General features: G+C 35.6%; 3 protein-coding genes across 3 annotated transcripts in view; 2 read left to right on the top strand and 1 right to left on the bottom strand.

The window, feature by feature from the left end:
* The window catches only part of LOC123540152 (tyrosyl-DNA phosphodiesterase 2-like), a 7,493-nt gene extending 33 nt beyond the window's left edge, over nt 1–7,460 (top strand). Inside the window, exons 1-6 of the mRNA XM_045324955.2 lie at nt 1–140; nt 1,136–1,230; nt 2,153–2,275; nt 3,619–3,829; nt 4,255–4,425; nt 5,984–7,460. The exon at nt 1–140 is cut by the window's left edge and continues 33 nt beyond it. Coding sequence (XP_045180890.2) covers nt 3–140; nt 1,136–1,230; nt 2,153–2,275; nt 3,619–3,829; nt 4,255–4,425; nt 5,984–6,283 — 1,038 coding nt within the window. The 5' untranslated portion in view covers nt 1–2 and the 3' untranslated portion in view covers nt 6,284–7,460. The remainder of the gene's footprint in view (nt 141–1,135; nt 1,231–2,152; nt 2,276–3,618; nt 3,830–4,254; nt 4,426–5,983) is intronic.
* The window catches only part of LOC123540150 (protein arginine N-methyltransferase 6-like), an 18,257-nt gene extending 9,289 nt beyond the window's left edge, over nt 1–8,968 (bottom strand). Inside the window, exon 1 of the mRNA XM_053526778.1 lies at nt 8,292–8,968. The gene's annotated coding sequence lies outside the window, so the exon portion shown is untranslated. The remainder of the gene's footprint in view (nt 1–8,291) is intronic.
* An 18,620-nt stretch (nt 8,969–27,588) lies between these two features.
* LOC123540985 (protein cereblon-like) lies at nt 27,589–50,310 on the top strand. Its single transcript, XM_053526777.1, has 6 exons — nt 27,589–27,745; nt 32,137–32,283; nt 35,193–35,248; nt 38,410–38,489; nt 42,349–42,431; nt 45,728–50,310. Exons 1-6 carry the CDS (start codon nt 27,589–27,591, stop codon nt 45,769–45,771), a joined length of 567 nt encoding a protein of 188 aa, XP_053382752.1. The 3' UTR covers nt 45,772–50,310.
* Nucleotides 50,311–50,571: the final 261 nt, after the last annotated feature.

Genomic DNA, 50,571 nt, shown 5'->3' with positions numbered 1-50,571 from the left:
TTATGAGTTCTTCAAATGACGAAAGTACACTGCCATCTGCAGCCGAATGTGACAAAAGATGTCAGGAATTCGCTGCAATAACCGGTACAGATACTGCCCTCGCAATGTTTTATCTACAGGACAGGGACTGGAGTTTAGATGTAATTTAGTATTGCTAATACTATAAGCATGATAAGTCGGTCAATCAGGTCTAGGATTAGGAAAGTGGGATATCTGTAAATTTACAGATAATCCATAATTTTACAGATTTTTTGATCGTTAAATTTACAGATCAAATGTTTGAAAACTGCTAAAATCATACTTTGACTCAAAATCGCAGGGTGAAATTAATTGATACTTATGGTACGCATAAATAAAGATCAATTGTAACTTTCAGTCATTTCTGTTGACTTTGATTTTTTTGAAAATTCCAAAAATTCAAAGTCAATGAAAATGGCTGAAAGTCACAAATGATATTAATTTGTGCATACTGTAAATAAACCAATTAATTTCAAGCTGCGGTTTTGGGAATAAATGTAATTTTTATCAATTTTCATACACACAATCTGTAAATTTACAGATTATCTATAAATATACCAGTTTCCTAGACCTGTCAATAGCTATTCATACTAGAAAAAAATATATGGTTGGCTCTCAGTTTCACTTAGATTTCATATTATAATCTCATGTTTCAGTCCCTTTAACCTCAACTTCTTATCCCTATCCACACTTCTACCACTTTCCCCCCAATTTATTGTAACGTCCTCCTAACCTCTCCCATCCCTGTGCTATCCTGAATAGTAATATTTTGGTGAACATTTTCGTATAGTCAAGAGCACTGTCCTTCCAACAGCTCTTGTTTACAAAGTTCTGCCTCTTTTTTGACTTAAAAGTTTTTTGGTTAAGTTTTTGTATATAAGCTGGTATCTGGATAACCATCCATTGTGAATAAATTGAAATTTCACACACTTGTTCATTATGATGATATGACATGCTATGCTAATAGAATTCATAAAATAAAAAAAAACCCATAAAGTTGTCACTTGCCACAGTCTCATTCTGAAGGTCTTTTCTGTACAAGCTGTTAATATGTAATTAGTAAAATCTTTTTTGATAACTGATTGCTTTAAAAACAAAAATCTTTGACAACTTTCAGAGAGCGCTGAATTCCTACTTTGAAGAGGCTGGGGCATCACAGTCGGATGCCGTTGAGGGTTCGGTAGCTTCAAGTAACAATAACCAATCAAACAGGTATACTGTTTTGTTATTAGTCTAGATGAAGATAATTTATGTCCTGGAACTTGCACTGAACGTGTCTGTAGTGGAGTTTGTCCATTGTCTGTTGGTCAGTCTGAACTTAATTTGTAAAGGCTGAAACTTTTTAACCTTTAACCTGCTGATGGCAAGATATTCTGCCTTTGCGACCAGTGCAGGCCAAGATCAGCTTGCACATCATGGTCTGCACTGTTCACTATTCAGTCAGTAAATTTTCAGTGAACACCCCTTCGAATGATTAATGGTATTCTCCAAATTGAATGATGGACTGGTCCATTTTAGAAATTTAGCAGGCTAAAGGTTAAACAAGTCGAGTGATCCCATGAACCTTTAAACAAAATTGCCAGGTCTGTTCCGCCATGTTAAACATGCCTGTAAGACGCCTTACTCTAATTCAAAGGCAAGGGCTCTGCACTTCTAAGATATTTCTCACTTGAGAGGTAAATTGATTGCTCGACTATTTAGATAGTTGAATTTAAGGATTGAGTTTACTCAAATATATTTTAGCTCGATTTTGTCACGTACTTTAACCACTCTCGTGTCTGCCTTGGATAAATTAGTACTGGTATCATATGAGGTGTGGTTGTGATTCAAGTGGGGTAGGAAGCCGCAACCTTCAGGTTGAGCAGCTGACAGGATTACCACTCCCCTCGTTTAAGCATTTACAAACCTAGAAAAAAGTTCACTAGATCAAATACTAGGATTGTTAGGATTTGCGCAAATTAAAAAATATTGATAATGTAGTTCTAAAGAGAATTACAACAGCTACTGTAAACTTGACAGTTTCTTTTCCCTTTAAGTTTACATCATCTATTGATGCGATCAGAATACAGCACAGAAACTTATATACCAGCTGAACTTTTAAACAGTTAGTATGACTTGTTGCTTTCCTTTAAAGTTCTGGAACCTTGGCATCGGATGATCAGCCATTTAGGATCCGGCTGTTGTCCTGGAATATTGACGGGCTAGATCGGAAAAATCTGAGGACTCGGACATTAGGTGTGTGTGACACTATTATTAAGTAAGTATTCATTAAAAGATTAATAAATTTGCACAGAATGTGACTGCTCAACTGATTTATCATATATCAGGACTTGTTCAGGAATTTCAAGTGGTCCCCAGATATTTATCTACAGTACATTCGCGATGCTACAAATCGCAATTTAACGAAATACCGGTATACTACGAAAAGGTGTTGTGGTCCCGGCTGCTTTCCTTATTTCTATGTAACAAAGTCGCTATTTTACGAAAATGCAATTTTACGAAAAATGCGCTCCTACGAATGTATTGTTATGCCCTTAAAGCCTGTTTTCAACTTGTTTTAGTTGAGAATTTATGAATGTATCGTCTAAATTTTCACACCTTCCATAACGGCGTGAAAATGCTTTAGAGTGGAAAGTGTCACGATCATTTAGCTGGGCGTACACAGTGGTGAAAGTGTGAAATCTAAAGTAATTAAATTCGAAACACATACGCTGTACACTATGACACAAGTTAATTAGTGGTTAATTTTTTCTCCTATAACTATCCGATTGGATGGCATACAAGTCACACTTGCGTTGATATCTATATGTCTCAAACAATCACTGCATAAAGAAAATAAAACAATAAGTCCTGATCGTCTGTATATGTTGTTTTATTATACCAAACAATTCAGTAAAGGGTCGCTGAGGGAATTGGAATATGCAATTGTGATTTTTTTTCTGTATGTTTTATGTACAGTGAATATAAAGTGAAGAAAAAAAAACAAACCCGGTCTACATTCTACATACCATCTGAGTTCAGATTCGAATAAGATTTGTAGTAAACCCAGATGTACATATAAAATTGGTATACGAAAATCACATGTTTAAATATCACGGGTTACGACATGTAGATATCAAGGTGCTGTATAGCGAAATTTCCTATGCTACGCTCGAACGAAAATGCGATATTACGAAAGAAACAGCCGGTCCCTTGGCTTTTCATAGGATCGCGATTGTAATGTATGTATTTTCTGTGTTTGGTTCAAACCCAGGATAACTGAAGCATTTTGCTCATCCCCTTGTGGCCAAGAGTTATTCATGTTTTACACAGGGTTCCTGCTGTCGGTCACCAATGGCGCCAAATGCGAAAAAAAAATTATGATGCTAAAAATCTTCAGTTAGCAAATTTCAGAGGTGCCAACAAAAAAAAATACAATGAAAAAAATCTAGATCTTTCATACGGACATAAATTTCTTACGCTGTGCACTGGAAATCGATGCATGGTAAAGGTCATGCATGAATGATTATTTAATACAGTACTTTGAAGTTTTATACTGATGCAAAGATTTCACTGTATCTGTTGTACATACTATGTGTAAAAGGTCTGATTTTTGTTCAGGGAAGATCCACATGTGGTGTTCCTGCAGGAAGTTGTTCAAGATTTGGAGGAGATTATACAGGAGAAATGCCCTATGTATCACATGATACCTGGGAATGATGAGGAGTATTATTGTGCAATGTTGTTGAAGACAGGCCAGGTGCAGGTGGAGGAGACCAAGATTTTACCATTCCCTAACACCTCGATGTTGAGAAACTTACTAGCAGTAAAGGTATTTGAAGTTATTTTTTAACCCCATCTCCCCACATCCCATTTCCGCTGCTTTCATAAAACATTGGTTTGTTACATCATTTTTCTCATGTTCATTTAACGGTAATGAGTGTCTCCCTACCTCCCTATCCCCTGCCACATTCCAGGAACAGTAATGAACAGTAATACTATCTTTGCAAAACTTGTGTTGATGATGTTTCTATCTAAAATTAGTTGGAATTGTTGACTGATTTTTACACATCAGACCTTGTTTTAGATTTCATAATCTCTTTCCTTTGTATATAACCAGTCGAATATTTCTCCACCTCTTGTGTCTAGTTAGTTTGTGTCTTCAGTTGCAAAAACAGAAAATGGGATTTCCTCAAACTGTATGAGTTAAGAGTTTAGTTCTGCTTTTCAAACAGAAATTGTGTTCTTGATTTGTAGTGTACAGTGAAGGGTGAGAAGCTATTTTTTATGACATCACACTTGGAAAGTACGAAGGATTACAGCGCAGAGAGGAAGGAGCAACTGAGGCAATGCTTATCATACCTGAAAAAGCGAGAGGCGGAGAGAACTGTCGTATTCGGCGGAGACTTGAATCTTAGAGATAATGAGGTAAGCCCTGATTTAAGTCAAACTAGTAAAGGTTTAACTTGTTATCCTTCCAAGCTAAACACTTTGGTCTTCAATAAGTTCCTTCTACTAAAAAACAGAAGTCTTGAGCTCAAACTGAACTTTTTCTTTTGTCAGGAGGCTGTTTTCTGTAGATGAACAATATAGTGAAGTTAATGTTAAATTTATACAGACTTTAAACTGTTTAAAATGTGAATAAGTAATGGTGTTGGGGTCGAGTTGGGGAGGGGATACAATCTTAAGATTTCAGAGTATGTGTCCATTCACTATAATAAGTTGGGATGGAGTTGGGGAGGGGATACATTCATTTGATTTCAGGGTGTGTCCATTCACTACGTTAATTGTTGGTGAAAGGTCAAGGTCTCACTGCCCGTTGAAAACCTGAGTTATTAGATTGGGGTATGTCGTTGGTCAGGCAGGCGGATGGGCGGCGGCGTCAAACTGGTGTTTCCGGTCAATAACTTTTGTTTCGGTGAAGATATTTGAATAAAACTTGGTATGTATGTAGCTTATATCAAGACAAAGGCTGGGATTGATTTTGGGGTTTCTGGGGTCAAGGTCACTGTTACTTAAAATAGAAAAGGGGTTTCTGGTCAATAACTTAACTTAGGAATGAGCTATCATGATGAAACTTGGTGTATAGAAAACTTACATAAAGTTGTAGCTTGGGATTGATTTTGGGGTTTCTGGGATCAAGGTCAAGGTCATTGTTACTAAAAATAGGGTTAGGGTTCAGGGTTAGGGTTAGGGTTGTGCTTTAAAGTGGTGCACTGTGATTGAGTATACTTTTTTATTCTTATGAAAAGTGTTGAAAACCTGGTTTCGTGGCATTGCCGCGTTTCTTGTTTAAAGTATGTCCTTCTCACTTTCCCATACCAGTATATCCAATGTTTTTTCATTATAACCCTCATACCCAAAATTCAATCACAACTTTCACTTCTACCTAATCCCCATATGTTACACCCACTTCTTCCTTACCAAAAAAAAACAACAATGTTTTTATTAACATTTTACACTTCAGCATATACCTCCTGATTTTCTTAGACCACCCCTGCAGTTCTCAAACTTTTATCTTGTATAAATTCTTAGTAGTACTTGTCAAAAACATTATTGTTGTTCCATAGATTTCCACATATACACATATAATTGTGTCTATACCCTCCTCCCCAACCCAACCCCTGCCCCACACCCAAAACAAAATCAAACAGGTTTTTCAGTAGATTTCTTATATAATAATACTTGGTTAACATTTAAGAATGGTGAAGCAGGCTGTCCTTGGACAGCTCTTGTTACTTTAAATGCTTATTCACTTTTAGACATTATTTCTTGCGGTATAAACAGCTTGTAAGCATAGTCTTGAACAACACAAATACCTTTGTTTTCTATCAGATCTTGGAAAATAATAATTGCTGTAAAATAGTTTCAGTTTTACAGAATGAAAATTCTTAGTTCATTGACCAGCTATGTATTGGTTTGAATAGAAGAGTATAATTTATGTAAGCTTTTATTTTTAATAATGGAGGACATTTTTTTTTTTCAGTTAGTTGAAATTGGTGGCCTTCCTGAAGGAGTTTTTGACATCTGGGAAGTGACGGGGAAACGCCCAGAGGCAAAGTTTACGTGGGATATTCAGCGTAATGACAATTTGGAGTGGAGTCATCGGTACAAGCCCAAATGCCGCTTTGACCGTCTATATGTTCGCCATTCGGAGCCGAAAGTGCTTAAACCGGAATATTTTGAGTTGGTTGGATTAGAAAGACTAAAGTCATGTCAGAGATTCTGTAGTGATCATTGGGGACTGCTGACGCATTTTAACATTTTGTCAAAATTGCCCAAATAGGATGGAGAATTTAATAACGTCTTAAGTTCTTAAGAAATTACTTTTGAGATGGACGTTTGTAGAAGAAATGTTAATGTAAGAAAAGGTTGTTTTATACAAAACTGGAATAGCATATAAGACGTATTTTTCATTAATGTATTATTCTACAAAATGGTTGTAAGTTTACGTGTGTATGCCTTGAATTGAACAAAAAGACTGCATGAAGTGGTCACACTTCTAGAAACACCATTTTCAAAGAACTGTTACCTATCTTTGTTCTGTTGCATTTGCAGTGATGCCCTAGTTCTAAAATTTCACAGAACTTAGGTTTAACATCGTTTTCAGCAATTTTGAAATTTGTTTATCTGTTCTCTTTATGGATGACTGATTTTAGCTTTACTAATAGAAGAATACTGAGAGCTGTTCTGTTTGTGTGGGCTTCGGCATTAGTGTCTCACCTTAGTTAAAGTGTTGCATGCAAGTTCATATCTCTTAAAACCTTTGCATGTATTGGACTTAAACTTCAAACAAGGCTAACTGGTCGTGATACTAAAATGAACAAGTTAGTAATTATTGATTACATTTAACATAAATTATGACCTTTTTTCAAATTCAGATAAAATTTTGTGTGCAACAAACTATCAAACTTTATCTTAGTAACAACTGCATGTATTTGACTGAAACTTCCCAGACACCAGACCTACTGTAATTACTATGAAAGAATAACTCTTGGTTGAATTTAATTCAAATTACGGCCCTTTTTGACCTAGAAAATTTGGTTGAAGTTTTGCATGCAAGTTGTTATCTGTACATAGATATAAGACAGTATAGAGAATTTGGACATCTTTTTATTTTGTGGTTAAATTTGCTTTAAAAGCAAAAAGTTTAAACGGAGAAACCAGGTACATAGAAAAAAGGCAGTGTTGAGAATATGCACATCCCTTTGTTTTGTAGATCCTTTTATCTGTCAGGTTGTCTCAGAAGGTCTGTGCTTCCATAACTTACAGAAGTAGATGAGATCGATGTACAGCTACAGTTACACCCTATTAATACTTTTTATATTTTTGTTGGTTGTGAGTGATATCATTGATACATGGGAAAATGTTATATTGTTTTGATTGCCATTTATCTGTTTGTTTCATGGTATTATGGCGGTTCAATTTGATTGATTATAGAATAAACAATTACATACAATGTACTTTAAATTACGTTTTTATACCCATCATTAAAGGTTAAAAGTTTGTTGGGTTTTGAATCAGACTGACTCGGGTCATACATTGACTCAGCAGGTTTTGATGGAGTAGGAAGACACTAGGTGCCTCTCTGGGAATTATTTCAGGCACTGGTTGGCACCTAGAGAGAAGCACTAACCTATTCTTACATTAAAGAATTCTACACCCCATGTGAGCTTTTGAAACCACACCAAGGAGGGGCGAGTGTTTCAGTCAATGACATTTTCTACTTGACAACAGAGATCTGCTCAAAGATGAAATAGAATACTACACACACATACAACTTCTGTGGTACATCACTGCTTTTAATATTGAAATTTATTCATTTTTTATCCCGCTGCTGAGATGTGAAGGAAAATAAGGTATTGGTCACTTTGCATCCATAACACTTGTCTAGAGTATATGTTCAAAATTATTGAAAGGATTTTGTTAAAACCTCAAAAGGACTTATAGAGAAAGTACATTATACAAGAGGCATAACTCTGTCTTACTTTTTTGGTTATCTCCCTTTATGTGATTTGCTTATCACACTAGTCTTGTCAAAAGCAGAACTCGAAAATTATTAAATGGATTCTGTTAAAATTTCACACAGTAAAAGGTGATATGTACAAGAACTGTACTCGTATTTGCTCATCTTTTATAAAATGCTAAAGGTGAGCTATTGTTATAACCCAGTATCTATCATCTGTTGTCAGCAATTTTTATTGTTTACTTGAATAATTTGAATATCATTTATATTGTGTAAAAATAAATTGTGGGCATTTTCTATAAACATTTATACGTAAAATTTTGCTCACATCCAAGAAGCTGACAACTATCCACAGAAGCTGGCAATCATCTTCAGAAGCTGACAGTTATCCACAGAAGCTGACAATGACCCACTGAAGCTGGCAGTTATCCACAAAAGCATGCAATCATCTTCAGAAACTAACAGTTACCACAGAAGCTGACAGTTATCCACAAAAGCTGACAATTATCCACAGAAGCTGGCAATCATCTTCAGAAGCTTGACAGTTATCCACAGAAGCTGACAATTATCCACAGAAGCTGACAATTATCCACTGAAGCTGACAGTTATCCACAGAAGCTGACAATTATCCACAGAAGCAGGCAATCATCTTCAGAAGCTGACAGTTATCCACAGAAGCTGACAATGATCTTCAGGAGCTGACAGTTATCCACAGAAGCTGACTATCATCTTCAGAAGCTGACAATTATCTCCAGAAGCTGACAATTATCCACAGAAGCTGGCAGTTATCCTCAGAAGCTGACAATTATCTCCTGTTTACACAGGTTCAGAACTTTTATGTTATAACATTCCGAACATACTCTCAATCTGTTCAGGCAAAGAGAATAAAAACTTTTTTTCTTGTTACATTAGGAGATATCCATACAGTAGTAAGGACTTGAGCTGAGTAATTTAACAAAATAGTTTATGCTTCAGAAAATAGAAATTCTTGTCTGTACATGCCAGGCTCATTATTTACCCGGTGGGTTTAGATCAGCTGTACGGGCTGTGAAGGTTTATAGACAAATACAGTGTTTTATCATGACCTAAATCTAAGTTGTTTTTTTTTTGTTCAATTATTTATTCACAGGTGATAAATCTAACATTTGTTTCGTTCAACCATGAATTTAAATCGGGTTGATAAATGAAACATGAAAAAGACTGGGACTAGATCAATGGTCATTAAGATGATTAGTTACCAATAGTAGTAATTTCCTTTATTACAATTGTACATTTCCTATATTCATGACATTTATGACCATTGTTAATGAAATTTCCTTTGTACATTTCTTTCACGACGTTCATTCAAAAGTTAGTTAATTACTGGACTTAGTATAGGCAGTTTTGTTACTGTTTGAATTAAGTTAACAAATATTTTGTATATTTGCCCAAAACTTTAGTTTTGTTGAAAAATGTACAAATTAAAGTATTGATTTAGCTCAGCTACTTTGTATCTGATAAAAAGTGGAAAAGCACATATGAGCCGCGCCATGAGGAAACCAACATAGTGGGTTTGCGACCAGCATGGATCCAGACCAGCCTGCGCATCCACGCAGTCTGGTCAGGCTCCATGCTGTTCGCTTTTAAAGCCTATTGGAATTGGAGAAACTGTTAGCGAACAGCATGGATCCTGACCAGACTGCGCGGATGCGCAGGCTGGTCTGGATCCATGCTGGTCGCAAAGCCACTATGTTGGTTTTCCCATGGCGCAGCTCATATACAGTGACTGATCTTATGAAAATCTGTCTACCTCTGCATAAAGTCAGCCCCTCTCCTGAGTGTTGCAGGCAGGGGTAAGTGCACATGCAAAATACAAATATAAGAGTGAGAGTGAAGAAGGACCTGGCAATGAATATAGTCGGGTACAATAAGACTTGAATGGATTAGTATTCCAGTCAGTTGTTAAAATGTTAGGTATAAGTGAGAACAGAGTAAAAAGTAAAAAGGCAAAAGCATTGTAATGGGCACTACAATAATATTGAATATTGAACCACAGCCTGCTTGAACTTGTCAGTGTCATAGGGTTATAATGTTTCTAGGAAGTTGATTTTATGTGGGGAAAAAGTATTGTCAGCTGTTATTCTGGGGATCTATATTGATTTTTGATCGGGTCATCAGGCTGCCATTAAATCTTTGCTATTTCTGATGGGGTAGGGAGACAGTGGGGAGAGGTGATAAGGTAATTTTTCAACGTTTGATGGTTAAGGAAGCCCTGGGCATTATTTCAGGCATGTGGTGGCAACCTGGGTAGAACCACCAACCTTCAGTTAACCAGCTAGACTGGATTTCTCACTTAAAAATATTCTGCACCTAGTGAGGTTTCGAACACAGCAGTAAGGTCAAAGTGTTCCGAAGTCGGCAACCTTCACCACTCAATCATAGAGGCCGCTAAAATTCATGTTAACGCTCCTTTTAAACACTGGAATGATTTTCATGGAACTTGGCTTACATCGTTGCCATTGTGAGACTATGTACATTTTAAGGGCCTTGTTCTTTTGGGAGGGAAATTAAGATGGTGGGCAATTTGTGTACACATTGTGGCAGAGTTATAACCCTTAGAATTTTCTTTTGTAATTTAAATTTAGATACTGATACAACAACAGGTTGTGTAACTCCAAAAACCATGAGCAAAACATGTAAACTTTAGACCTGCACTTTAAAAACTGAATTTTCATTTTGCTTTGGTGATGTTAGATTGGCAAAGTATAACTGGGATGATTTAAGACCAGTTCAAATTGCAGGCTTTCATTAATGTTTTGCAATGAAAATTCTTGTAGGTAATTGAAATGGTATTAAAACAAAATTTTTTGATCGGTTGAAGCCTTGGGTTCACCCTGTCCGTGACTTAGTCAAACAGCACTTTGTCCACTCATTCATTTTCCTGCTTGATGTTAAGCACTTAAGTGCCATCTTATAATTCAAACTAATGTTTGTGTGAGACCATTGTGACAATATCCAGTGACGGAGTCCTAGGTATGACCACCATTTGTTTTTGTTTGGAAGCATAATGCGGTGTAGACAAATGAGTCCATTTGTACAGGATTCTCAACATCATGGTACATGTAACAGCACAGTACTGGTCATGGAGCCACTTATTGTGGGGTCAATACTGTAATCTTGCACCTCACTGCTCTGCTCACTTAGCTCAGTAGGGAGAGCATTGATCTTTAGATAGCGGGTCACAAGTTTGATCCCCAGGCAAGACATATTTTCTCATTGAAGACCTGATAAAAGACATTCGGTCCTCCAGATTTGAGCTACTGTGAAATCATTTAAATTCGATGGCATGAAGTTTCACGCAAATGTGAAAAAGGACTGTTTCTCGCGGGCTTTAATTCGCACATTTTCAATTTTAGAAATAAACAAGAGGGCCAAGATGGCCCTAGGTCGCTCACCTGAGAAACACACCATCACACACCATAACAGTGTAAACTTGTTTGACCTAGTGATTTCATGGAAAAAAATATTCTGACCAATTATCATTAAAATTGGAGCAAAAATCTTGAGTATAAATAAGTATTTTCTTTGATTTGACTTAACGACCTAGTTTTTGACCCAAGATGACCCATATTCGAACTTGACCTAGATTTCATCAAGGCTATCATTCTGATCAAATTTCATGAAGATCAATTGAAAAATACAGCCTCTATCGCATACACACGGTTTTTCTTTGATTTGACCTAGTGACCTAGTTTTTTTACCCCAGACTACCCATATTCGAACTTTACCTAGATTTCATCAAGACAACCATTCTGACAAAATTTCATGAAGATCAGCTGAAAAAAATTTAGCCTCTATCGCATACACAAGGTTTTTCTTTGATTTGACCTAGTGACCTACTTTTTGACCCCAGATGACCCATTTTCGAACTCGGCCTAGATTTCATCAAGGTAATCACTCTGACCAAAATTCATGAACCTCAATTGAAAAAAACAGCCTCTATCGCATACACAAGGTTTTTCTTTGATTTGACCTAGTGACCTAGTTTTTGACCCCAGATGACCCGTTTTCGAACACGGCCTAGATTTCATCAAGGTAATCATTCTGACCTAATTTCATGAATATCAATTGAAAAATACAGCCTCTATCGCATACACAAGATTTTTCTTTGATTTGATCTAGTGACCCATTTTCGAACTCGGCCTAGATTTCATCAAGGTAATCACTGACCAAAATTCATGAACCTCAATTGAAAAAAAACAGCCTCTATCGCATACAAAAGGGTTTTTTCTTTTTTGGCCCCATGCCCTAGTTTCTAAACCCAGATCCCCTTTTTCAAACCCGGGCCAGATTTCTAAAGGTATCTTCTGACAAGATTCAAAAGATCAACTAAAAAAACAGCCTCTATGCATCACAGGTTTTTTTTGATTTGACCTAGTGCCCTAGTTTTTGACCCCAGAGCCCATTTTCGAACTGGGCTAGTTTCATCGGGTTATATTTGACCAATTTCATGAAACAGTTGAAAAATACAGCCTCATCACTAACAAGCTAAATATTGACAGACGACAGACAGACAGCACAGCGCCGGACATGAGGTCAGAAAAACCACCTGAGAAAGGGTGAGCAAAAATAAGTTAAAAAAAATAATAGCGCGGTCTTTAATTCGCGAAAATTCATCCTACGCGAATAAAAATGATTTCACAGTTTGTGGAGAAACTGACAGTTACTTGCGAAGAAAATGTTGTTAATGGTACAGTATCCAAAACACGATTTACGTATGTTAACTGCGCCGCTATTACAAAACTGTTGAAATGTTGTTGTAAAACTGGTGCTTAACTGAAAACAAGCGAGCAAACAAACAAATAATAGTTTTGTTGATTTATTGGAGTAATGATCCAATAATTTTAAACAACGAAATCAAAAACTTTAACTTTCACGCTTTTTAAACAAACATTGCAACCTTTGTACGGGGTTACAAATATTTTCCCAAAAACTGTAATAACACAAAATTTAATCTCCTCTACAGCTTTTAAAAAAACACATGCAAAAGATGAAAAAATATTTCCCAAGTTATAGAAAAAACTTTTAATTCTGTTTTTCAAAAGGATTTTACAAAAAAAAAACAGAGAATCAATAGGAGATCACAGTAAAAAAGCGATTTTCTGCAATTACTGATAAAAAAAAATATTGCTTTTTTAAAAAAAACATTAACTTTAGGGCCCAAAGTCTCTGGATATTTAAAAAAAAAAACAAAGGGTATAAAGATTGAAAATTTAAACTTAAGTGCCATTCAGATTTAAAACAGCAGTTCCATAAAATTTTTGAAATGAAAAACCCAACTGGTTTAAAAAAATCGTTTACTAAATAGAGCAGCTGTAAAAACAAATTTAACAATTAACAAAAAATTTGGCATCCCCATAAAAAAGTTTCCTCAAAATGCTTATTTTTACATTGAGCCCATAAACAACTGTAATAAGACACCTATGGCTTTAAGTCGCATTTAAGAAAGAAAAAATACTCAAGTTTTCCAGGGGTTCCAGCAATCCAAACATAAAAAGGGCCCGCGGGTTTGGGGTAGTGGACCCTAAGGGGAAAAAGGAATTTCCATTCGTTTGGGTCTTGTCGTAGGAAATTTCGGATTCTCCTTTACTTGAACAAGAAGTTTCTTTTACGGTCGGGGATCCCAAAATCGCTTAGAGGTATTATTACACGGAAATTCCCGATTGTCAAAAGGGGGGACCATTTTTTAAATAATGAATTTTAAGCTCAAGTCAGCGTGTGAAGTGGGGGTGTTCCCAATTTTGAATCAGTAAGGGAACAAAGCTGCTTCCCTATTTTGTTACTCACTGAATTTTTGCTTGACAAAGGACAGGGTTCACTTGAATTTCCATTGCAGAAAAAAAATTTTGAAAAATAAAAATGCCCCCAGGGCTGGTTTTTGGGGGGCTGGGAATCATGCACCCCTGAGTCACCCCTTGCACTAGGCTAGGCATCAATCCCAACTGGCTTTTTTATTTTTAAAAATATTCTTCAAAAATTTCCCATTTATATAACATTTTACCTTAACCACTTGGTTAAATGTGACATTAATGTCTGAACTGACACCCTGTTTTAAATTTTAAAAATTAAAATGTATTGCCTTTATTTTTTTATCAAAAAAACCTGGAATAATAACAAAATCTAAAAAAATACTTTGTTTTTTGGTTTGAAAATCCATTTTGTCCCCAAGGACATTAATTTCTTGGTAAAAATTTTCATTTTCATTTATATACTTTTGTACAAAAAGCTGGGGGTTTTCTTTAAAAACAAAGGGGGGGGGGAGTGTGGTTTTGAATTAGCACATTCAATCTCTAAATTAAACATTTTCCCCTTAATTTTTAAAATAGCTAGGCCCTCATTAAATTTTTGGGCTGTCCACTTTTTTTTCAAAGGGTGTTCACGAAATTTGGGGGATTTAAATAGAGAACAGGCAGCCCAAAAATCGCCGCACGTTTGGGGGCTGTTTTGGTTGCACTGGTGCAAAGGAGAATATTGCCCCCAGCAGGCAAAAATAACAAGAATTTTTAAAAAATTTTTTGGGAAATTTTTAAAATTTAAACGGGTTGGTCAAAAAAGGTGATTATTGAATTACAACAAATATTCATAAAAATTTTAAAGGGATCAGGTTACCCCATCAAAATTTCATTAATATCCCCTCTTATATCTTATTTTTTTTGGAAATCCAACAAAAAACCTAACCCTTAAAAAACTACATCTTTTTTCCCCTTTTTATTTTTCGCAAATTCCTGTTTCTAAAATTACCTTTCATGTTTTGGCAAAAAAGAGGATAATGAGTAGAATTTAAACATGTTAATTAACTTTGGGGATGTACAAAGGAATGCAGAAAATTTCCCAGTTCAAAAAGTTAAGGTACTGGAATTTAAAAAGGGTTTTCCCTGATAAACTCAAAAAAATACGGAAGGCTAGCCCCTACTTAGGGTGCTCCCAAGTGTGAGTCTCTAGCGGGGCAGCCAAGGGGTACGGATATAAAAATGTATGCGGGGAAATTTTTGGTCAATTATTTAAACATTAATATCTGGGCCCTTTTTTCTTTCAAATATAAAATTCAAACTTCCTTTCTTGACAGTTTGCTGTTTTCTAATAACATTTTGAAGTCCACTTCTTTTAAAAAAAAAAAAATACTAGTCTCATAATTATAAGGTCCTAACCTAAACAGAACTCAAAACTTTCACACCTTGGTTCAAGGTTTGGGGACCAGTCTAAAAAACCCAAAGCATCTGGGGGGGCGATTTTGAGTCATCTTAAAATTTTGCCAATGGTAAGGCTGCATTCGGGACGGGTTGAGTGTTAGAAAAAACAAAATGAAATGAAAATTACTGTAGAAATACACTTTTTTAAAAGAAAACAACTCATACCCCTTTTTTTTTTAAAAATCAAGCACAATAAGCAAAAACCACATGTAGCATAGCACATTTCGTTACAAAGGTTCGAATTATAAATATACCGGTATCACTTATTTCAGAAGATATGAACAAAATTTTATGCCATGAAATTTTCATTGCAAAGAAATCTTTTTGCCGACATTCAAAGTTTGAAAGGTAGCACTTGCTTTGAAAAGATCACAGTTTGCCATATAAATAAAGGTCACAAAAGACTGGATGCCTTGAAATATTCTGACTAAATTACCACACTGCTTTCCCTTCCTGTCTATAATGGGTTGCAGCTAAAAATTAATGTGACGGCATTTAAAGTTTCATATAAAATCAGCTTACCAGGCCCTTTAAATATTGAAGGGGTTTTGCATTAAACTTTTCATACAGAAAAAAATTTGAAAACAATCCTAACAAAAAAAGGGAAAATGTTTATGTTTAAAAAAACCGCAAAAAAAAGTTAAACACCACAATGGGATAACTCGCAAATTTTCATGGTTTAAAATATATAATCACAACGGTAATTTTACAAAAATAAAGAAAATATTTTCCTAAAATATAATTTTGTGTGAATTAGAAAGACGTAACAAAAAAAATTCAGCCCTGAGTTTTATTTTTAAAAGTTTTCCCCAGAAATAAAAACGTATTTTGCACAGACACATAAATTAAAAAAATCCCGGGCTTTCTTCAACCTGACGATAATTCTGAATTTTTAAAAATTTAATAACGGGGGTTTGCAATTCATACTTGCAAAGTACAAAGAACGTGTGGGTTTTTTAAAAAAGGAGGGTAAAAATTTAAGAAAAAAAATTTTTCACACTTTTGCGGCACATTTCCTATGTCTTGAAAAACCTTAAATATGGTCCTTTTTTAAAAACACAGAGAAAATATTATGTAGTGAAAACTCAAATACGGTAGATTAATTGAGAGGCTTTTTTAAAATTAATTACAAGGTCTTAATACACACACGGTTCAATTGGTCAACGTGGAAGTCTGAAACATACTTTTTAAATTATTTTTTTTTTTGTTGTTATTGTTACTTTTCATAAAGAGGTATTGAATATTTGCCATTATTAAGTTTCAGACTTGTGGCCAAAAAGTTCTTCAGAACACAATATGACAAAGGAAAAGGAAAATTTAGCATTTTAAAGTCTAATGTTTGATTGAGCTCTTCAGTAACAATGATTTCCCTTGATTTCTCTTTAAATACATTATAGTTTTGAATTTATCACCAAAAACATTCTTTTGATAAAGGTAAAATGCCCCTTTATGAACAACAAATTTTAAATTTCTTTAGGGACATTTGTTGTTTAGACTTTTCGAAAACTTTCTTTGTTCTTTGTTTCAAAAATGAAATTTCTTGATCTTGTTATCAAAAAATGCAAAATTTTTTCACTGATCTTTTTTTCATTAAATGCTATTTTTCCATGAAAAACAAAACAAAGTTTAAAAAAAATTGGGGAATTTTTTTTTTTTTTTTAAATTCATGACCTGGTGTTTGCAATAGATTTACTTTTTTGCCCCTAAAATTGACAATAAAAAAATATCTAAAAAAAAATGAAATTCTGTTACAACTGATGGAGATTTTAAAAAATGTATAACTTGCCAGATTTAAAATAAGCTGAAATTTCCCAAAAAAAATAGCATGTTTAAAATTTAAAGCCCAAAGTGTTAAGTCAAAATTTCAGACTAAGTTAAAAAATAATAAAAACGCCCCTTGTATGATTCAAGAAATTTTCACCCATTACAAAGTTTTATTGCAATTTTCTGTCACCCCAAAAATTTTTGAAAAAAAAAAATAAAAATTTAAAAATCTTCGTTCTGTTACGTAAAAAAGGAAAAATATGAAAAACCCTTAAAACACATAAAAATTTAAAAAAATTTTGGGGAAAACTATTATTATATCTACAAAATTTTAGGAGAATACTGCAAAAAATTAACACTTTTATGACTAAACTTAACTGTTCAACAAAAATACCCCAATCAGAAAATGAAAAGAATCTCAAGGAAAAAATATTACTTTTAATATTGAATGATCAAAATAAAACAAAACAAAAATTGAGGGGAAAAAAAAATGAAAAGTACGATATTAAGATATAGTGAATGAAAACATAAATAAAATTTTATGATGACTCTCCTATTTACAATTATGTAAAACACCCCGGTAAAAAGGGTTTTTTTGGGAAAAAATTTGCAAAAAAATTTTTTATGGCAACATTTCAAAAATGTCTTTCTCCCCAATAAAAAAAAAATAAAAAGGTATTCATTACTTTAAGATGTTTGTTAAATTTCATCAAGATTTTTTTTAATGACGTGCTTGCATATTTCAAAACCAGTTTTTATTTGGCTCAACCCAGTATTGCCTTTTCTAGCTGTACCAAAGTAGGGGGCGGGATTTGGCCCAGATGTATCAAAATGCCCCATTTTGGGCTTATATAAAACAATTATTGGTATGAAAACAATCCAAAACGCAGTCGGGTTTAAGATCATAAATAATTTGTTTCATTTTGGAGCTTGATACACAAAAAAATTTAAACAATCTATTCTACGATAATTAAAAAGAAAATGTCATCACACTTTTACACGATAAATTTTTCAAAGTTGAGCTTTAAATCCAAAATGGTTTTGTATATTTAAAGGAAAAATAAATCCCCTTGTTTTTGCTGAAAATCAACATTTTTAAAAAATCTCAGCTAGATTGCAAACAAAAAAGGGATACACTTATATTATTTATTATTTTTTCTGGGAAAGAAAGCATTCTTTTTACTTAAAATCATGTAACTTCTCAAGGTTTCTTTAAAATTTTAGAGTTGGCGTGGCTTGTATTATGGATATATTTTTCTATTTTTAGTTTATAAAACAAAAATTTCATGTATTTTTTGTAAAGTGTTTTTTCTCAGGGACTTTTTTCGAGTTTTTTCTTTTTTGATCCTACAATAATTTTTTATTGTACACCTTTAAATCTTTTTTCAAAATTATGTTTTTGGGGGCAAGTAAATTTTTGTTAATTATTGCATACAAAAAATTTTTACTCCAAAAACCCGACTCCCTTTTTTCCTTTTTCACGTGTGCCCCACATACCGTTTTTCCATACCGAAAAATTTTCCGACTTTTGGGTTTTACTTCCTTTTGGGCTTCTTTGAATGCTTAAATTTTTTGGACTTTGGCGGGTGGGATTTCGGAGACGGGTCCGGTTTTTGTGAAACTTCTTTGGAGGGTTTTGGGAATCCTTTTGGTGGAGATGGTGAAAGAGAAGATTTTTTTTGTAAATATTTTAAAGAGTTTAAAAGGGAATTAAAATCACCAGTGTCAGAAAACGTTTAAACAGGAGTACCAAAAAGTAGAATTGAAAATGAAAGGGTTTAAAATTTTGCAACTGTTAAAAAAAAAAAAGTTTAAAAGATTTATTTTCTGTTGTTTAGCTGCAATGCGCTTATTTACCTTTTCTAGCTGGGCATTCAGGAGGTCGTTAATGCTGCTGAAACTAAATCACTACTACTCGGCATGATTGAAAATTTTTTACTGGGGTGTAAATCATTTAAATTTTTTGGGGAAATAATTTCATTGTAACACGTTTAAGTAAAACAAACCCGTTTAAGGGAAATTTAATTTGTGGACATTTTTGAAAATAAAATGAAGGAAATTTTACTTTCACTGGGAATTTAATTTTTGAGATGGGCTAAATCAAAATCCCTGAAAACAAATCCCAAAGTATCAAATTTTTGTAAAGGAAAAAAATAACGACCTGCTTGCAAAAAAAGGGGGGTTTTTCATGCCCCCTTTTCCCGCCTGAATCAAAACTATTCTAAGCGGGGCACCCGGAATTTTCACTGTTTTATAAAAATAGAAAAGGCACAAAAAAGTAACTTACCTGTTGCATATGGGAGTATTCTGCCCTGAAAGGAAATTTTGGGGAATTTCGTTGACTTTTGATTGGAATTGGACTGCACTGCTTGACTGTTATTACCGTTGAAAGGGACCTTGGGGGAATACCAGACGAAATTCCTGAAATTTTTTTTAATATATGAGCGTGCCGAGAAAACAAAATTTGTGGGGAGCACAGCAAGGACCAGCCAGCCTGCGCTTTCCCCCAGTTGGCAAAACCATGTGCCTAATAGTTTCTCCAAAATTCCAATAGGGTTTAAAAAAGGGAAAAGCATGGAGCCCCGACCGACTTCGCGGATGCGCAGGCTGGTTGGATTTATCTGGGGCATACCCACATGTTGGTTTTCTCTGGGCCGTTCTATTCGTTTTTTGTAACTGTATTTTGTTTTTACTAATTTATATAAGGTCGATGTGAACATTTTTCCCAACTACTTACACTTGCGACACCCCATTTCCCGGTGAATCCTCACCCAAGGGGAGGAAAAAAAGCCGTTTCCCTTTTAAAAAGCTGAGCCCAGCGGGGCAGGGGGCCCTTTCAAAAATCATTTGGGACGAGTGGTTGGGGATTAAAACCCTGACCTTTCCCAACACTAGAAGAGATGCTTACCATAGGATTGAGGCGGAACGATTATAAATTTGTCAATTTCTGGCAAACTCGACTTGTACACACATTACCTATGTAATGTTTATGTCTGGACTTAATTTTTGCTCTAACCTGTAATGTGATTTGGGGAAAACACAGACAAAACTGGTAAAATTTTAAAAATTACAAACTTCTCAAAGCCAGGCTGGGGCTTTTTCAAAAAACTGAAAGAAAAGAACCCTGATTACACAAAAAGGAGCTTCAGGACGGCGGGGAAAAAATTTAGTTTTGTGTGCAAAATTTTTTGGGTTTGGCCAAAAAATGCTATTTCTGGGGATTTCATTTATGAATTTCAATTTTTTGATAAAAATTTTGGAACTTTTCGGGCGCTGGGTTTCATTTTGTGGTTCGAAAAAACCTGGGAAAACCCCAAAATTAATCCCCCAAAACTTTGTTCCTGAAAAAGCAAACTTTATAATTTTAAATTACCCTTTTTGGGGATCAGATGGGATACACAATTTTGTTTGGGTTTCCAATGGGGTAGGTGGGGAAATTTTTTGTGGGGACACATGTTAAAAACCCCGGGTACATTTTCCCACATTACTTCTATTCTGTAAGTAAAATTCTTCCCCCTTCCCCAAAGAGTCAGTTTCACTGTGTCCTTTTTAAAACGGTCTGTCAAGAATAGTTTCTTATTTTTTTTGAACATGCCTTCATACTATACACAATTTTTTTTAGCAGACACAAAGCCCCTAAAAACAAGAAATAAATTGTATTTTAGTTTTTAAGTATGGGGTAAGCAGCCAAATTCCCTTTTATTTTGCTGGGTAACACAGTAATAGCATTTCTTTAAACGTAAAACAGCTCTTCTAAAAAATTTTTTGGATTTTTTTTTTCTTTTATGATTTAAAGATTTTTTAAAGAAATACTTTTAAATACCGATTAAAAAAAAAATCTTTTCATATGCCCCTGAAATATGTCATTTTACAGTATAATCAGAACTGAAGCATTTAAGTCTGCCATTTAAAATTATGTTAAAACTTAAACACTCTTCTTATTGATAAGAAACCCTTTTTTTCCCCTTTTTGGGGAATAACTAGTCCTTGTAGGTTGCTCCCTTTTACTTACCCAATTTGGGGATCTCTGATGTGTTTCTCAATAGTTGGGATGAAACTCCCTTTTAAAACAACCGGCCCTGTGCAAGATAATAGTTCTCTTTGTTATAGTCTGTTTAATTAAAAAAGATCCTAATAATAATATTTGTACTGGTTTTGATTTAAAAATGAGAAAAAAAATGAAAAAAAATATTTTAATGTATTATGTAATTTTTCATGAAAAGGGGCCCACACAAAGACCAGTCATTGTAATTTGACCCTACAGATTTATAATAATTATGTGGGCTGTAGTATATAGCAAGTAACAAAAAACAAAATCCCAAAAAAATTTTGAATATTTTTCTGAAAGTATAGCTCTTAAAGTGTTCACAAAAGTGGACCCGAACAAAAATTTTAACCGTAATTCTAGTACAAGTAAAAAAAGGGCCCTTTTTTATAGGTTATGGCTTTTGCATACACAGTCACCCAAACAATTTGTACAATTTTTTAAAACTTTGCTCTTACAGATTTAAAGAACCAAAAAAAAACTTAATCGTGCCACAACAAGTGACAACAAAAATTTGTAATTTCAATTAAAAAATTTTTATTTTTTTATTCAGACAAATAAAAAAGTACCTTTCATATCTCCCAGAGCCCCCCCTCTCGCTCAAGCCCCATCATTGGGAAAGAGCTGAATACCATCCCTGTATCAGCTGGGGCACTTTCACTCAAGTGACTGTGAGATGGGGGTGAGGGGTCACTGCGTTCTGACTGGTTGCTATAGAAAAACCCCTACTGGAAAACACTTTGATAATGGCCTTTTTTTTTAAAATCTTACAAAAAAATTTTGTTATAAATAAAAAATACAGGATCCAAAGGGATGAAACCTGAGATTGGAGACCATCTAAAAAAGGTGCTATTATTGGGCAAACAAAAATGTTTAAAATACAGCAAATCGATAAAATATTTAAGGTTTTTCCAAAACCCGGTTTCATAACCCTTTAACCCATTTTATAATGCCCACAATAAAATGGCTAGAAAAAGTATTGTATAAATAAAAAAGGGGCCCCAAGGCTTTTTCTAAATTTTTTGTACTGTAGGAAGCTGGGTGGCTGTCATCTTTAAAGCATTTCTTATTTTATTAAATGAAAACATTTAAGGGGTTTTGATAATTTTTCAATTTATATGAACTTGCTTTTTTTTTTTCATAATGTAAAAAGGAAACAGCAAAAAAACCCGAAGACATAGATTTTTGTTTGATTTTTATCAAATTTATTCACACGCAAATAAAAAACATCATTTTATTCGAAGCAAAATTTAACTGTTTAAATTTTTTTTCTGAAATGGCTGGTCCTCATTCAAAAGGGCGTTTTTTTTATTTTTGAAGGGGGGTTTCAAGAAAAAATTTTGGCACTACTGAAAAACGAACAGGCAGACCAAGCACCGCTGAGGGTGATCTTGGTCTGCACGGGTTTCAAAAGGGAGAAAAAATTTGCCACCGCAGGTAAAAGTTAAAAAGTTTTAAAAACAAAACAAAAACAGAGAGCTGACATTTTGTTGGGGCAATTTTTTAAAGGCCCCGACTCGTCCCATCAGGGAAAAATTTTTTCCAATGAAAATAAATATGATCTTTACCTTTTTATATAGGAAGGAATACCATTAATAAATTTTACACTTTCCCAATGCCTGTGTTAGCTGTGGAACACAACTTTCAGTAGGGTTTTGAAAGTTAAGTTTATTAAAATCTGTTTCAGTCTTCTAAATGAAAAGCATTACATAATTTGGCACCCTTGTATATCAAATATTTTTCCATAATTGAAAAAAAACCGCAAATAGTGTTCCCTTAAACTGTGCCGATTCAAAGTTTTTACAATACCTTAAGTCCTGGTTTTTCATACTTGGGGAGGGGGGGCTCAGCTCAGACTTGTGGGAAAACCCTGGCAGAATATTTTCATCATCATTTCAACATATCATCATCCATCTCGAAAATATGTTTTGTTGTCATTTCATCTTTTACAGTACGTCTTTGTATTGCGTCGTAACGCTGAAAAACACATCAGCTACTTTTAACTAAAGGGCTCGTACCTTTTTCAAAACATATTTCCCATTTTTTTAAGGGTCTCATCAGCCTTGTTTGGAATTACGCAACATTTTTGTTAGAAATACAAACATACCAAATTTTTTGTTATTTCCCTTTTTTTATATTTGGCTTGATTTGTCATAAGCGTGCACGGTAATATATTGAATTAAAAAAAAAGCCATTATTTTTATTAACTCCCTTTTGCCATGACGGTAAATTTTTTGTGCATCAACGAAAGGGTGAGTGTTGTTTTTCCCGCCCCTGAAATAATGCATATTCCTATCGGGGTATTCTTTTTCGTTTTTTAAAAAAAAATTTTGGGACATGGAACTAGGGCAATTTGAAGGTAAGGTAGTTAGACTGAAATTTTAGAGGTGCGCTTTTCTCTTTGTGGTGTCCCTTTAGAGGTTATGTAGTAGACCCAACTGCGTCGATTTTTTGTCTTTTTTTTCTTAAAAGATGACTTAACATTTTAATATATTTAAAATTATTCTTTTTGGGTCCAGTAATCATTTTACATTCGCTTACGAATCAAAAATTCAAAAAATTAATATTTATTTTTTTTTAATTTTTTATCTAAATCATTTTTTTATTTTTAAAACTTGACTTATAATACCAAAAAAAAAAATTGGTTTAAATCCAAATAATATTTTTTTTTGAAATACTGTTTAAAAAAATTGTTATTTTTTAACAAGAAATTTTGGAGATTGGTCCATTGGGCCAAAATGGTATTTTTTGGGGAAAGAAAAAAGGATTTCAAAAATTTTAAAATAAAAAGAATTTGGAAATTATTCAATGGGGTTTTAAAATTTTTTGGGTTTCTTCAACCCTGAAATTTACAAAAAAACCCTCACAAAATTTCTGAATTTTCGTATTTTTAAAAAACGATAAAATTATACCATTAAGCATACTTTTAAAGCATACGGGGAGTAAATTAACTGCATTAAACCACCCAAAGCGTTTTAACTAACTTTAAAAAAAAAACTTTTTAAATTTTTCAAAGTGTTTTTCGCATTTTTTTTTTTTTTTGTAAACTTAAAACAGGTTTTTTACCTACATGATAAAATGACAAATTCATGCATTAGTAAATGGGTCATACCAGTATTTGCTATTTATAGCATAAATCTAAAAGTATATGTTTTCATTTCAAAGTTCTATTCTTAGAGATAGGGTATTACATCAGCAATATTCATGTAATATTTCATAAAATGCATGCAACACTCAAAAGTGTTTACCCTAGATACATGATTGTGCAGTACTTTACAAAGTTTAATAAAGCTAAAATAACTGCTTTTGCTTCAGTGGTAAGGCCAATTAAAAAATTAAAGGTCAGGTCCAATATTTGCCAAATTTCCAGTTAATAAACCACGGGGTCTTCACCGTTTTAAAAAAAAAAATTGTAGGACTTAAAAGCATAATTTACACACCTGTGAGAACTAACAAAATTTATATTTAACTCTTTGTTACGACAGTTTTCTTACAAAAGAATCAGAAACCAGGTCAAATTTTTTTTTCAAATATCTGTTGCCAAAAAAAAAATTTTACACTTTTTGTAACCATTTAAAAAAAATTAAAATCATTTAAAAAGAAATGTACTACTATCAACTATTAATCAAAAAAAAAACAAAATTCTATTGCCATCAATTAATTGAATTTTTTTTAATAATGGTTTCAAAGTGGGAACAACACATTAAATTGGGCCCCAATGCCCCGAGGGGATTCCTTTACACATTACATCACTGACCCGGACATATTTTTTGTTTGCCCGCATATGGACAAGCCTGGTGGTCAGTTATAGTGAGGTCCTAAAGGGTCAAAGGGTTTTACTGATCTGCTTGGAAAGGATGGGTTTGAAAACCCTAGGGAAAATTAAGGCCAAATTAAATTTGAATAAGGTTTAAGCAATGAAAAAAATTGAATGAGATATTTGCTGACAAACCAAAAAATATAAATACTACCTTATTATCACCAGTTTTTCAAAAAATTTTAACACAACAACAATCAAAGAATAAATTTTATTGTTTTTTAACCTCTACTGTGTATGCGTGTTTAACTTCAAAATTTAAAAATAATTATAAAAATATGCTAGCTAAATTTGTTAAAAAAAATTTTTAACCCCGAATAAAAAAGGTAAGCTTTTTTCTCAGTTCATCGGGATTTTGTATAAACAATCCTTGAAAATGGCAAAGTTTTCATAGTTATACCCAGGATTTAATAGAAATTCATTTTAAAACTAAACCTGGTTCACTTTTAAACATTTTTCAATGACACAAGATAAACCTTTGAAAAAATATATTATCGCCTATGCAGGGGAAAATTTTTTTTTCTAGCTTTTACCAAGATGGGTTCAAATAGTTATATAATAGTTTTCAAATCAAACCTAAATAAAAAAATAAATTGGTAACACTTTTTTGGGTAACCCTAAAGTCCGTCACACCCTGTCTACTCGCCCTAACGGTGTATGTAACACTATCACCATGACAGAAAAAACACTGAACCCTTTAAGTTCAGTTCTGCTTTAAAAAATTTATGTCCAAACAAAGAATATGGTTGCATAATAACATGACTGGATAAGCACTAATCTAGTCTGTCAGAACCTTAAAGGGATGTAATAAAAAATGGAATCAATAATACTATGGCAGATATATAAGATAATAATTGCCCGAAAATAGGAAATAACAAGAAACTGATAGCAAGGTCATTATGATCATTTAAATAGTGGCAGATAAATTCAAAGTTTAGACAAAGCCATTCCATTTCATAATGACCCCATATGGACTGTATGTTTATGGTCATGGATAAGACGCAACTTGTATGACCTGTTTCTAAAAGCAAACTTAGCACAAACTAAATTTTCTGATTTTACGAAAACTAACTATATAACACCAGGCTATCTTTAAAACAATGATATATCCAGTTTTCAGACATATATAAACACAAAAATGATGACAGGTTTATACAAGAATGACTGGACCCAAATTAAAAGAATTTGAAGTTACAATATGTAACCTACAGCACACATATGTAAGGTATGGTTAAAATCCATCAGAAACTGATTTGTGCTATGGCATTTAATTATAGTCTCAGTTCTCATTCCAGATGGGGCCTGTAAACATAATAATTGTCCAGAGAAGGCTCAAACTATCAACCCCATTGGGCACACACTATAAGAGTCTATTAAGACCATATTGGTCTGCATTAAATAAACCATTATACTATACAGTATGGTTGAATGATGGAACATGTTAAGATTGTTTACTGATAAGTCTGAAAGAAAGTATTACAATCTTACATTTGTTTGTTTGGTACATCTATTCCAGATGACACAGTTCGTTTCTTTGCCTCACTAAGCTGAAGGTCTGCTAATTTGGAATAGTCTGTGTCAAGATCAGCCAGTCTAGCCGACTTTCTACTTTTCATAAGTCTTACTTCCTCAGTTCTTTTTGTCACTTGAACATCATCTCCGTTACTAAGTTGTGCGCTAATACGTACTTCGTCATGTTCAAGATCATGGTCCAAAACCAAACCGGTGACCTCTCTTCCATTCAAAGTCAGGAAAACTTTCTGATCACACTTCAGTACAGCAGAAGTATTTGGCTGAAATCCATGCCCAATTATACTTTTTACACTGATATTCTTTTGCTGTCCATCTTCAAATTTTACAGTGTAAACAGCGTCCGTAAACATAGTATCTTCACTGTGTATTCCTTCTATCATACCGGGATAATATCGGCCATCTTGCAATTTCGCGGCGACCCGGGTTCCCACAATCGACCGCTTTGCCAGTCTTTTTGTTCCAAACATCGCGCACCGATTCTTACAATATTCCGCAAAATGATTCTTTAAAGACCACTCAGATCGTAGAAACACAAAGTTTTATCAAAAGTCAGCATTATAATTTAACTTTTCCTTCGCAAACATATGCCGGTAATTAAGCCGGTTTGTTTTGATGATCTATTTGTAGGCGGGGTCTCTTGACGATATCAACAAAACCACGTGATCCAAATAGACGACGTTGGTTGGACAACCCGCTCACGCCTTTGCTATTTGATTGGATAATACACGGCTGCTGAAGGTGAAGGCCGCTGAGATCAGCTGTTGGTTTCCCAAAACAGGCGAAATACAACATTTATTTGTAGTATTTCACCATTTATCTATTACTTGTGCGAGTATGATATCACTGCAAACATCTATTAACAGAAAAAAATACAAACGGACGTATTTTTACAGTTTGACCTATTGTTTTCGTGGATGACAATCTGTCAATCAAAAGTAATAAGAGCTGTTTTTGTGGGTCACATAAATTAACACCTGATCTATTTTTATCCGTTTGTTTTTATCTCTGTTTGCAAACGAACTGTTTGAGTTCTTGTTAGTATAATCAAATAGTTTCTTTTAATTGTATTTTATTGAAATTATTTGATCCAAATATTCTCAAAAGTCAAATGCGGTTGCTCTACTTTGAGCCAGTAAGCGAGTTATCGTCTTGGAAACTGTTTCAACAGAAGAGCGGTTGCCAATTTCTCAGTTGCACCTGATTGGTCAGAAAGTGGGTAATCCACGTGACAAATGTCATGCAATTTTGGAATGTAAGCAAATCCCATCATGCATATGTCAAGATGTCAGCCCCCACGATGTGTAAATTTTTGTCTATTTTGAAGTTTTCGGTACTTGTGGCAATACTTAGTGTTATAAACAATGCCATATTTGCAGGCTCAGTCGATTTCCATGGTAAAAATTGAAAAAGCTCCTTTTCAATATATAAAGTGTCATGTCACTCTACATTTATGCAGGAATTGTCTAAGAGAACTAGTGGTTGTCTGTGACATTTTTCGGATAGAATTACTGTCTGATTAGGCTACTCTTCTTTTGTTCAAGCTAAACGTTGTAAACTCCATCTTTCTAAGAATGATACTGTAGGTCTTTCAAATAGCCTTCCTTGTGCATCATCTTGCAAGGATAAAGACTCTCAGCAGTGTTCATTGCAGAGTCTGCACATGTCTGGAAGTGATTTTCAATTGGAGCGCACAGCAAAAATATGCAAATTATCATGTCCATATGCTTTTAGTGTAATATGTATAATGTACTGACTAAAGGTTTGGATAAGTATTACCATGGGCATGGCTACAAAATATATACATTAAAGATACTTTTCTGAAATTCATTCAAATTGTTTGAATACGGTATATACCGGATTGTGTAATTTATACAGGTGCTCCAGGTCTACAGTGCGTCACAGTCTAAATTTATATTGAAATAGGCTGTCAAACCTACCCTTCCTGTTTGTACATTTTTCTATATTGATATAGATTATTAATTATAATGATGCATATTTAATCTAACTAGTAATTCACTTCTTGTGTGCATTCATTTGTTCTTATTACATTTGATTTCATTGGATCACCCATGGCAATGTCCAATTATATCTTTTTTAGTCCCCTACTGGTGACTATAGGATTGCGCTTACCGTCTGTCCCTTTTCGTGTCCAGTCCATTAATCTGTAATTCCTCAAGGGATTTTAATAAGATGACGTGTCATGCACAAAGCCTGAACCCCTAGGTCAACAAATTTTTTCTCCTGTCTGGTCTGTAACTCAACAATCTATGAAGGGATTCGTATTTTGATCATTTGGGGTACAAAACTAGGTCACCTGATCAAATAAAGGAAAAGTTTGTTAACACTCTAGAGGCCAGATTTATGACTTATCTTCATGAAACTTAGTCAGAATGTTTATCTTCATGATACCTAGTTCAAGTTCAAATCTAGGACATGTGGGATCTAAAACTAGGTCACATGCTCAAATCACATGAAAAGCTTGTTAACACTCTTGAGACCAGATTTATGATCCTATTTTCATGAAACTTGGATCAGAACTTGGTCAGAATGATGTTTGTCTTGATGATCTCTATGTCAAGTTTGAAACTGGTTCATATAAGTCAAAAACTAGGTCAGTAGGCCCAATCAACTCTGTGATATAGGGCCATTATGGCCCTCTTGTCTAAATTCATAGCAGCTGAAACAAAGTATGATGTTGATATTATGCTGTTTGTATTAGTTGATTTTGTCATTTGGTGGGAATAATGACTGGGATTTGAACATAATATTATAGATCCTCGGAAAATATGCTTAGCCATTTTTAGCTCATCTGATTTTTTGAAAAAAAAGATGAGTTATTGTTATCACTTGATCGGCGTCGGCGTTGCCTGGTTAAGTTTTATGTTTAGGTCAGCTTTTCTCCTAAACTATCGAAGGTATTGCTTTGAAACTTGCAACACTTATTCACCATAAATAGCTGACCCTGTACATTAAGAAACATAACTCTGTCCTGCTTTTTGCAAGAATTATTGCCCCTTTTTGGACTTAGAAAATCAGATTTCTTGGTTAAGTTTTAGGTTTAGGTCAGCTTTTTAGCTCACCTGAGCACAAAGTGCTCAGGGTGAGGTATTGTGATCGCTCACCGTCCGGCGTCCGTCCGTCCGTCCGTCCGTCCGTCCGTCCGTCGTCCGTCCACACTTTCCTTTAAACAACATCTCCTCCTAAACCAACAGGCCAATTTTGATGAAACTTCACAGGGATGTTCCTTGGATGGTCTTCTTTAAAAATTGTTCAAAGAATTGAATTCCATACAGAATTCTGGTTGCCATGGCAACCAAAAGGAAAAACTTTAAAAATCTTCTTCTCAAAAACCAGAAGCCCTAGAGCTTAGATATTTGGTGTGAAGCATTGCCTAGTGGACCTCTACCAGTTTTGTTCAAATCATGACCCTGGGGTCAAAATTGACCCCGCCCCAGGGGTCACTTGATTTTACATAGGAAAATCTTAAAAAATCTTCTTCTCATAAACAAGAAGTCCTAGAGCTTAGATATTTGACATGTAGCATTGCCTAGTGGACCTCTACTAAAGTTGTTCAAATCATGACCCCGGGGTCAAAATTGACCCCACCCCAGGGGTCACTTGATTTTACATATGAAAATCTTCAAAAAATTTCTAAAAATAAACTAGAAGGCCTAGAGCTTAGATATTTGACATGTAGCATTGCCTATTGGACCTCTACAAAATTTGTTTAAATCATGTTCCCCAGGGTCAAATTTGACCCCGCCCCAGGGGTCACTTGATTTTACATAGGAAAATCTTAAAAAATCTTCTTCTCAAAAACCAAAAGCCCTAGAGCTTAGATATATGGTGTGAAGTATTGCCTAATGGACTTCTACCAAGTTTGTTCAAATCATGACCCCGGGGTCAAAATTGACCCCGCCCCAGGGTTTACTTGATTCTACATAGGAAAATCTTAAAAAATCTTCTTCTCAAAAAGCATAAGCCCTGGAGCTTTGATATTTGACAAGTGGCATTGCCTAGTGGACATCTACTACAGTTATTTCAAATCATGACCCAGGGGTCAAAATTGACCCCGCCCCAGGGATCACTTGATTTTACATAGGAAAATCTTCAAAAAAAAAATCTAAAAATAAACCAGAAGGCCTAGAGCTTAGATATTTGACGTGTAGCATTGCCTAGTGGACCTCTACTAAATTTGTTCAAATCATGACCCCGGGGTCAGAATTGACCCCGCCCTAGGGGTCACTTGATTTTACATATGAAAATTTCTAAAAATAAACCAGAAGGCCTAGAGCTTAGATATTTGACATGACATTGTAGCATGGCCTAGTAGACTTCTACAAAAAAATTTCAAATCATGACCCCTGGGGTTAAATTGGCTCCACCCTATGGGGTTACTTGATTGTACATAGAAAAATCTTTAAAATTTTCTAAAAAAAACAACAGAAGGCCTAGAGCTTAGATATTTGACATGTAGCATTGCCTAGTGGACCTCTACAAAAATTGTTCAAATCTTGACTCCCCCTCCCCCAACGCAGGGTCAAATTTACCCAGCCCCAGGGTTACTTGATTGTACATAGGGAAATCTTCATAAATTTGCTAAAAATAAACCAGAAGGCCTAGATCTTGTTCAAGTAAGCAACTCTACTCAGGTGAGCGATATAGGGCCATCATGGCCCTCTTGTCTCATAAACTATCAAAGCTATTGCTTTGAAACTTGCAACTGTTGTTCACCATCATAAGCTGACTCTGTACATCAAGAAATATAACTCCATCCTACTTTTTGCAAGAATTATGGCCCTTTTTGGACTTAGAAAATCATGGGTAGGACAATTTTTCTATTTTAATATGATACAAAAAAAAATCAGATGAGCATCAGCACCTGCAAGGCGGTGCTCTTGTTTGTACTTTGTGTTAGGTTTCTCTCAATTGTGAATCAAATCCGAAACCTGGTGATGACATTATCCCCACTAGATTTACAATCATTTTTGAATTTCATTTGAGAGCTAAAAATAAATTACAAATGGTAAGACTAACCATTGGTAATGTTATCGTCACCAGGCTTCTTGCTAGGCACCAGATGTCAGGTTGGAAAAAAACTTGCAGCCAGAGACTAACCCACACATTTTGGGCAAAAAAACACTTCCTCTCTTAAAATCAATGAAAAGAGCACTCTGAAAGTGACTAGTGGTACAAACTTACTGACATAAGACTTTTTTGTATTGTGCAGAAAGTAGTAAACCATTACAACGCTTTTGAAATAATGCAGAAACTACATTCTTCTAGCATTTTCCCACTTTTTACATTTTTCAATGTCATATATACATTCCATGCCAAACTTGGTGGAAATGGACTTGCTGAAAAATTACTCCCAAGCTGGGCAAGTAACTTTAAACCTATGGCTTTTGAATACATGTATTATCAAATACTGTACCTAAATAATTCTCTCACCAAATTGTGAATCAGGTTGGAAACAATGTGACAATTTATTAAATGAGCTGCACCATGAGAAAACCAACATAGTGCATATTTGCGACCAACATGGATCCAGACCAGCCTGCGCTAACGGTTTCTCTAATTGCAATAGGCTTTGAAAGCCAACAGCAGGCTGGTCTGGGTCCATGCTTTTCGCAGACGCACTATCATTATAATTATTTACCAGATTTTTATAGCGCTCTTTTTCATCTATAAAATAAACGTTCAAAAGCGCTGAAACATTCAACTATGTTGGTTTTCTCATGGTGCGGCTCAAATGATGTAAGACTTTTTTTTGTTTCATTCACAGATTATTTCCTGTGTAGAAAATGTGGTCATGAAATTGTCCAGGTATCAGAAATGGTGAACATTCCAAGCAAGCTTGCAATGAGACAGAGGAATGACACGTTCAGACCAAAGCGGGGTGTGCTTATACAACTGTTCAAAAATCCACATGGTTTGTTGTTGTTTTTTCTATTGAATGTGAAATTCAGTTGTTTTTTTTTTTTAGCTTACCTGTCACAAAGTGACAAGGTGAGCGCGGTGTCCGTCGTCCGTCCGTGCGTGCGTGCGTCCGTAAACTTTTGCTTGTGACCACTCTAGAGGTCACATTTTTCATGGGATCTTTATGAAAGTTGGTCAGAATGTTCATCTTGATGATATCTAGGTCAAGTTCGAAACTGGGTCACGTGCCATCAAAAGTAGGTCAGTAGGTCTAAAAATGGAAAAACCTTGTGACCTCTCTAGAGGCCATATATTTCACAAGATCTTCATGAAAGTTGGTCAGAACGTTCACCTTGATGATATCTAGGTCAGGTTCGAAACTGGATCACGTGCCGTCAAAAACTAGGTCAGTAGGTCTATAAATAGAAAAACCTTGTGACCTCTCTAGAGGCCATGTATTTCATAAGATCTTCATGAAAATAGGTCAGAACGTTCACCTTGATGATATCTAGGTCAAGTTCGAAACTGGGTCACGTGCCGTCAAAAACTAGGTCAGTAGGTCTAAAAATAGAAAAACCTTGTGACCTCTCTAGAGGCCATATATTTCACAAGATCCTCATGAAAATTGGTCAGAACGTTCACCTTGATGATATCTAGGCCAAGGTCGAAACTGGGTCACGTGCGGTCAAAAACTAGGTCAGTAGGTCTAAAAATAGAAAAACCTTGTGACCTCTCTAGAGGCCATATATTTCACAAGATCTTTGTGAAAATTGGTCAGACGTTCACCTTGATGATATCTAGATCAGATTTGAAACTGGGTCACATGCCGTCAAAATTTAGGTCAGTAGGTCAAATAATAGAAAAACCTTGTGACCTCTCTAAAGGCCATATTTTTCATGGGATCTGTATGAAAGTTGGTCTGAATGTTCATCTTGGTGATATTTAGGTCAAGTTCGAAACTGGGTCACATGGGATCAAAAACTAGGTCAGTAGGTCTAAAAATAGAAAAACCTTGTGACCTCTCTAGAGGCCAAATATTTCATGAGATCTTCATGAAAATTGGTCAGAATGTTCACCTTGATGATATCAAGGTCAAGCTCGAAAGTGGGTCACATGCCATCAAAAATTAAGTCAGTAGGTCAAATAATAGAAAAACCTTATGACCTCTCTAGAGGCCATATTTTTCGTGTGATCTGTATGAAAGTTGGTCTGAATGTTCATCTTGATGATATCTAGATCAAGTTTGAAAGTGGGTCACGTGTCATCAAAAACTAGGTCAGTAGGTCAAATAATAGAAAAACCTTCTGACCTCTCTAAAGGCCATATTTTTCATGGGATCTGTATGAAAGTTGGTCAGAATGTTCATCTTGATGATATCTAGGTCAAGTTCGGAACAGGGTTATGTGCGGTCAGAAACTGGGTCAGTAAGTCTAAAAATAGAAAAACTTTGTGATCTCTAGAGGCCATACTTGTGAATGGATCTCCATAAAAATTGGTCAGAATGTTCACCTTGATGATATCTAGGTCAAGTTTGAAACTGGGTCAACTGCGGTCAAAAACTATGTCAGTAGGTCTAAAATTAGAAAAATCTTTTGACCTCTCTAGAGGCCATATTTTTCAATGGATCTTCATGAAAATTGATCTGAATGTTCACCTTGATGATATCTAGGTCAGTTTCGAAACTGGGTCACATGCGGTCAAAAACTAGGCCAGTAGGTATAAAAATAGAAAAACCTGTGACCTCTCTAGAGGCCATATTTTTCATGAGTTCTTCATGAAAAATAGTGAGAATGTTCACCTTGATGATATCTAGGTAAAGTTCAAAACAGGATCACGTACCTTCGAAAACTAGATCAATAGGTCAAATAATAGAAAAACCTTGTGACCTCTCTAGAGACCATATTTTTCAATGGATTTTCATGAAAATTGGTCAGAATTTTTATCTTGATAATATCTAGGTCAAGTTCAAAACTGGGTCACATGAGCTCAAAAACTAGGTCACTATGTCAAATAATAGAAAAAACGACGTCATACTCAAAACTGGGTCATGTTGGAAGAGGTGAGCAATTCAGGACCATCATGGTCCTCTTGTTTAAAAATGCTACAGGTTTTTAATGATACAAACACTTGGTTTCATTTTTTATGGTAACTGATTGTGCATAAGTTCTGCAAATCACTCTACCTCTGAGATTGTTTTAGTTTCACTATTGTGTATGTACAGTGCAACCTGCAAATCTAAAATGGCTATTATTATGAACCAGGATACGTTTTGTAGATTTTGGCTTTTCAGATGTGAATTTGAAACAACACAAAATAAGTGTCTTCACTATCAAATCAGAAAGTGTAGGCCACACAAATCACATCCAATCTACTGTCACAGTGATTGTTTATTTAACCATTAGCCTGTTGGCGGCAGATGATTCTGCCTTTGCGACCAGTGTAGACCAAGAACAGCCTGCACATCTGTGCAGTCTGATCATGGTCTGCACTGTTCGCTATTCAGTCAGTAAATTTTCAGTGAAAACCCCTTTGAATAATAAGTGGTACTGTCCAAATTGAAAGATGGACCAGTCCATTATAGAAATATAGCAGGGTAACGGTTAAAGTTATAGTGAAGCAGTTTAAGTCTGTTAACTATGCTTGATAAAAGTTTCCTGGATTTCTTACTCAGTCTTTAGGTAAGACATTATGTATTTTACATCCACTAGGAAGAAAGTTCTTACAAGTTATATTAATTATTCTTGATACTTCTTTCTTGTTCGGATTGCTTCTGTAGACTGCAGTTGAGTTCCATTCTCACGTTGATTCTAACCGGTATGAATGCACTGCACACCTACATCACTGTGTTACCTCTACTTTCGGTTTAAGTAAGGATTTGTGAAGAACAAGCTACTATTTCAACAAGCATATGTTTTATTTCAGGTGTACTTTATGAAGTAGTGACCTCTAAAACAGCCAGTGTCCTAAGAGCCAGCAAGGTAAATATAAATTTCATTTCTAAGTTCAACTATTACAAATTTTTCAAGCAATCAGTGGCATTCACGTCCGTGCCACAGCAGTTTTGCGTGTAGGTAGGTTTCTGAAAAACTACTTTCAACTGCTTTTAAACTTCACATGTCTTTGTCTCATAAGATGACCTTACAGGCTCAGTTACATAAATCTAGCTTATATTTTGTTAAAATTATGCACCTTTCTAACTTAGAAATTATTTATTGTACCCCCCGACAACAAAGTTGTAAGGGGGGGTATACTGGTTTCAGGTTGTCTGTCTGTCCATCTGTCCGTAGACGCAATCTTGTGTGCACCATCTCTCCTTATCCCCTTGACAGAATTTAATGAAACTTCACACAAATGATCAGTACCAACAGTAGTTGTGCATGGGGCATGTTAGGTTCTTTTAGAAAATTTTTTTGCAGAGTTATGGGAATTTGTTTTTTTTGTTACTGTACTATATACATAGACACAATCTTGTGCGCACCATCTCTCCTCATCCCCTTGACACAATTTAATGAAACTTCACACAAGTGATCAGTACCAACAGTAGTTGTGCATGGGGCATGTTAAGTTCTTTTAGAAAAAAAATTTGCAGAGTTATGGGACTTTGTTTTTTTGTTACTATACTATATACATAGACACAATCTTGTGCGCACCATCTCTCCTCATCCCCTTGACACAATTTAATGAAACTTCACACAAGTGATCAGTAACAACAGTAGTTGTGCATGGCGCAAGTTAGGTTCTTTCAGAAAAAAAATTTGCAGAGTTATGGGACTTTGTTTTTTTGTTACTATACTATATACATAGGCACAATCTTGTGCGCACCATCTCTCCTCATCCCCTTGACACAATTTAATGAAACTTCACACAAGTGATCAGTAACAACAGTAGTTATGCATGTGGCATGTTAGGTTCTTTCAGCGACAAAAATTGCAGAGTTATGGGACTTTGTTTCTTGTTAACATACTATGTACATACAGTCTGCATATGCAATCTTGTGCGTGCCTAATCTACCAAACCCTTACACACAATTTAATGAAACTTCACAAAGTGACAAGGTGAGCTTTTGTGATCGCGCGGAGTCTGTCGTCCGCCGTCCGTGCGTCCGTAAACTTTTGCTTGTGACAACTCTAGAGGTCACTTTTCATGTGATCTGTATGAAAGTTGGTCTGAATGTTCATCTTGATGATATCTAGGTCAGGTTCGAAACTGGGTCACGTGTGGTCAAAAACTAGGTCAGTAGGTCTAAAAATAGAAAAACCTTGTGACCTTTCTAGAGGCCATATATTTTAATGGATCTTCATGAAAATTGGTCAGAACGTTCACCTTGATGATATCTAGGTCAGGTTCGAAAGTGGGTCACGTGCCTTCAAAAACTAGGTCAGTAGGTCAAATAATAGAAAAACCTTGTGATCTCTCTAGAGGCCATATTTTTCATGGGATCTGTATGAAAGTTGGTCTGAATGTTCATCTTGATGATATCTAGGTCAAGTTTGAAAGTTGGTCACGTGCCGTCAAAAACTAGGTCAGTAGGTCTCAAATAATAGAAAAACCTTGTGACCTCTCTAAAGGCCATATTTTTCATGGGATCTGTATGAAAATTGGTCTGAATGTTCATCTTGATGATATCTAGGTGAAGTTCGAAACAGGGTCATGTGCTGTCAAAAACTAGGTCAGTAGGTCTAAAAATAGAAAAACCTTGTGACCTCTCTAGAGGCCATTCTTATGAATGGATCTCCATAAAAATTGGTCAGAATGTTCACCTTGATGATATCTAGGTTAAGTTTGAAACTGGGTCACGTGCCTTAAAAAACTAGGTCAGTAGGTCAAATAATAAAAAAACCTTGTGACCTCTCTAGAGGCCATACTTTTCATGGGAACTGTATGAAAGTTGGTCTGAATGTTCATCTTGATGATATCTAGGTCAAGTTTGAAACTGGGTCAACTGCGGTCAAAAACTAGGTCAGTAGGTCTAAAATTATTACAATCCCTTGACCTCTCTAGAGGCCATATTTTTCAATGGATCTTCATGAAAATTGACTTGAATGTTCACCTTGATAATATCTAGGTCAGTTTGGAAACTGGGTCACGTGCGGTGAAAACTAGGTCAGTAGGTATAAAAATAGAAAAACCTTGTGACCTCTCTAGAGGCCATATTTTTCATGAGATCTTCATGAAATTTAGTGAGAGTGTTCACCTTGATGATATCTAGGTAAAGTTCAAAACAGGGTCACGTACCTTCGAAAACTAGGTCAATAGGTCAAATAATAGGAAAACCTTGTGACCTCTCTAGAGACCATATTTTTCAATGGATCTTCATGAAAGTTGGTCAGAATTTTTATCTTGATAATATCTAGGTCAAGTTCAAAACTGGGTCACATGAGCTCAAAAACTAGGTCACTATGTCAAATAATAGAAAAAAACGACGTCATACTCAAAACTGGGTCATGTAGGAAGAGGTGAGCGATTCAGGACCATCATGGTCCTCTTGTTTTTAGAAACCACAAGGTCGAATGCTTTCAAACTAATGCAAGTCTTTATCATTATGAGTTGATCTCCCAGGGTAAGATTCTGAACTATAGCTATTATTTTAATAACACTACACACACCTTTGAAATTGGTGCCTCTGTGGCCGAGTGGTTAAAGTCACTGACTTCAAAATCACTTGTCCCGCACCAGTGTAGGTTTCGAGCCTCCCTCAGAGTATTTATGTTAGGAAGCCATCCAGCTGGGTTACAGAAGGTTGGTGGGTCTACCCAGGATCCCACCCATGCTTATAATAATACCTAGAAGCTGGTGGAGAAGCACTTGAGCACTTCCCCACCATCAAAAAACCTTGAAAGTCACCATATGACCTGTAATTGTTTTGGGGTGACTTTAAACCTAACAAAATAAAACAACGAAAACAGAGGTGTAAAACAAACAGTATTTGAATAATGCATGTCTTTTCAAAAGGCACATATTGGTTTAGTGCAGGGTGCCTTACACTCAGCAGCCATCTTTCCATTATTTTTGTATTCAGTCCTTTAAATGAAACAACTTTGCTGCTGCTATATGGCTTAACTTGAAGTTAATGAAAAATCTGTTTCTTATTTTCCTGTTTTCTGTATGGGAAATTAATGTACATTCATTATTATTTTAGGAAACTGGTGGAGACACCTGGTGGCCAGGATTTAATTGGATTATTTTAGGATGTCCACAGTGTAGACAGCATATAGGATGGTAAATACCTTATTATACCCCAGATACAAAGTATGTTGGAGTTGGAGTTCCTTGATATGTGTTTGCTCCAATCACTCACCACATCACGACCAGCATGAAGAGCACACAACACGGGTCTCTATAGGTCCAAGGCGAAGGTGGCAGTTGGATGCCAAAGGTCAACTAGCATAATTTTAGAAAGTTTGAATAGCTTAACTAAATATTATATTGTCAAAGACCGCCTGTTTAGCTCATTCAGAAGAGCGCAGATCTACAGATCGTAGGGTCGCTTGAGTTCGAGCCCTAGGGAGGGGTGTGTTCTCCATGACGATTTGATAGAAATCATTTGTCCTCCACCTCTGATTCATTTGGGGAAGTTGGCAGTTACTTGCGGAGAACAGGTTTGTACTGGTACAGAATCCAGGAACACTGGTTAGGTTAACTGCCTGCCAATACATAACTGAAATACTGTTAAAAAATGGTGTTAAACCCAAAACAACCAACCGTAATTATTGTTAAAACCATTTGTAAGATTTTCCTAAAACTAGCATCAATAATTTACCTTATCAAGGCCATTTGCAGAACACATGACAGGTCACTAGGTCCAAAGTCAAGGTCTTACTTAGAGATCAAAGACGATATAGCTGAAATTTGTGTCTGCTCTGTATCTTCTAAACCTGTGGAAGGATTTTTATGAAACTAGCACCAATTGTTTATTATCAAGATGGCACACAAAGTGCACAACTCAGTTCATTAGGTCCATGGTCAAGGTCACATTTGAAGGTCAAAGGTCATCACAATATTTTACTTTCCCAATATCAAAACAACATCTGAGATATTAATCACCTTTAGAGATAACTCGTGTTTGTATACAAATCCATTGTATTTTCTATTTTTAGAACTGATAAGACAAAAGGGCGATTGGGCAGACGCTGAACATCCATGGATTTTTTGTAAACAGTGATAATGGCTTAATCTTTCCTAAAACAAATATGATATCATTATTTTTTATGCCCCCGAAGGGAGGCATATTTGTTTTCAACTGTCCGTCCATTCGTTAGTTCGTTAGTTAGTTCGTTCATTCGTTCGTTCGTTCGTCACAACGTTAACTTTTTTGCATGAAGGCACTTTACTCGCAAACCACTGCACCCAGGACCTTCAAACTTCCCATGCTGATAGTACTTATTGAGTATACCACCCCTACTGACTGGGATCACCAGGTCAAAGGTCAAGGTCACAGGGGCCAACGTTAACTTTTTGCATAAAGGCCTTTTACTTGCGAACCACTGCACCCAGGACCTTCAAACTTCACGTGCTGATAGTACTTATTGAGTACACCACTCCTACTGACTTTTGGGTCACCAGGTCAAAGGTCAAGGTCACAGGGGCCAACGTTAACTTTTTGCATGAAGGCACTTTACTCGCAAACCACTGCACACAGGACCTTTAAACTTCACGTGCTGATAGTACTTATTTAGTATATGACCCCTACTGACTTTGGGGTCACCAGGTCAAAGGTCAAGGTCCCAGGGGCCAATGTTAACTTTTTTGCATGAAGGCACTTTACTCGCGAACCACTGCACCCAGGACCTTCAAACTTCACATGCTGATAGTACTTACTGAGTACACGACCCCTACTGACTTTGGGGTCACAAGGTCAAAGGTCAAGGTCACAGGGGCCAACATTAACTTTTTGCATGAAGGCACTTTTCTTGCGAACCACTTCACCAAGGACCTTCAAACTTTACATGCTGATAGTATTTTATGAGTACACCAACCCTATTGACTTTGGGGTCACTAGGTCAAAGGTCAAGGTCACAGGGGCCAATGTTAACTTTTGCATGAAGGTACTTTACATGCGAACCACTTCATCCAGGACCTTCAAACTTCACATGCTGATAGTACTTATTGAGTACACCACCCCTACTGACTTTGGGATCACCAGGTCAAAGGTCAAGGTGCTGCGGGGGCATTTGTCACCATTAGTGACAGCTCTTGTTTATCAATGGAAAGGATATAAAACAAGCAATTTACTGATTACTTTTAATTATTATTTCGAAATAAAATGGATTAATTATGAACGCTTAACTTACAGTGTTTTATCCAAAACTTCAGAGCATCGTTATGCCGCTATTAAAATCATATATCATTTAAAATGGCTTTTCATTTTAAAAAGATATTTGAATGAGAAAATATGAAAATCCTAAACATTTCAAAACTTTTTGAATTTTTAAAATCCATAAATTAGTGAAAAAATTATTAAAAATTAAAAATTCCGATCCCATACACAAACGCTGTAAAAACATTTGTTTAGCCCACCACCAGATAAACAGGTGTTTATGCGTGAGGTCACGGCGATCTCTCCTATAATGTATCATACAATATATTATGTTTGGGGTATACAAGTCTCTGTGATATTATGAAGAATGTGGAAAATTTTTCTGAACAGTGGGTCTGGCCAGTTTTCCTGAACAGTGGGTCTGGCCAGTTTTCCTGAACAGTGGGTCTGGCCAGTTTTTCTGAGCAGTGGGAGTGTCTGGTTTTCCTGAATAGTGGGTCTGGCCAGTTTACCTGAGCAGTGGGACTGTCTGGTTTTTCTGAACAGTGGGTCTGGCCAGTTTTCCAGAAACAGTGACACTGGCAAGTTTTCCTGAACAGTGGGTCTGGCCAGTTTTCCAGAAACAATGACACGGGCAAGCTGAACAGTGGGCCTGGCCAGTTTTCCTGAACAGTGATACTAGCAAGTTTTCCTGAACAGTGGGACTGGCCAGTTTTCCTGAACAGTTGGTCTGGCTGGTTTTCCTGAACAGTGGGACTAGCAAGTTTTCTTGTACAGTGGGACTGGCCAGATTTCCTGATCAGTGGGACTGGCCAGTTTTCCTGAACAGTGGGGCTAGTCGGTTTTTCTAAACAGTGGGACTGGCCAGTTTTTCTGAACAGTAGGACTGGCCAGTTTTCCTGAACAGTGATTCTAGCCGGTTTTACTGAATAGTGGTACTGGCCAGTTTTCCAGACTGTTTTAATACTGTATAGGGTGTTATTGTGACTTGGTAATGTTTATGATGTTTGCAAAATTTTTAATGGGGAATTTATAGGCAAAAAAAGTATTCATTCATATTGTCAGCCATATTTACAGGCTTTAACCCTTATCATGCTGAACACGATTAATTCTGCCTTTGCGACCAGTGTAGATCATGATCTGCACTGTTCGCTATTCAGTCAGTATCTTTTTGGTAAGCATCCCTTCAAATAGTTAATGGTATTGCCTAGATTGAAAGATGAAATTGTAGAAATTCAGCATGGTAAGATTTTTATGCTGTGGAGAAAATGCACTTACCAGTATGTTTGGCCACAGACCAGGACTGTTGTAATGTGAAGAGCATGTTAACAGCACATGAGCATGAGAATCTCACAGTTAATACAGGTTTACTCTCCTGTTAAAACATCCTCATTAAAAAACAAAAAGTTTTATGTTAGAAAAGACGATAATACTACTGTAAAATAATTTAATTTCATAGGCATGAAATTTCGTTGTTTTGGTCAAAATGGCAATTTCGTAGGGATATGAGTTCGTGGATTTCAATTTTTGAGCATAAAATGAATGGGAATTTTACTTGTTCGTTGTGATTAAATTTCGTGGATTGACCCAACCACAAAATCCACGAAAATTAGTTCCCGATGAATATTTATGATTTCACAGTAAATGCTGCTTAAGACTTTATGTCTTATATTACCTTAGTAGAGCCATCATCACTCTTCAAGTAAAGCCAGCAGGAAAATGTCTTGAAACAACCTGACATAATTTCTTTCTGTAATAGAATAAACTGCTCAATATTTCTGTTTTAATACTTGCAGGGAGTATATATTTTAATACTTGCAGGGAGTATATTCCACAAGATAAAACAGACAAAGAACAGACATCATTTTATGGACTGGTGCTTGGCAATCTTTTATATGAAAATGGTAAGGACTTTTTTTCATCTATATACTCGTATGTGCACTACCTGAGACTTTTGTGACTCACAGTCTCGTTTAAAAAAAAAAAAAAACACATATTGTGGACTGGCGATGTCCGTCTGTCAGCATTTTTGTTTCTGGACTGTTGGTCAGAAAGTGGGATACCTATAGCTGTCAAACTTTACAGGATGACTAAGCACCACTTGAGGAGGATCGCTATCATTTTTGGGGTCATTTTGTCAAAGGTCAAGGTTACAGTAACCCAGAGACTGAAAATGGAGTCTGCGACTCAAAATATATCCACTGTTGCTTTCAGACTTCACACAAAGATTAAGTACATCTAGAGGAAGATCCCTATTGGTATTGGGTTCAGTAGCTAAAGGTCAAGTACTTAATTCCTGGTTCTTTTAAGCTCAACTATACAAAGTAGGAGAGCTGTCCTACTCGACCCGGCATTGGCGTCCTTCCATGTCTGCACTTTGATTAAAGTTTTGATACACTTTCTCTTTATCTCTGTAATTACTTGATGGATCTGTTTGAAACTTAAAAAAGTTATTCCTCATCAACACCCACATCAAATGCAACAGTCATGAATTATCCCCCCTTTTTACTTAGTATTTCAGGTTAAAGTTTTGGTGCACTTTCACTCTATCTCAGTTAATACTAAATGGATTTGATTCAAATTTAAAATAGTTGTTCCACATCATCATCCACATCAAATGACACAAGGTATATAACTCTGGAACCAATTTTCAGTGAATTGTGCCCACGTTTTACTTAGAATTTCAGGTTAATTTTTTCATGCACTTTCACTCTATCTCTGTTATTACTAAATGGATTTTATTCAAACTTAAAATAGTTGTTCCACATCATCACTCGCATCATATGACATAAGGGCTGTAACTCTTGCACTAATATTTTATGAATTATCCCCCTTTTTACTTAGAATTTCAGGTTAAAGTTTTGCTGCAGTTTCACTCTATCTCAGTTATTACTAAATGGATTTGATTCAAACTTTAAATATTGTTCCACCTTATCACCCACATCATATGACACAAGGTCCATAACTCTGGCTCCAATTTTTCATGAATAATGGCCCCTTTTACTTAGAACTTAAGGTTGATTTTGATGCATTTCACTATATCTCTGTTATTACAGAGAGGATTTCATTCCATCTTAAAATAGTTGTTTTGCATCATCATTCACATCATATATCACAAGGACCATAACTCTAGCACCAGTATTTCATGAATTATCTTCCCTTTTTACTTAGAATTTTAGGTTAAAGTTTTGGTGCACTTTCACTCTATTTCGGTTATTTAATACTAAATGGATTTGTTTCAAACGTAAAGTAGTTGTTACACGTTATCACTCACATCATATGACACAAGGTGCAATATCACCCTTGCACCAATATTTCATGAATTATGCCCCTTTTTCGCTTAGAATTATATTTTCTTAATGTTTTGATGACTTTATCTTTATTTCTCTTACTTAATTCTTTTGACACAAACATAAACTATTCCAATACCTTCATCAAAATTGGAGTAATTAAACACTTCAGTGACTACTCCAGCTCCCTCAGATATGCCCATTTTCACTATCCAGCATCGAAATTGTCGAGCGTGCTGTCTCCTATGACAGCTCTTCTTTCATTTCCTGGTTCTAAGTTGACAATGAAGTATATTAGCTGCAGCTTTCAAATTTTACGCTCTAGAAGGATCCCTATTATTTTTGTGGTCAATAGGTCAAACATCAAGGTCACAGTTACCTGGAAACTGAAAATGGTTTCCAGACTCTGAGTACTAAAAAAATAACAGCTATAATTTTTAAACTTCATATGATTGAGTATAACTATGGGAAGATCTTTTTTTGGGGGATTTTGAGGCCAGTGGCTCGAAGGTCATGGTCACAGGTATCCGTTTTTCTTTCTTTGTACTTTGTGCTAGGTTTCTTGATACAAAAATGTATTGTATTTTAGTATCCTTTATCCATATTTTGCACTTTGGAATAATGTACTTATTCTTAGATAGAAAATTCATTTTGCTGACAAGCTTTCGAAAAGTCGAGGGTACTGCCATGAGACAGCTGTTGTTAATGCCTATTTATTCTGCTCTGTCCTATTCTGCGTTCAAACGGTCATATTATACCCCATAAGGCTAAGCCCTAAGCCCTTTTCTAATATTGTTGAATCTGAAGGGTGAACTATTGTTACCACTCGTTGTCCATCGTTGTACTGGACGTATGTCGTACTTCAAGCGATGTATGTTATATATTAGTTGTTGTATATCATACATTATATGTCATATGGCTAACTGTGGTCTGTCAAGAATTTTAGTGTTAATACATTATGGAAACTTTGTTTCTAAAATAGTATGATAGTGGGAAAGATTGCTGCAGTAAAACCAGAGATACGGACTTTATAGTAGTCAAAATTCTAATATTTGGCAATGATTGTTAATACATTACAAAACATACAACGAATGTATATGGACATAAGATCTCAGTTAATTTATTTATATTGGGCTAGATAATAGAAAACTGCATTGTTATGGCTCTTGAATTAGTCAGTACCTTCTTATTTTGCATTGTTAATAAATTAGAGGTGACCTCATCACATTTCAGGAGTAGTCTTCATGAGTCATGTATTATTCTACATTCTAACACTTTTAAGATTTTCTTTTATATAAACAAAGAAGGATTTTACCACGTATTATCTTGTCGATTAGAACACCTTTCCGCAAAATGACATGCTTTTGGCTATTCCCGTTTACTCCCTCGTATCTAAAACTGCATTTTATTCCAGATTAATATCCCTTCCTGGTGTAATTTGAACATGTTAGAATAGAAATAGATTTTAATTTTGCGTGCTTTGTTGGCAAATAAAACACGTTTTTCATTCAGATGCATCATAATTAATCACTCTGACAGGCCTTCGGCCTTTGTGATTAGATTACTACGCATCTGAACTCAGAACTGTGTTTTATTTGCCAACAAAGTGCGGAAAACTAATTTAAAAATCTATTTCCCAAATATAATGTATATATATGGCCGCAAGTTCTCCAACTAGTTCAATGCTGGAGAAGCATGATTATTATGGCTCTTGGTTTAGTCAAAATGCATTTCTAATTGTTGGTAATAAAGCACGTACAGAATGTATATGACTGTAAGGTTAAGGGCAATGAATGGGCAAGATTTAATATTGGTTTATTTTGACTTTGTCACATACATTTGGTAGCGCATACTAATTGGTACTTCATTAAATGAGAATTTTTATACAGTATTATTTTCTTACTTTCCAGATGCAGACAACTTGATAGTTTTACCAAAGTCATATAACAGCTGACATGACTCGTGAGGGGTTTTGGATTATATACTGTACATATCATGTGTAAAAATTATGCATTTGTATTTGATTTAATTCATGAGTGTCTTTGGAATATGTATTTTAAATACCATGCATAAAGATAATGCATTATTATATGTATCTCATATTATTATATACTCATTAAAACTCCGTTAAGTTTCAATGGGACCTGTAACGTCAATATTTTTCCATATTGACGTTCAAGTTTGAAATTCATATGGGGTGTGTGACGTCACTTGTGACGTCAGTTTCATTTATGCCATCGCGTTTAAAAGTTCTTTAATGACGATATTTTCAATTTCACTTTGGCTAATACAAAATTTAAATAATTTTAAGTGTAGATGTGTATGTAATAAAAAGATTATTAGATTTGAATGGAGAAATATGCACTTTTTCTTTCGAGGATTAATATTGCGCTCATAAAGTCGCGCACTATTTTCAGTGTGAAACTCGTGCATATTTCTTGATACAAATCTAACAACCTATAAATCTATGAGTGGTATTGGACTTCGTGTTTTAAATATCTTATGTAAAGATTATGCATATTTGTATGTTATAAGATTAAGATTAAGATCATTGGGATAAAGTATTTTACATGATTATTATGTCTCCCCCAGGAGACATATTGTTTTTGCCCTGTCCGTCCGTCCGTCCATCCGTCCGTACGTCACACTTCATTTCCGAGCAATAACTGGAGAACCATTTGACCTAGAACCTTCAAACTTCATAGGGTTGTAGGGCTGCTGGAGTAGACGACCCCTATTGTTTTTGGGGTCACTCCGTCAAAGGTCAAGGTCACGGGGGCCTGAACATTGAAAACCATTTCCGATCAATAACTAGAGAACCACTTGACCCAGAATGTTGAAACTTCATAGGATGATTGGTCATGAAGAGTAGATGACCCCTATTGATTTTGGGGTCACTATGTCAAAGGTCAAGGTCACAGGGGCCTGAACATTGAAAACCATTTCCGATCAATAACTAGAGAACCACTTGACCCAGAATGTTGAAACTTCATAGGATGATTGATCATGAAGAGTAGATGACCCCTATTGATTTTGGGGTCACTCCATCAAAGGTCAAGGTCACAGGGGCCTGAACATGAAAAACCATTTCCGATCAATAACTAGAGAACCACCTGACCCAGAATGTTGAAACTTCATAGGATGATTGTACATGCAAAGTAGATGACCCCTATCGCTTTTGGGGTCACTCCATTAAAGGTCAAGGTCACAGGGGCCTGAACATTGAAAACCATTTCCGGTCAGTAACTTGAGAACCACTTGACCCAGAATGTTGAAACTTAATAGGATGATTGGTCATGCAGAGTAGATGACCCCTAACGATTTTGGGGTCACTCTGTGAAAGGTCAAGGTCACAGGGGCCTGAACATTGAAAACCATTTCCGGTCAGTAACTTGAGAACCACTTGACCCAGAATGATGAAACTTCATAGGATGATTGGTCATGCAGAGTAGATGACCCCTTACGATTTTAGGGTCACTCTGTTAAAGGTCAAGGCCACAGAGGCCTGAACATGGAAAACCATTTCCAATCAATAACTTGAGAACATCTAGACCCAGAATGTTGAAACTTCATAGGATGATTGTTCATGCAGAGTAAATGACTCTTATTGTTTTTGGGGTCACTCCGTTAAAGGTCAAGGTCACAGAGGCCTGAACATTGATAACCAGTTCCGATCAATAACTTGAGAACCACTTGACCCAGAATGTTGAAACTTCATAGGATGATTGAACATGCAGAGTAGATGACCCCTATTGATTTTGGGGTCAGTCTATTAAAGGTCAAGGTCACAGTGGCCTGTTCATGTAAAATCATTTTTTGGAAATAACTTGAGAACCACTTGACCTACAATGTTGAAACTTAATAGGATGATTGGACATGCAGAGTAGATGACCCCTATTTATTTTGAGGTCACTTGATCAAAGGTCAAGGTCACAGGAGCCTGAACAGTGACTTGAGAACTACTAGGCCAAGAGTGTTGAAATTTAGCGGGATGACTGGACATGCCAAGTAGATGATCCCTATTGCAGCCAACCATCAGTGTCTCTTTGACTTTCCCTCCTGACCCCTATTGACTTCTTGCCTATAGGACTTTGCATTTGGGGAGACATGCGCTTTTTTACAAAAGCATTTTCTAGTCATGTAATCATTATGCTTATGTAACACACGAGGGTATTTATATATTTCATGTGTAAAAATTACACATTTGTATGTGACATAAATCATAAAGAACTTCAGATTTTGTATTTTACATATCATGTGTAAAGGTTATGTAGCGGTGTAATGTCATTACTCATGTGGGGATTTGGACAGTGTTTTTTAGCTCACCTGTCACATAGTGACAAGGTGAGCTTTTGTGATCACCCTTCGTCCGTCGTCAGTCCGTGCGTGCGTGCGTCCGTCCGTCTGTACGTGTGTCAACAATTTCGTGTCTGCACGATAGTGGTTTCATTTATGATTTTATTTTAACCAAACTTGCACACAACTTGTATCACCATAAGATCTCGGTTCCTTTCTTGAACTGGCTAGATCCCATTATGGGTTCCAGAGTTATGGCCCCTGAAAGGGCCAAAATTAGCTATTTTGACCTTGTCTGCACAATAGCAGCTTCATTTATGATTTGAATTTAATCAAACTTACACAAAACTTGTGTCACCATTAGATCTTGGTTCCTTTCTTGAACTGGCTAGATCCCATAAAGGGTTCCAGAGTTATGGTCCCTGAAAGGGCCAAAATTAGCTATTTTGACCTTGTCTGCACAATAGCAGCTTCATTTATGATTTTATTTTAACCAAACTTGCACACAACTTGTATCACCATAAGATCTTGGTTCCTTTCTTCAACTGGCATAATTCCTTTATGGGTTCCAGAGTTATGGCCCCTGAAAGGGCCAGAATTAGCTATTTTGACCTTGTCTGCACAATAGCAGCTTCTTTTATAATTTGAATTTAATCAAACTTGCACAAAATTTGTGTCACCATAAGATCTTGGTTCCTTTTTTAAACCAGCCAGATCCCTTAATGGGTTCTAGAGTTATGGCCCCTGAAAGGGCCAGAATTAGCTATTTTGACCTTGTCTGCACAATAGCAGCTTCATTTATGATTTGATTTTAACCAAACTTGCACACAACTTGTATTACCACAAGATCTTAGTTCCTTTCTTGAACTGGCCAGATTCAATCATGGGTCCCAGAGTTATGGCCCCTTAAAGGTCCAAAATTGCCTATTTTGGGTTTTGCAGCCATATAGATACTTCATTTATGGTTTTATTTGATACAAACTTCCAAAATATCTTCAGCAACAATAAATCTTTGATTCCATGACAAATCAGATCCAATCGTAGGGTCCAGAGTTATTTTATATCTGATTACCTCCCCTGATTGTAATCAAAATGGATTTATATCAGTAAGTACTTATAGGACTTATTTGAAATTTCATTATTGTCTTTAGTTGGACTGAGCCAATCAGGGTAGATAACTATGGACTGATTTTATGTCAAATTACCCCCCTTTATTACAAATTAAAACGGGTATATCTTCGTAACTAATGAAGATACTGATCTGAAATTGCATTTATGTCAACCGATTTATTTGGAGATCCTTCTTTTGTTCACTTACAATAATTTTTTATTATTAATTACTTCCCTTTTATGTTACTATAAATAGCTTATTTTTAGTAACTTTTTTATTATTGGCCGTAGGGAAAAACCGAGACCACTTTTCTGTGGTACAACATGGATGGTACCTCCAATTTTTAGGTGTATTTTGACATATCTGTACCTTGTAAGATTTTTTTTTCTTTTTGGTTAAATTTCTTCCCTTTGTTGTTCCTGTCCTTTGGACTTAGATATTTTTTCTGAGGACCTTCATGTCCTCAAGTGCAATGATAACAGGTGAGCGATATAGGGCCATCATGGCCCTCTTGTTTTATACCATGTGTGTTGTTGTCACATTAAAAAGAAAGATGAAAATTGCTCATTTCACAATATGCCTTTGTAAAAGGTTTATTATGTGGTAATTGTACACATGCACATTATTTTTGCAAAGTACTGTTTGCTTTCAAAGCCTATTGCAATTAGAGAAACCGTTAGCCAACAGCATGGATCCTGACCAGACTGCGCAGATGCACAGGCTGGTCAACCATGCTGGTCGCAAACGCACTATGTTGGTTTTCTCATGACGCGGCTCATATATTGAACTTAAAGCTCATTTTACAGTCCTGTATTCTTTACCATGTAGGTTTTCGCCCGTTCGAAAAATTTCACTGTTACAATTATTTAGAGTACAATATTTAATTTTATGAATAAACTGCTGATTGTCTCTTGGCTTTTAAAGTAATCAGAATTTTATAATAGGTATCAATTTAGATACTTTACTTAGGTTGTTGAAATGATTTTGGCTTGTCTTGGTGCTATATTGTATGTTTTTTTAACTCCTAAAAGGGGTTACTATGATGAAATCCTTTGCAGCATAGAAAGTGTTGTTGTTCTGTAGTAGTAAAGTACCATTTATTCTGTATGATTGGTTCATAATTATGTTGATTACATTCCTTGTTTCTATGAATCTCAATTTTTTGTGTGTAAGTTCTGTAATAGGGCATTTTTAGCTCACCTGAGCCAATGGCTCATGGTGAGCTTTTGTGACCGCTCAATGTCCGGCGTGCATCGTCCGTCCGTCAACATTTCCTAAAAAAATCTTCTTCTTGAAAACCACTTGGCAGAATTACACCAAACTTCACAGGAATGATCCTTGGGTGGC

This window comes from Mercenaria mercenaria, chromosome 16 (genome assembly GCF_021730395.1).
Source record: "Mercenaria mercenaria strain notata chromosome 16, MADL_Memer_1, whole genome shotgun sequence".
NCBI classification, from domain to species: domain Eukaryota; kingdom Metazoa; phylum Mollusca; class Bivalvia; order Venerida; family Veneridae; genus Mercenaria; species Mercenaria mercenaria.
The sequence above is the reverse complement of the archived record's forward strand: the minus strand, read 5'-3'. Positions and strand labels throughout refer to the sequence as shown.

Bases quoted from the DNA above. Each gene is read 5' to 3' on its own strand.
- LOC123540985 (XM_053526777.1), top strand. From the start codon at position 27,589: ATGCAATTTTGGAATGTAAGCAAATCCCATCATGCATATGTCAAGATG. The intron at 27,746-32,136 runs GTAAAAATTGAA...TTTCATTCACAG, and splicing joins AGGCTCAGTCGATTTCCATG to ATTATTTCCTGTGTAGAAAA. The intron at 42,432-45,727 runs GTAAGGACTTTT...CTTACTTTCCAG, and splicing joins CAATCTTTTATATGAAAATG to ATGCAGACAACTTGATAGTT.